At 47.7% G+C, this 60,948-nt stretch overlaps 1 protein-coding gene and 2 long non-coding RNA genes across 4 annotated transcripts; 2 read left to right on the plus strand and 1 right to left on the minus strand.

Annotated features, from left to right (window-relative positions):
• The first annotated feature begins 9,506 nt into the window (after positions 1-9,506).
• LOC309850445 lies at positions 9,507-12,424 on the plus strand. Of its 2 annotated transcripts, XR_014304239.1 has the most exons (3): positions 9,507-9,843; positions 9,944-10,379; positions 11,809-12,424. It is a non-coding gene; the product is annotated as an uncharacterized lncRNA (long non-coding RNA). The 2 variants fall into 2 exon arrangements; XR_014304240.1 differs by lacking the exon at positions 11,809-12,424 and having other exon boundaries at positions 9,944-10,473.
• Positions 12,425-23,877: 11,453 nt separating this feature from the next.
• NEK2 (NIMA related kinase 2) lies at positions 23,878-36,956 on the minus strand. Its single transcript, XM_082702453.1, has 8 exons — positions 35,617-36,956; positions 34,538-34,755; positions 33,789-34,029; positions 31,569-31,651; positions 30,652-30,778; positions 29,531-29,747; positions 28,059-28,184; positions 23,878-24,732 (listed from the first exon to the last, which is right to left on the minus strand). Exons 1-8 carry the CDS (start codon positions 35,710-35,712, stop codon positions 24,506-24,508), a joined length of 1,335 nt encoding a protein of 444 aa, XP_082558579.1. The 5' UTR covers positions 35,713-36,956; the 3' UTR covers positions 23,878-24,505.
• An 8,154-nt stretch (positions 36,957-45,110) lies between these two features.
• On the plus strand, positions 45,111-48,455 carry LOC309849646. The gene is made up of 3 exons (XR_014303804.1): positions 45,111-45,870; positions 45,955-46,574; positions 47,754-48,455. It is a non-coding gene; the product is annotated as an uncharacterized lncRNA (long non-coding RNA).
• Positions 48,456-60,948: the final 12,493 nt, after the last annotated feature.

The raw sequence follows: 60,948 nt of genomic DNA on the forward strand, positions 1-60,948 counted from the left end.
GCAGCCATCCCGGGGCTGGGATCCCGGGAGCACACCCATCCCTGCCGTTGGGCAAGCTGGCTAATCTCTGCTGGGACGATCCTGGCGGGTGGCTCACTGGGCCCCAACAGCTCATCTCTCTCCGCCGGTGGGGGGAAAGCAGCCAAAGCCACAGGCCTGTGCTCGGCTGGAGAACACTTCGGGCTGGCAGCGCCCTTGCTAAGCTCTGGCTGTTCTCTTCCCTTCCTGCTTGCGAAGTTTCCAGGGGAAACTCTGTGGGGGACCGGCTCCCCGGAATGCGTCGTCAGCACACAGAAATGGCTTCTTTTCTCAGCCATTTTCAGGTTCATGTTTTAGCTCTGCCACTTCCTGTGGGTGACCTTAGCTTTGCCAGATCTCAGCTGTCATCTGTGAACTGGGGATAACAATGTCTACTTGCAAGGATTAACCAAGATGATGCCTAGAAGCCAGCTTTTAGGGGTGCCTGGTAGATAGGAGGCGTGCCCTAAACGTTCTTTTATTGTTGTTGTTGCTATCTCTTCCTGTTATGCTTCTGGAAGCTTCTGGTGGGCTGGCTACAACGCAAGTGTATGGGAGTTGTGCAAACACAGTATGTTTGAGGCCCGCTTTATCAGAGGACAGAAGAATGAGGCCCAGGGCCACCCCCGTAGGGCCTTAAAAGGACAAAGCTATCAGCTGGAAGTGGCCTCACTGTAATCTAGCCACACAACCCTCCCCGGGGACTTGACCATAGTTATCAGATCTATTCAGGTAAGGTGGAGAGTTAGCCTGTTTCTACCCTGCACCTGCCAGTAAGACACCCCACTGCTCACGAGACCCAGGAGATCTAGGCTTGCCTCAGAACCCACATTCCTGCCTTGGAAAGAAGACAAGCTGAATCTGCTTTCATTTTTCTCGAGGCAATCAAGGATTTGAAGTGCCGTAGTGTATTTGCTGTAGTGAGAGGCTGCGGCTTGGCGGTGTGGAGCCATGCTGTGCAACAGAACTTTCTGTGATGAAGAAGGGTTCCATACGCGTGCCGCTCAGTACGGAAACCACCAGCCATGGGTGTTTCCTGGGCTTCTGAGGTGTAGCCAGTGTGACCAAGGCACAGAGTTTTGTAATTAATCTGAATACAGGTAACCATGCGGAGTCAGTGGCTATGGTATCAGATGGCCCAAGTTTAGAACCTAGACCCTGAGCTGGGCAGACTTGTGGCAGGCAGAACACGATAGTTACCTTTCCTGAACTTCTTTTCTCTCTTCTGTGTAACGGGGACCATAATGACACCTGGCTCACAGGACCGATTTGAGGATTATGTAAGTAAATGAATAGAAAGCACTTAGCACAGTGAGCACACTATGAATACCGGCTATTATCATTACTCTTTACAAACTCTAAGCTTCGGGGGCCTTAGTCATTTGGTCATCAAATATTTGAACACTTACAATGTGCTGGGCACCGTTCCAGGCACTGGAGATGCAAAAATGAGTGAAAGATCCTGCCCTCCCGAGAAGTCTCCAAATGACTGAGGGAAACTGACGGATAACCCACGGTTGTGAGGCGGGAACAGTGGGAGGTCTGGTGTTGCGGGTCCCAGAGGAGACCTTCAAAATAGCCTCAGCTGGGAGGAGGAGGTCGGGAAGGCTTCCTGGAGTAGGCAGCGTTGCTTTCCTGACACTTACTGACCCCGCTTGATCTCCTCGCTCCAAAACCCACCACCACTTGACCTTGTCTCTGTAACTTTCTGTTTTAGTTTCATTTCCTGCTGTCACAATTTGCCACTAACTTAGTGGCTTAAAATAACACATTATTATCTTGTTATTCTGAAGCTCATAAGTCTGAAATGGCTTTCACTGGGCTAAAATCAAGGAGTCAGCCGGGCCCCACTCTTCTGGAGGCTCTAGGGGAGAACCTGCTTCCTTATGTTTCCCAGCTTCTTAGAGGCTGCCTGTGCCTTGGCTCATGGCGCTTCTTCCAAGTTCAAAGCCATAGTAGCTTCCAACCTCTTCTCTCTGTGTTTTTCTCTGTTTCTGTCACTGTATCTCATTCTCTCCTGCCTCTCTCCTGTAAAGACCCTTGTCATTACTTTAAAACCACCTGGATAATCGAGGATCGTCTACCATCCTTTCTGCCAGGTAAAGTAACACACCCACAGGTTCTAGAGATCAAGACATGGACGACATCCTTTTCTGTTTGACAACTTTACTGACATAAAATTCACAGAGCATACAGTTCACCTGTTTAAAGTGTGCAATTCAAGGTGGTTTTTGTTTGTTTGTTTGTTTTTTTAGTGTATTCACACAATTGTATCACCATTGCATTGGAACATTTTTGTCACCCGAAGAAGAAACTTCAGGGACACCTGGATGGCTCAGTCAGTTAAGTGTCTGCCTTCCGCTCAGCTCCTGATCTCTGGTTCCTGGCATCGAGCCCCACACTGGGCTCCCTGCTCAGCAAGAATCTGCCTTTCCCTCTCCCTCTGCTTGTGCTCTCTCTCTCTCAAATGAATAAATAAACTCTTTAAAAAAGAAGAAGAAGAAGAAGAAGAAACTTTATACCTGTTAGCTATCATTCCTCTATATTCCCACATACCTTCTCCTGCCCTAAGCAACTGTTAATCTACTTTCTGTCTCTCTAGGTTTCCCTATTCTGGATGTTGCATATCCATGGTATTCATATAGTATGTGATCTCTTGTGCCTAATTTCACTAACCATAATAGTTTCCAGGTTTATCCATGGTGTAGCAGATGTCAGTATTTTCTCCTTCCTATTTGCTAAACACTATTCCATTGTACGGATAGACCACATTTTGTTTATCCACTCATCCACTGATGGTCACTTGGGCTGTTTCCATCTTTGGCTATTATGAATAATGCTGCTATAAACATTTGTTTGCAAGTTTCTGTATGGACACCTGTTTTCATGTCTCTTGGATATATGCCTAGGAGTGGAATCGCTGGGCAGGGTGTGGACATCTGTGGGGAGCATGGATTCTGTCTATCACACTCTTACTTCAAAATCTTGAAAGACTGATCACAGAGACCAGCCTGTGAACTCATTGACTTGGGTCTGGAGTGCAACTATGGCTGCAAAAGGAGGCAAATTCATAGGCACACACGGGGCAGTAAGTAAGAGAGATGGTACCAGTGACCCCACAGTAGGGAGCAGTCACTGTAGTCCTGCTCATAGTCCTCCCTAAAATGTTCACAAGCCATCTAGCTGGGTTGCATTTTTCCCTAGGACTCAGAGATGACTCCACAAACCTCTCCTCCTCCTGGAGCCAGTCTGAGTGGGTTCCTGCTTCTTACATAAGACACCAATAATATCACATGGTGGTTTGAAGGTTTGGTAAAGCTTCAATGAGGAAACTCATATGGAAGACGTGAAGTACTTTAAGACTGAAGATGGGAGGGGCCCCAGGTTGAGCTCAAGCTCTGTTGAACGGGATCCGAACATGGGAAGCCCATGAGGCCTCTGGCAGTGTGAGACCAAGCAGAGTGGATGTGCTAAGTGCTGGCCCTTCAGAAGGAGACAGAAGCAGCTCAGGGGAAAGCCCTAGACAGGACAGCAGTGGGAGGAGGGGCTGGTGGCCAATGATGCAGAGGGGACTTGCTGGGGACATATACGAGTCCTCTCTGGCCATTTCAGGGATGGTGGTAGGAACTCTACAGAGAGCTAGGGGTGTGGCCAGGCAGGAGGGCAGAAGCTAGAGGGACAGAAGTCTTACAATGCAGTGCCCTACCTTCCAAGCCCCAATTTGGCACCCTCTCACTTGGATTTCCCACCAAAGAGAGCAGCGTGCCCAGAAGACTGCCTCCTGCAGACCACGAGAGTGGATACGTGGCATCTCTGCTTGTGCAAGGCCCAGGAGTCACTGCATGGACAGTGCCTTTCATTCCTACCCCCTCTGGATGACTTACAACCCAAGTTTCTTTTCAGGAGCCCACTTGAATTAAGGACTTGAATTAAAAAAAGTTAAGGTTTTTTGCAGGGAGGACAGAGGTTGAGTCAAATTGGCCCATCTGGTCAAGTGATAGGGTAGGGGACAGCAGAGCCTGAGGCCAGAAAGGAGAATTATCAGCTAAACAAGTTTTTTCATGGGGCGGGCCACTAGGAAGAAGGAAAGACACACAGATGGGGCAGGAAGAGGGAGATGAACTCAGGCAGGTCAGGTGGTCAGCGGGAGGATATTAGAAGGGGATGGAGGAGGGTGTCTGGGGGTGGGGGGTGTAAGCTGGGAGGTGCCTTATAGAGGGCACAGGAAGAGAGGCAGCCTGAGGCAATCATTCGCAGAACCATCACTCATTCACCCCATAACAAACATGTACTGAGCATGTGCTGGGCGCCAGACATCTTTCAGGCTCTGGACACCAAGGCGATGGGGGTGACATCCCTGCCCTTAGAACCAGGGCCCCCTAGGTCCCCTGCACCCCATAAGGTGGGCAGCTTGCCCTTCTGGCTCCCCTTCCCCACCCACACATGCATCCTTACCTCCAGGGGAGTCCTCTTTCTTTGGAACCCATACAGGGAGACATTTTTTACTGAAAAAGGATCACAGCCCAAGCTCTTCAGGGTCTCTATCTGGTCCTCCAGGCCGCTCCAAGGGGAGGGCCAAAGAGAGGAGCCCCAAGCTCAGAGCCATGGCCTCATGAGCTGACACGTGTCCCTGGAACCCCTGTCTCCACTCATGGGAATCTGCTGTCCTCCTGGAGGTGCCCCCTCCCCTCACTCCAAAATGCCCAGGTGCACAGACTGGCGAGCAGAAGGAGGGAAATCCCCCGAGACCTAGGGACACGGCAGGAGAAGTGGCCTGGGGTTCGGAGACAAAGGCAGCATGGGATGATGGAGTAGCAGGGAGCGCTCCGGAGACCAAGACGGGTACTTGATATATATCTGCTCTACGCCGCCGAAGAGCTGTGTGCCGCTGGGTGTGTAGACCCTCTGGGTCTCGGTTACTCTGCTGCCCAGATGAGGAGAGTGGCCCCCAGGAGAGATGCAGACGCCGCTGCTGGACAGTGTGGGTGTGACCAGCCCCAGGGGCAGAGTCCACCTTTGTAGGGGGGTAAATCCGGGGAAGGGAGCCCATCTCTTCCCTGAAGACACAAGCCATCACTGCTTCCTCGGGCTTTCAGACAGCTGAGCTTCCAGACTCGTCTAAAGGGCGGGCTGAGCTGTTTGCAAGAGGGATTACCACCCCGCCCTAAGCCTACTGAACTTCGCACGGAAGATGGGTTAATATTTTCCCTCCAGGAATCTTAAATCTGTACAGCACTTCTCAGTTTCACTGGAAAGTGAAAAGTAGTAAAGTAGGGAAAATAGTAAACCCATTTTATAGAGGAGGAAACAGAGGCCCAGAGAAGTTAGATTTTTCCCTGGGGCCACTTAACTGGGATAGACCCCTGGGCTGCCGGTGAGTTCAGGACTTTTCTACCAAATGGTGCCACCTCCAAGAGGGGACCTACAGGTCCCAACCCTCTGGCTTCATCCACAGTTGAGGCAGATGGGCACATGTGAGAGCCCTGGGCAGGCTCAGAATTTAGTTCCCCTTCTTGAAATATCCATGCAGCATTTATTTAGCCAAAATTTAAGAAAGCCTCATTTTTCTTCGCAACAAAAATCTTTCTTCAAAGGTCAAAAGAAGAGATTTGTGATATACACTAGCTGTAACCAAACGTTTTAACCTAATTGAATTTGCCTTTCTTTTCAAAATTTCCATCACTCATACTACTGGTGACTCACACTCACCAGGAGAGAAGTAGCGAGTGCAGATACAGTTACAAAATCTTCTTCGAAACGTGCTTTAAAATTCTTTCCCGGCATTCGTGTCAGCAAAATATTTCCCACTTTTCTGTGGTTTTGCTCATTTTCATTTTCTTCTACAGTTGTGAAACCAGACAATGTCTTGGGAGATGCATCAGTTAGGTGGCTTATGGCCATAAGAAACCCCAAACTCACTTCACCAATGAAGAAATCCATTGTTCCACAGATCTGGCTCATCTAGAGGTAGGAAGGCTTCAGGATCAGCTGGATCCAGTAGCTCAGCTCCAGTTCCCCAAATTCTTTCCACTGTGTTTTCCTCCAAGCCTTGGCTTCATTTCATGAGAGTAAAATGATTGCAGTGAGTAGCCAGAAGGTGGAAACAGTCCAAATATCCATTGACAGGTAAATTAAATGAAAAAAAAAAAACAAAAAAAAACAAAACATGGTGTACCACAAACAGCAGAATTTTATTTCGGCCACATAAAGGAAGGAAATCCTGACATGTGCTACAACATGAATGAAGCCTGAAGACATTATAAATGAAATAAGCCAGTCAGGAAAGGATGGCTGTTGCATGATTTCACTTACATGAGGTACCTAGAGTAGGAAAATTCAGAGATGAAGAATAGAATGGCGGTTGCCAAGGGCTGGGGACCAGGGTGTCCTCTTAATGAGGACAGAGTTTCAGTCTGGGACGTTGGAAACAGCTCTGGAGATGAAAGATGGTGAAGGTTGCACAAGAGTGTGGATATGATTGTATTTCATGTTACTGAGTTGTACATGTAAAAATGGTTAAGATGTTAAATTTTATGTTAGGTGTATTTTACCACAATTAAAAAATATATACACCAAATATATATACAGTGTATATACAAAAAAATACAGCCTCAGGACCCCCACCACTCTGAAGAGAGCAGTGTTCTTCTTCAGATGCCTTTAACAAATCAGCCCTCTGATTAAGGTCACATTTTCTGAGTCTTAAATCATCAGGGCCAGGAAAAATGCTCTGCACTGATTGGCTTCGGCCTATTTCCTGACCTAATCACTGTGACAAAAGGCTTGGGATTATCGTCTTTAGACCAGCCAGGTCAGCCTCCACGATAGGGACGGAGTCCACTTCCCCTGAACCAAATGAGGGAGGGGTAGTGGGGAAGGGAGGAGGAGTGTGGGGTTACCTGGAAGGGTGGAGGCGGGAGGGGAAAGGAAAATGGAGGTTGGTGGGTGGAACAGAGAGTGCTGGCCATCTTCCAACATTCATTGTCCCTTTCTCCCAGACACCTGACCAGACTACATTTCCCAGCCTCCTTTGCTGTTATGTGTGACTTGGGACTAAGGACTCACCAGTGGAATGAGTAGAAGGTCTTGTTCTGAATCTAGACCAAAGCCTGAAGGAAACAGGCCTGCCTCCTCCACGTTCTTTTTACTTTTTCCCATAGCTTCAAACATGCAGAGGAAGACAAAGTTTCTGGAGGATGGTAAAGGAACTTACCAGAAAGAATCTGGGTCCTTAAATCATTGCCCTTAAAACTGCGACCACACACATCACCATTGTTACATGCATGAGGAAAAATTTTCTATATTTTTTCTTTTTTCTTTAAATCTAAATTCAATTAATTAACATATAGTGTTTTAGTAGTTTCACGGGTAGAGGTCAGTGATTCATCAGTCTTATATAATACCCTGAACTCATTATACCATGTGCCTTCCTTAATGTCCATCACCCAGTTTCTATCATTTTTTAAAAAGATTTTATTTATTTCTTTGACAGAGAGATAGAGAGCACAAGTAGGCAGAGCAGTAGGCAGAGGGAGAAGGAGAAGCAGGCTCTCCGATGAGCAGGGAGCCCAAACGTGGGGCTGGAGGTTCACGACCTCAGCCGAAGGCAGCCGCTTAACCAACTGAGCCACGCAGGCACACCTGGTTTCTATCATTTTTAAGGTGCAGTCCAGGTGAGCAAACTGCGGCTCGTTGTCTGTTTTTATAAATAAAGTTTTATTGGAACATACCCAAGCTCATTCATTTACATATAGTCCAATGGCCGCTCTCGCCCTATGATGGCAGAGTTGCGTGGTTGCAACAGAGACTGTATCTCTGTTGCCTAAAATATTTATTCTCTGACCCCTTAGAGAGAACGTTTACTGACCGCTGTCCTACCTCATTACTGGATGTCTTTGGTACAGCAGTGCAGCCTTCCCTCAGCTAATGCAGTGCACGCCCAGCACTGCTCACTACAGAACATACATGAAAGTGCCTTAAATTGAAATGATAAATTACTTATTACCAGTAGAAAGCACCTGTATATGCTACTGCCCTCTCTGGGTGACTGCCAGTCTCAGGAGTGGTGACCTAAGCAATGTTGCACCAGACGGCCATGGGAAAATTTCAGCACAGATCAGCAGGCCGGGGAGACATACATATTTTATTCCTCCTGGGTAGCTTTGATTTCTTTGGCAGAAGCTGGACCAAATTTTATAGCACAATTATGAGAAAAGACATGCCTAGAAATCTGGGTCGACTGGCCCCATGCTTATTTCAGTGCTGTTTGAGCCCCTTATAGATCAGCGCCCAGAATGCTGTCCATCTGGTCCAGCCCTTGAGATGCCTCTGGACACCGTTCTGGATGCTTCTTTCGGCTGGTTTCTGCTAACCCAGCTCTGGCTCTGGCTGACCAGGGAGTCTGAAGTATCAGCCTCAAGACAGCTGCGGTCCTCCTGGTTTCTCACAAGAGAAGGCTCTTCATAGTCTCCTTTGGGGACAATTCTGACCCACAAGGAGACTCCGTGAGTCTGAGAGTCGTCTCTGAAGGGAAATACCCCATCGCGATGTAAGATTGGGGTTGGGTTGGGGTTGGCTATGGACTCCGAGGTGAGGGAGGGAACTTCCTCAGGTCAACACACTGGCCAGCAGCTGGCTTCACCCCAGCGCTCCAAAGGGGCTCAAATCAGCGCTCCGGAGTCAGCTGTGGGATTTGAATCCCAGCCTTGCCCAACCGTGTGAATTTCTGCAAGTTACTTCACTTTCTCTGCTTCAGGCTGGGCTGTAACAGGGGTAACCGCTCTCACAGGGTTGTTAGAAACCTTACGTGACATCTTGCTCAACGAATGTGGCTCTGGCTCCAGAGGTTCAGACCTCTGACCACTGGGAGGCTCAAAGACGACATGGAATCACTGAAACATGTGAGTGCCGGGAGTTTTGAGCAAAGCAGGCGTGCCAGAAGGGGATGGCTGTCTGTTCCTGCCGGCAACCCCCGTGAGCACCAAGCGCAGAGCAGGGCGGAGGGGAGGAGTGAGAAGGGAGGCAGAACATCGCCTGGTAGCTTTTTTCCATTAAAAGTTACTGGCAAGGGAATAGGTGTTTGCCAGACCCAGAAAAGTGATCTCTGGGCCGATCTGCACTTGAACCTTGAACGCTGGAAACGGTTTACCCTCTTAACCAAGGGTGACAATCCAGTGCCACCAAGCTCTTGGAAAATGCTCATTCAAAGTTGCTCAGATGGACCTGGCCAGATCTTTCTTATCCGTGAGACTCTGTTTCCCCATCATCTCCACAGGCAGGCCTGGGCTGGGGGAGCCCCACGAGCCTTCCCCCACACCACCTTGCGTGCCCCCATTATAAATTTATCTCACGTCTATTTTTGCAACGTGTTCAACAAATATTTGTTGAGTGCCTACCACACATAACTCTTTGTTTATTCTCTGTCCGCCCACTGGACTCCCTGAGTGACGGCAAGGCGTGGCCACCCCCAGGTCCCGGGGGCCTGCGCCTGGCCTGGTCCGTAGATCTTCTAAGCATTCACGACTCTTACTCAGTGAATGACCGAGGCCCCCAAAGCTTCGCTTTATTCTTTGATGATTCCGAAGGATCCTCACGGCTACCATGAACTCGGTGCTGTGTTCCAGCCGTGACGTAATGCTGTCTACTTATCTAACAATGCTGTGAAAGAGAAAGTCCCATGCCACTTCTCCAGGTGAGGAAGTGGAAGCCCCAGCTCTCACCCTGCCTGACCTCACACAGCTCCTGGCCGGGACCCGTGCGGCCGGACACCGTTCACTCCCACCCACTGCTAACCAGCTCGACGCTAACCAGGCTGCCGCTTGCTGGGTGGGTACAGACATCTGCCTTATTTCAAATCTGTGACTTGGCTTAGAAAACCAAAGCAAGTGACTCTGATCATCTATGTTTTCATGATATGTTTGTGCAGGTGGTTCTTGGGAGGGCGCCTACCTCCGGGGTCAAATAAGGTCGGGGAATTGTTCACACCAAGGTCACAATCTATGAAGCAGAGTGACCAAGATGACTTTCTTGTCTTAGGAAGACCAGATACATGGAGCCGATCTCCACGGGAAAGCTCTGTGGCTTGACGATGGGGCCTCATGAAGTCTTTGGATGATAACTTCCTCACTGGGGGAGCCTCCAAGTTGGGCCTGTGGGTTTCACTCACCTCCCTTCTGATAAGGCGGGGCTGAGATTAGGTCTGCAAGCATCAGAGTGCCTGCAGGGTCCCCATGCCTGAGGGTCAGCTGGCCACATCCCCTTCTAGAAGCCCCGGTGTGTGAACAAGCCTCTGGTAAGGCCTTGCACCATGACTGCCTGGAACAAAGGAATGCTAGGACCACCAACATTGATCCGCATTTTCTGTAAGTCAGGAGTTAGTCTTAAAAGAAAATGCCCCAGTCTTGACCTCTGTGGGGTGATGGGTGGGAGAGGGAGCGGGAAGATGGAATTGAAAAATCCCAGAGAAGCCAACAGTCCACCTGATGGAGGGAGAGGCTCCTTCTGCCTTCACCATCCCTGGTGACCGGAGAACAGGGTGAAAGTACGGGGCTGGGGGTGGCGGTGGCGGTGAGGGGGACACAGGGATAGAACTGGGCCAGGATCTTCACAAACACAATGCTCAGCAGTAAAAGCAGGGCTTGGGATCGCCTGGGTCTCTACTCATCTTCTCAGAGGGAGTCCGGGACCACCCACCAGGGCAGGCGGTATGACAGCTCTGTTTGGTTCTAGAACTTTCAGAACTTCATGCTCGCTATGTTGGTGATGGCTTGTCTCATTTCCTAGAGGAAAAGCAGCCCGGGAAGCAGCGTCTGTGAGCCTGTGTTGGAGGAGGATGGTGGGAAATCAGCGTTGCTCCCACCAGCAATGTCCAGGGCTAGAGGGGAAGTGACTGCCTTCCCCACAGAGGGGACCCTCAGCAGGGTCCCCAGGACTTGATCCAGGAAGGCAGGCAGGGGTCATCAGGGCGGCCTGTGGGCCTCAGAAGGGGCCTGGAGTGCTACAGGGGCAGGCTCTGGGCTGGGGGCTGGGGTTCCGTAATGACTAGAGCCAAGGAGAGTAGAAACAGCCTCGTTCAAGAAATGCACAGATTTCTCTGTAGGAATCCCTCCACTGCCAGCCAGCAATGCACTAGCAGTGGGACCCTCCTCCGTCTCCACTGGTCATGTCTGAACCGACTCCAGATCTGACGGACAGTACAGGCTCCATGAATCCTAGCTGTTCTAGGCCTCCCACCACTGTCCCCCAGGCTGGAAGGCTGCCCTCAGTTTCTCAGTCCAGGCCCCTCTTAAACGAAACCAAGGCAAGGACGGTGGTGAGAACAGGGACGCGCTTGTGGGAAGTTCATGGCTGCACATGCGCCTGACCTGGAGCCTGCTCTCCTGGATGGGGCTAAAGTCCACAGACTCAGTGACCCAGAAAGCACGGGTGACGCCAAGGCTTGGCTCCTGGGTGTCCACTCCCCAGCACCCTTAGGCAGCCTGGAAGGCTATTCTGGAGAGATGTCCCCACGGTCATTGGCCAACGCCCAGAATGTGCCAGCCTCCCCAGATTCCTAAGGACCCCGCTGGTCCCCTGGTCTCAGCTGGTGTCCACCCAAGGTGGGCTGTGTTCCTGAAGGACCTATGGCCCAAGAGCATGGCTTGCTCGGGAAGGAGCTGCCCCAACAGGCCAGTGTGGTGAGAGCTCTTGGTCTCTTCTGGGCTCACGCTACCTCGGGCCTGGCATCCAGCCCCGAGCTGGCTGCCTGCCCACTTCTCGCGTCTCATTTGCTTATCGCTGTTTGTTTTGGAGGCTTCTGGGAAACAAGTCTCCACCTGAGGGAAATCTTTGGCTCTGAGGACTGTGGCACCTGAGACTTTGAACTCTCAAGGAAGCTGGGCACACTGTTGGCCACCTCAGGCCAGGGGCGTGGAGACAAGCTTTACCTCAGCGCCTGGCCTTGCAGTGGGCTCCTCTCTGCCTCCTCAGCAGCCATCTCGGAAAGAAGACAAGTGGGCCTGAGACAGAGGTCATGGACAGGACCTGGGGGCTCTAAGTGGCCACCACCTGGGGCGGGGGGTCTGTGTCAATGTGGCCTCTCGCTCTAGCTGAAAACAGAAATTATAAACACTTTGTGTTTCTCCCATAATTTGTTTGGATTTGTTTTACTATGAAAGTCAATGACTAGGAGCATGGGGAGAGCACGCAGCTCTTGGTCTTGGGGGTTGTGAGATCGAGTCTCTTGTTGGGTAGAGAGATTACTTTAAAATAAAATCTTAAAAAAAAAAAAAGTAATAACCAGAGGAAGATTATTCAAGTTAGCTGTGAACACGTTCTTGTAGTAGCCAATTAACAGAAACCCCAAACACACCCCAGTTTGAGAGGCAAGGACAGAAAAGTATTTTTTTTTAAGTTTCTGCTCAGTAAAGAACTTTTAAAAACACAAATTATCTGGCAATGCCTAATTTTTTTAAATTATGAAATAGATGTTTAAAAAAACGTTATTGAAATTTGGTAGAATCACAAAAGAAACAGGTTTCATATAATGAATTTGCAACAACAACAACAAAAAGAAATAAAAAAGAAAAAAGAAAGAAAGAAAGAAAAAACCCCTCAGGTTATTTCCACCAGAGATAACCATTCTGATATACATCTTGGTGTTCAAGTTATCATACTATATATATATGTGTGTGTGTGTACTTTGCATCATGGTTAGTATTCTAACTAAGCATTTCCCCTGATCAGTCGATTCATGTTCATTGAGATGATTTTTAATTTTTAATGGCTGCATAGCCGACCATTGTATGTATCAACAGAAAGGGTTTTTTTTTTAACCATTTCTTTTTTGACATTTAGGTTGTTCCTACTTTTTGTTCTTCTAAAAAATATTTAATAACTGTCTTTGCACATTTATCTGAGCACATACTCATACTCAGATAAATGTGGTTTCCTTAGGATAAATGGAGGTTTACTTAGGATAAACCTCCTATAAGTGGAATTTCTGAGTCACGGTGTAAGAACATTCTAAGGCCCATGGCATATCCCACCCTTGCTGGCTTCTTCTGCATCCCCAGAAACCATTCCCACCTAGAGATCAGGTGAACGTTTAGTAATGTTATGATTTTGTCATTATACATCTGGATTACAGCCCATCTGGATTAATCATAATACTAATAATAATACTAGCTAACAGTTATCAGGTGGGGACTATGAACGGGACACAAGGCTGAGAACTTTACACGCATTACCTCGCATAACCCCTCATTACCCTACGAGGCAAGAACTGTATCTCCTTGGTATTAGAAAGACACAAACTTCGGATTTAACTTGGCACATGGGATGAAGTAGGGATCTAGTACAACATATTCATCACATATTACTCATTTCCTTTTATATCTAGTATCTCTTCCTGGGTTACTTCTTCTTCTCCATTGAGCTGCCTGTCTTGTTTTGGCCTTCCCAGTTTGTTTTTCTTTTAAGATTTTTATTTATTTATTTGACAGAGATCACGAGTAGGCAGAGAGGCAGGCAGAGAGAGAGCCTGCTCCCTTATTTGGTGGCATGCAGTGGAGTCTCATGGATTCTTCATTCTGGAAGCTAATTAAACTTCCAGAAACCTAATTCGTGGGAATATATCCTACCTGGGCAACTTAAATTTCCTTCCTCCCAGCATCAGACTTTCCAGCCATTGTATCTGCATGTTTGCTTTTTGAGCTATTCAACAAGAGAAGAGAATTTCACCACCTCCCAATATACAGATACACATATTCAGCTGGTTAGACGCAGAGTTTTTTGTTTTGTTTTGTTTAAGATTTTTTTTTATTTATCCATTTGACAGAGAGAGATCACAAGTAGGCAGAGAGGCAGGAAGAGAGAGAGAGAGGAGAAGCAGGCTCCCCACTGAGCAGAGAGCCCGATGCAGGGCTCGATCCCAGGACCCAGAGATCATGACCTGAGCCGAAGGCAGAGGCTTTAACCCACTGAGCCATCCAGGTGCTCCATTCCTCCCTGTTTTTATCACTGAAACTTTAGAATGTATTTTATTTATTTTTTGATTACTTTTTAAATTTTAATTTCAGTATGCTGAATATGCTCTATGACGTTTGTTTCAGGCGCACAGTACATACAATGTATCTTAATACCTGGGAATACAGGTCCACCCAGTTCTTTTCTTCCCAGCAATTTTGTGGCTCTTTTCACCCATTTATTCTTCCAGCTGAATTGTTCCACACAAATGCCTTGGGTCAGATTTTACAAACCTTAGATATTTTTATCAGCATTGCATCAAATTCATAAATTTGGACAAATGGCATTTTAGCATATTAAGAGTTCTCGATGTGATGTTTTACCATTTATTTAGTGCCCCTCAGAGCAGTTTGGTAAAATTTTTATGAGCACTGTGCATTTCCCGTATACTTTACATCTTGGTGTTGCTGTTGTAAATGGGGCCTTTTTTTTTTTTTTAAAGATTTTATTTATTCACTTGAGAGAGAGAGAGATCATGAGAGGGGAGAAGGTCAGAGGGAGAAGCAGACTCGCAGAGCTGGGAGCCCAATGTGGGACTCCATCCCGGGACTCCGGGATCATGACCTGAGCCGAAGGCAGTCGCTTAACCAACTGAGCCACCCAGGCTCCCATAAATGGGACCTTTTGCATATGGAGCTCCTGGCCTGGTGTTTGCTGCATGGACAGCCTCCTATTCAAGGGCAGCAAAACCCTAACCTCAGCTCCCGGACATGACTGTGTCTGGCAAACCCTAGCACCCAGCTAGAGCTGACCCCGTCAGATGGGAACACCTGCAGGCAGGGACATAGAGGAGCTTTGACTCCTTTTTTGAAAGCAGTGATTCTCACTGTTTGGGGTCAGCGTCTGGAGAAAAAGAACTATGGACTTTCAGAAAAATGTCCCCAGTGCTGCCAGTACTCCCAGAGGATTCATGGACAGCCCCAAACATACCTAAGAACTATAATTAGCATACTTGCATTAAAAGGATGGCCCAGGGGCACCTGACTGGCTCAGCGGGTTAAGCTGCTGCCTTCGGCTCAGGTCATGATCTCAGGGTCCTGGGTTAGAGCCCCACATCGGGCTCTCTGCTCAGCAGGGAGCCTGCTTCCCCCTCTCTCTCTCTGCCTATCTCCCTACTTGTGATCTCTCTCTCTCTCTCTCTGTTAAATAAATAAATAAATAAATAAATATCTTTATAAAATAAAATAAAAGGATGGCCTGGGGGCGCCTGGGTAGCTCAATCCGTGAAGCATCTGCCTTTGGCCGACGTCATGATCTCAGGTCCTGGGATAGAGCCCCGGTTGAGCTCCCTGCTCATCAGGGAGTCTGTTTCTTCTTCTCCTTCTGCTACTCCCCCTGCTTGTGCTCTCTCAAATAAATAAATAAAATCTTCGAAAGATAGATTAAAAAAAAAAAATAGTCCAGCTACAGTCTCCTCCAGGTGGGTTATGTTGAGCACAGAAGTCCTGGGGTCTGTGTGACCATAGGTGAGTCACTCCTCTGAATCTTTATCTTCTTTGGGAGAAAAATATCCACGCAATGCAGTGACAGCACCATCTGGGGATCAATCGAGGCGCTATTTGTGAAAGTGCTTTGGAATCCGCAGCTCAGTAACACAAAGGTAAGAACCATTGGTTCCAGGAAAGGGCCGGTGACAAGGCCTGGCTCAGACACGAGGTGAAGCCTCAAGGATTCTTAGAGAGCATTATCTGCCCCTGTGCCACGACTGCCCCCCATGAACTTGGCCTTCGCCCTCGGGAGAAGCCAATAAAGACGTTTGCGGCGTTCTTCTGAGGTTGCAAGACTGTTACGCTGACCCAGCTAAAACCATGATTAAGTGGCTGGATGTTGGAAAAAAGGCGTCGGGGCTCGTGGTTCACAGATATCAGTTTCAGGGTTGTTATAAAAATTAATAATTAATTCTTCCCTGCACGCTGAAGGGGAACAGCCAGGAGCCTTAGCGAAGCCTTGCACAGAGTGATGGAGAACAGGACTGGCCAACGGGGCCCCAGGAGTTCTGGCTCTGCGTGACCACAGGCTGGCCCTCTTCTCTGACCTCCCGGGGTCCCCACTATAGAATGAGGGGCTACACTCCATGAAAGTTAATTCGCCACTGAAGAATTCTGCAAAGTGTAATGATAAATGCAAATGCCTTGCAAGAGACTTGAGAGGTCTTCCAAGTTATTGTCCTGCTCCCGACAGCGGAGGCCACCTGATCTCACGCCCCAGCTTGAACTTTGGGCTCTAGACACATCAGCCCTTGTGTGTGTGTGTGTGTGTGTGTGTGTGTGTGTGTGGTAGGGATGGTGGGAGCTCATCATCTGGGGAACATTTTTCTGAATACAAATGGATGGCTACTCCCTTCTTCCCAGGATAAATCTGAATGGGGGGAGGGGTTAGGCCCCATCCATATCCCGGACTTTCCAGGGAAAAGGGCAGAGGATAGGGCTGCAAGGGAATTAACAGGAGCGTTTTGAACACTCCACTCTCCGTGTGGAAGGTAGGAGGGAAGCCTCATTCTGCTTTCATCCTCTCCTTGGAGAATGAGCTATAAGAGGCATGGAAGGCCTTTCTGAATTCCCAGTTTCTGGCTCAGTGACTGGCATACAACAGGAGCTTAATAAAAGACTCTTGGACAAATGAAAGAGGCCTTCTCCCAGGCTTTGCTTAAACAGACCGGGTGGTTCAGTTGGTTAAGCATCCGTTGGTTAAGCATCCGCCTTCCACTCAGGTCATGATCCCAGGTCCTGGGATCGAGTCCCGTGTCCGGTTCCCTATTCAGCGGGGAGCCCGCTTCTCCCTCTGCCTGCTGATCCCCTGCTTGTGCACGTGCTGTCTGACAAATAAAATCTTTAAAGCAAACAAACAAAACCCTCCTCATACCCTTCCCTGCTACTAGGGTATCTCCTCTCCTTCTGACTTCCGCTCAAAACTCAACTTCCCAGGGTGCTTCCCACGGAGCCCTCACCCCTCCCTAATTTTGCATCCTCAGCCCTATGTCCCCCCTGTCTCTGCTAATCCCACTCGGAAGCTGCCTGTGTGTGAGTTCTTGTAAATGGCCTACAGATAATTTAGGGAGCAGCATTACAGATGATCTCTGTCTTGTCTGTTACAGTAACAAATGCACACGCTCTGCCTAGAGGAGCAAAGTTATGGCTTCTGCTTCCTGTGATGAATCTAACATTGTCACAAATTCCATCAGGTAGGGTAGTGGAATCAATAGGCTAATTAATTGACTGGTTTGTGTAAATATTCAGCGAATTTTAAGTTCAAAACAATGAGCCATTTCAGCCTTCCCAGATCCCTTGGTAATGTGGCTATAAGTTCTCATGCCATGGCTCAGGGTCGTGGTGGGTCCCTCGCTGACCCTCGAGGGGCTCTCCATGCTAGGTAGCCATCTGCCTGGTCCGTAAGCCAGCCTGGCTTCCCCCAGCCCTCAGCTATTCCCACTCCCAGAATTCTCAGCAGGGATCAGGGCACAAAGGACCCTTTGCTTTTGCCTTAGCCTCCAGTCTACTCATCCACTTGCCTCGTCACTCAGGAATGGCTTCCTGGGGCAGAAAGACAGGCACCCATGAGTCTGGCCACTCATGTCCCAGATGTGGGCCCATCTGCCTCCAGTAATTCCCAGGCCCGGGAAGGCGGAGCTCTCCCGCAGAAGCCTTGCTATCCCTCTCACCTGCACGGCCGGCGAGTGGTGCAGGACAGTCAGACCAGTATCAGCTGGGAGTTCGCCAAGATTCTCAAGCCCTGCCCCGACCTGAATGGGTGCTTGTGGTTCTACAAGACTCAAGGGCAGACCCCATGCAAGTCTGCAGAGCAGGACACCTCCCAGGGCATCCCGGGCCCTTTCTGCCCTCGCCGGGCCTCGGGCTCTGTACTCTGGCCCTCAGGTCCTGGGCCTTGATATTCTTGGGGCTTCAGCAAATTTAGGAAATCCTTTTTGCCACTTCCAAAGCCCAACTTCCCGATGCCGTGGACCCAGAAATCTTGCCCCAGCACCTGTCACTTCCATGGACATGGGCGCGGGGGACGCCAGTAGTCTGCGGGAGAAAGCGCTGGGGCCTCGGTGTCACACGGGCTGCCGAGATGTCACCTAGGAACGTCCTCCCCTCTGTTAGGGCGTGAGAGTCCCAGACAGCTGTACACTCTTTGAGCAAGCAGACACCTGCCTTCGTCCTTCAGGCCTATAGGGGTAACTAAGCACTTCCCCCCCATTTGCTGCCGGGAAGCTTCCAGTCAAATCCACGGCCCACCAGTGGTAAGTGTGATTCTGTGTGATCCCCTCACGTGGCTCGTTCCGGCCTCCATCCTTCCTCCTCACGTTCCATATAAGCAGTTTATTAAAACCCATCTTCCCTTTATTAGTCCCTTTAAATCTCTTCTGAAACCAGGTGGAAGAAATTTACAGGCAGGTACCGTTCTAGGTCCCTGACCGCATTTCGTCTCACTCATCTTCACCGGGATCATGGTCTCTTTTATCAGGAGGAGGAAAGCGAACCTCGGAGAGGCTCGAGACACGAGCCAAGGGCAGCTGAGTGCCTAACTCGGGGGTCTTGGCTCTCTGCATTCAGAGCTGGGCCCCCAGAAGGGCTCTCATGGAAGGTGCGCCAACACTGCTGAGAGGGAGCCGCAGAGAGACACATATTGGTTTCTGCTGGGCCCCAGAACTCTCCACTAGGCATTATGGGGATTTGCCCAGTAGCCAAACGCTAGCTGGAAGGCTTGTTTATGCTAGGCCCACTATTTCCCCCAGTTAATTGATGATGAAGGTCCGTTTGTTTTTTTTTAAGATTTTATTTATCTATTTGACAGACAGAGATCACAAGTAGGCAGAGAGGGAGGCAGAGAGGTGGGGGGGAAGCATGCTCCCCACTGAGCAGAGAGCCTGGTGCGGGGCTGAATCTCAGGACCCTGGGATCATGCCCTGAATCAAAGGCAGAGGCCTAACCCACTGAGCCACCCAGGCACCCCGACGATGAAGGTTCTTGAGAACAGAGCTGGGGCTAGTGATTCTGTGAATGGAGCAGGGACACTGCTTTGTGGGAGTGTGTGTTTCAATGGGGTGTGTCTGCCTCGCCCCCAAGGCCCTAAGTTCTTAAGGCAGGGGCTATGTTCCCCACCTTGTTGGGTGCTCCAGGCAAGCTGGTACCCTCAAAACTCAAAGTGAGCCTGCCCTCCGAGAACAAATTTAGGATGAATGCGGAAGATGACACCAGGTACCTATTTAAGAATGAGAGAATTTATATGTACCAACAAGAAAAAGTTCTCTTTAGTTGAAAAAGGCAAATTAAAACACAGTATATGGATTAAGATCCAATTTTTGTTTTGTTTTTTTAAGATTTTTTCATTTATTGGACAGAAAGAGAGCACAAGTAGGCAGAGTGGCAGGCAGAGGGAGAGGGAGAAGCAGACTTTCCACTGAGCAGGCAGCCCGATTCAGGGCTTGATCCCAGGACCATGGGATCATGACCTGAGCCGAAGGCAGACGCTTAATGGACTGAGCCACTCAGGTACCCCCAATTTGTATGTTTTAAGTACACAGTCATATGCATACACGTACACACACACACACACACACACGCACACACACACACACAGGAGGTCTTGAAGGAAACCTCAAACACCAAATTATTAACAGCTACTTCTGGAAAGAGAGAGAAAAAATGGGGTTACGGGTGACAGAACTTTTTTATTGCTTAATTTTTACTATATATACTTCCATACTGTGAGAGCTTTTTACACTGATGTTATCACTTCATAATTTAAGGGAAGACTGATTTTTTTCAGTGTAGTGAATAAAGTCAGCCACTGTGAACATGTCCTGTGAATGTGTGACTAAGATTACAGAATGCCTCGTTGCATCAAAAGGGCCAGTGTGTTGCTTCAGAGAAAGTCTGGGCACGTGGGTGAAGGGGATATTTGCTCCCTGGCTGGGCAGTTGTAGGGAGAGATGGGGCAGCCTCACAAGCCTGGGGTTTTAGCAGCTCAAGCAGAGTTGCCATGGTTGTGGCCTCAGAAATGTAGCTGAGGAGCCTCGGTGAAGCAAGCAAGGGTGCCCCTACTGGTCCCTCTGAAGGCGGTGTGGAATCCAACCTTTCAGAGGTAAGAGGCTTTGGAGTGGCTGACCTCTGCTCCTCCATGGGGGTGTGGGCGGGGCAGAGTGACCCGGTGGGGGCGTGGGAAAGGCTTGCCTCACACCCCCAGACTCCATCAGCTAGCCATCCGTCTGGGAGGGTCGCTTCCCTCATCCTCCCTGGTGAAAGCCATCCATCCAACGTGGAGCCTGTCTTGCCAGCCACCCGGTCCCAGTGAACGAGCATTCTCTCTTGATGGCCACAGAAATTCTCATTCTTTTTTTTTTTTTTTTTTAAGATTTTATTTATTTATTTGGCACAGAGAGAGATCACAAGTAGGCAGAGATAGAGGGGGGAAGCAGGCTCCCCGCCAAGCAGAGAGCCCGATGTGGGGCTCGATCCCAGGACCCTGGAATCATGACCAGAGCTGAAGGCAGAGGCTTTTTAACCCGCTGAGCCACCCAGGCGCCCCTCTCATTGTTTTTTAAACAGCTGCCTTGTGTCACCTTTTACAGAATATCCTCAGTTCGTTGCAGGGGGCAGGCTTCCCTCCAGTCTTTGAGGGAACCGGCTGGCCTGGAGAAATGGGCTTTGTTCTGGAAGGCCGAAGGTCAGCTAGAAACATCAAATACCCCAGGGGAGGGCGGGCCGAGGGCTGAGGAGGAAGCTGGGCCTCTAGGCTGGGCTTTGGAGGGCGTGGAGCGCCAGGAGGTGGAATGGAAGATGCTGGGGAAAGGAGGTAAAGCGACTGGTCTGAAGCCATTAGGCCTGGGGTCCTACTGGGATCCCTCGAAAGCCACCTCTCCGCCTCCGTCCTCCAACACCAACCGGTCCATCCCAGCACACAGATCGGAAAGGCCACTGGGCCCTACCATGCCTGCTCCACTCCCCACTCCCTTGGTTATGCAAATGTCCTTGCTAAAGCCCAGGGACTGTGACCACCCCCATCCTTACGGGAAACTAGATGGTTTGGGGACAAAACGGACCCTTTGCGGTCTTGTGCAGGCAGGCGGTGGAGGGTCGTACTCAGGACCATGAGCTCTGGAGTCAAGAACAGTCCAGAAACCAGCTGTGCATCTCCCCAGCTGCGAACCCTGAGCTTCAGCTTCCCCGTGTGAATGTGACGCTAATGATGCGCATTTCTCAGGGGGCGTTGTGAGAAATGGATGAAATAACAGGAATAAGACATTTAACCAAAGCCTGCCAAGGAATCTCTCCACAACGACCGATTGCCAAAGCCGCAGGCCCGCCTCGGAGTCTGGTCTAACGGAGCCATGGCGCCACCTTGTGGCCGCTGCTCACAGCAGTACTTAATCAGATCCAAACACCCTTTTTTCCCCAATGCCCAGGAACCAACCGTGCTTGATAAAGCTCGTTGTTTAAATATGTAAAGTCTGTAATGGTGAGTATGGGATTGGTGTCCAGCAAAGCATCTTACAAGAGTCTTAGAGTTGCCAGAGAAAGATCATTTGGGAGGGCTCTCCCCTTCCCGCCATCAGAGATCACCTTTCATCTCTTATCATTGCCCAAATATTCCCAGGCATTCCCAGCTTTAGAGGTGAGCAGGAAGCAAGGTTTTATTAGCGTTGGCTCAAGCTGGTGAGAACGTCTGTGCTCAATTTCCAAGTGCCTGTGTCTTTTCAAGTTCTGTGCTACGGCGTGATTCCCAGTCGTGCTCAGTTTCCCACCCGCCCCCTGCTGGCCGGGCCTTCTTCTCTTCTCCCCCGGCATCACTCCAAACTCGCCCTTCCTTTTCTCCCCCAACCCCACCTAAACCCTAACCTACAGTCAGCTTCCTTCTCATCCTACACACTAACGACTATCTCTTCTAAAATCGCACCCTGATTCCTCTGCTCCCCTTCTCCACGGTCACTCTGCTCCTTAGAACAAACACACCTTGAACGTGCTTGCTTCCTCTCTAGCCCCAGTTCAGTGGAAACTCCAGGAGGGCAAGGATTTCCGTTATTTCTCCATTGCTGTATCTTCAGCGCCTGCAACCGGTGCCTGGCTTATAGCTGATGCTCAATAATTGTTTGTTGATTCAATGAAGAAGGAATGAAAGTGAAGGTGGAGTCTGAGGTGGGGAAAAGTCATCACAGACTCAGAAATGAAAAGGAAAATGTTTTCCTAAGGTAGCAAGGGTTTCCTGAGGGTGAGACCAGTGCAGACACCCAGGCTCCACACATAGGAGGATGTGGCTCTCAGAAGGGGCCCGGGACCCAGGGTTTAAAGCTCTTTGCTTGCAATCTCGAAAATTTGAATCATTGTATCTTTGGTTGTGTGTTTTTTTTAAGTCAAGTTTGATGGGACCACGGCACCTATAGGGGCTTAGAGGCCTCAGTTCCTTGGAGGGTCTGCCTCCCGCTACCTGCTCCCCCACTCCCTGGTGCACCAGGCCCCCTCCGGCTTTCCCATCTGACCTGTGTCCCATGACCACTGACACTTTCTGCTTCCGGAGGGGCCTGTACGTGGGCAAGGGAAAGGTCAGGATTGGGGGCCTGAGGCCTCACGGGATGGGACATGAGAGCAGTGCCCCCCCTGCCCCCAGGCCTTCCCCATCCCCACCTCCCAGGCTGGCAACTCCATGGCAAGGCTGGTGGGTGACCACTGGAGACCTTATCTTGACAGGGGCGATCCAAGAACCCTTATCCAGGTACCAAGAAAATCCCAGCTTAGAGGTATAAGGATGCTTAGGAGCGACCTATCTGCTGTACGTGGGTCCGAGGGGTCGATGCCTGGCTGGGCTGCTCCAACCTGACAGTAGGCAGGTCTGGAGGCTGGAGGGATGAGGAACTGGGCAAGCACCCAGCCAGGGGTCCCTAGACGCCAGTCACAGGGATCAGTGTGTGTCTCTTATGCCCAGCTTCGAGGCACCCACCCGGATGAGCCACAAAATACAGATTCTACACATGCACAAAATGCGCTGTTTACATTTAAAACTGCTATGGCATGATATAAAAGAGTGCTAAATTCATGCTAATAATTCACAATCTTTTCTTTACTTCAAACATTAAGTAACAAATAACACTGTAAGCAGAGAGACCTTATAAAAAGGACAAGGTTTTCATGTACTTTTAATGGTATTTATTTCCTTTTTGTTTAAAGAGCCCTACATTTTTATTTTGCACTGGGCCCTGCAAATTACATTCAACATTTATATCAAAGTGGTCCTGTTCGACTTAATCTGTGGGTATTTCCTAAAGGCATAAATAATATCTGTGCTTCGATAGTATCGATAGTATCACTTGTCTTTATTGGAACGGCATTATCAACTGTGTAATAAATCAGCCATAAAATAGCCAATAAAGGAGGAGTTTCTTCCCACGTATCATTAACCCCTCATAATTCAGTCTCATTTCATGAAGCTGGAAAGATTAGCGTTCCTAGGAGCCCATACAAACTGTGCAGGGCATGGCCAGCCCTGCTGATTTGTATTAAGTTAGACATGTAAAAAAAGAATCTATCCAAGTGAAGTTTCCTGAAAGGGTGGGGTATGTTCCAGTAAATTTTAGCCTCCATCAGATTTCTCAAGAGTAGCACTATTGAAAGGAAGAAAGAGAGAGAGAGAGGGGAAGGAAGGAAGGAAGGAGAAAGAAGAAGGAATGGCTCTATTAATAGACATTTTGTGGTGGGCGTGGTCCCACACATTGTAGAACATTGAGCAGTGCCCCGGCTTCTGCCCACTAGATCCAAGTAGGGCCCTCCCCACAACCATTACAGTTTCTGTCTCCAAGACTGCCGAATGTCCGCCGGCACAGACACCCTCCACTGAGAGATCAACAAATGCATGAGACATGAATACAGGAAAACGAAAGCATTCTTTTATTTAGTGAGAAACAGGTGGTAAACGACAGCCAGCTGAAACACTCTTAAATAGAATAAAAAGGAAGAATATAGACATCACAGTGATGAATTTCACAAAAGGGGACACATTTCCACTGCAGACCAGTGGGACACTTACAAGCGAGACGTTCACAGTATTAGTGGCCGGTTTGTATCCAATTAGGTTTTGTAAGCTCAAGAACATGTAAAACCTTACAACGAGGCACGACAACTGTCAGAACACCACTCAGTCATTTAAAACTTCTCACTAAGTGCTACGTCTGGCTATTTTTTTTTCCTAACATTATTTCCCCCCAACCTTTAGAATGTCATATTTCATGTTCTAGTAGTAATCACACACAGGATTAAAAGCCCAACCCACCAAGAAAATGTCATTCTTTCTATAAAGAAAGAAAAATTAAAGGTGTGTACATTTTGTACAATTGTTGCAGAAGAACAACCAAAGTAATTCTAAAATATCTTGCTCACTATACAAAAAGGCATGGCTCATGGAACCGAGTATGTAAAGCTACAGCAGTTGAATATCAATCTTTAAAAGGTAGGCAAAGCTACATACTATACATAGCTCTGGGGCTCTCTCTGGGCTAGCGCATGCCCAGAATCTGTCTGCTTTTCAGCTGGTAATTTTTTTCAATATCTGACAAGGCTTGGGCGCGGAGCTGAGCAGCATGAAGCCTTTTCTTCAGGTCTTTGCACTTGGATTTGGAGGTGAGCAGACTCTCAGAATTCTCACTCCTCATGACGTTCTCTTTACTTTCGCCACTGAAATGAACTTTCTTCTTAATTATCGAGGAAGGAAGATCGAAAAGTTCTTTAGAAAGGAAAGAGAAAGGGTTTTAAGTTCAACTCCTCTGTACTTATCAGACTTCTCAAAAACATTTATTCTTTCCATTTACATTGGAAATCTGGGGACCTGTGTTATTTTCTCTGGGATAGGAGGTTGGGGGCGTGATGCTGGCACAAATCAATCCATTTTTTAGCCCACAGCATTGAAAAACTTGATCCTGGAATGTGCCAAGGAACAGAGTCTCTTAACAGCCAACTCTTCTTTCAAGGTTAAGTGCATTGGGGATTACAGGCCACAATGTAAAACCTCTGGAAATCGACGTGATTTATCTCTCTTCTTGAAAACAAGTGCTATTCTACTTAGAACACATAACTTTCACAAAAGTAAGGAAGCACGTTGGTTTTTTTGGTTGTTTGTGTTTTTTTTTGCTTTGCTTTGTTTTGTTTTTACAGAGAACATGTATAGTTTTGCTTAAATATTCAAGAACACTTATTTCAAGGCAGCTTAATTGAGCAGAAACTTATTTCAAAAAGAACCTAGGCAAATTCAGGTTGGAAAAGGTAATTCAAGTTAATGGTGTAGTGAAAACTGTGAATTGTGTTTTCTATATGAAGAAAAATGTACTTGAAGTGGCTACATTATTAGCTACTGACTGAACTATCTGGGGGTTGGGGACTCGCAGTTTTGAATTCCAGAAACTTTCTATTTTTCCTTTGTGTCCTTTTAAAGGAACTATGTTCAAATATTTACTGAGCTCACTGTATGGGCCATTGTGGAGCAAACAAAGGTCCCATTCTCGTAGGAGGAGGCAGACCATAAACAAGTAAACAAGCACACAGGGGGCGGGGCGGGGGCACCGAGAGAGGGAGACAGAAGGGCTGGATGGTGTTTACAGGGATGAAGGGGACTTGTGAGCAGACCTGATGCGAGGAGGAGGTGAGGATCCATGTGGCTCTCTGAGGAGACACTCTAGGCCCAAGAAATGGAAAGGTTCTGGGGTCCAGCTGGTGTTGGGGGATGTGGGAGGGTGGGGAGGGGTGCAGGGGAGGGGGCAGGCTGCAGAGAGAAGCACTGCCCTCCAGTTGTCCTGCCCATTCCGTACATCGTGCCTGTTCCAGCTGCAAAGCAAACTTGATGGCTTTCAGACCTTAACTCTACTGCTTCAAAGATGTCCACCTTTATTATAACAAATCTCTGTCTTCATAAACCATCAACTTGTAGATCTAACGAATAGGGTAGTTTTAGAAGAAATAAGTGTTTAGCAAAAGAATTCGTATTTCACTAAGTGAAAATGAGTTACCATTTCACTAAATAGACTAAGAGCATTTACAGAGATGCTGCTGCTCACTGGGATGTTGATATATTATACTTTCCTCTGATCGGAATTTTATAGCTTGAAGGCAGAGAGAGGATCTTTCTAACCGTCCTGAGTGCACAAGGGCACCCACTTGTCCCTGCTTTGTTTATGACTGATGTGCTCAGTGCTCTCGGTGCTCTCTACCATCAAGTAGCTCCTAGACTGGGGTGGGGGGTGGGGGTGTCCTTGATTCCTACAGCTCATTTCAAGTGTTTGCCATGACTTGCATTGAGGTAGGTAGGTAAAAAAATATAAATATTTATATATTGAGATAAATATACATATTTCTATATTTATATATACAATTTATATATTCATAATATTTTATTTATTTTTTTAAGATTTTATTTATTTATTTGACAGAGAGAAAGAGCACAAGTAACTGAGAGGTAGACAGAGGAAGGAAGCAGGCTCTGAGCCCGATATGGGGCTTGATCCCAGGACCCTGGGATCATGACCGGAGCCGAAGGCAGCCGCTTAACCGACTGAGCCACCCAGGTGCCCCTTCATAATATTTTAAATATTATTTATATATTTATATATATTCATAATTTATAATAAATATATGATACATATTTTCAATTTATATATTATATATATAGTTATATATATTTATATTTATATATTCTATATTGAAACACATCATCCTGCTCTAGTTCTTCCCAGACTTTGTCCAAAGACTCTCAGGGCAAGACAGAAATAAGCTCTTTCCCCTGAGGAGCAGACCCGGCAGGACCTTCAAGAATTCTGGACAACAGGTTTGATGCGTGAAACTTACCCGGATAGAAATGTCTCCTGCCTCTACCACAGTGATCATAATTTCAGCCTGCTTTGTCTTTGTGGGTGGCATTAAGGGAAAAACTGGAATAAATATTCTAAAACTACTGAAATGGTAGGTAGTAATATTGAGAAAAAAGAAGGTATTTCAAAAGAGATGAAGCCCAAGTTTTAAATAATTCTTGTTTCATTCACTTCCATCACGTATCTCTATCATGTCATTATGACCATCAGATTAACTTAAGCAGTTTTTTTGGTCTGTTCCATACACAAAATGCTGTCACTCTCACTGAAGTAACCAGATTCTCTCTCAGTTTACTGCAGATGGAAGGGAGAGCCTTCTCCAGTGCTGCCCTCCAGGGTAGTAGAAAGCCATAAGAGAAATCTGCCTGTTTCACTGGAAAATTCACTCGATTTTTAAAACAAAAACACTCTATAAAAAATTTATGTCATAAAGAAATTTAGAGAAAAGAGGTTTAACACTGTGCTTTTCCTATAACTTAAAGACTAGATTAAGGTGGAGGTAGGGTTTCTGTGGAGTGGAGAAGGCCCGTCAGAGCTGGTCCACGGGGGGGTCTCACAGAGCAGAGCGAGGGCACAAGGCCTGACTGTCGCCAACGACGCCGAGGAATGGGAGAAACCCAAGCAGCGCATGGTGAAATCAACCAACCATTCTGACAACCACACGTTTCAACGTGAAGGGGTCTTTGCAAAGATCCAAAAGTGATGGCCTAGTCTACGGTCGGTTTATCACACCTGTTAAGCCATAACTTCTGTAAAGGAGGTGGCACGTGTGACCTGCTCACGCGGCCGGAGTTAAATGCTGGGATTTCTGCTTGAAAATGGGGGAGAAATGTAGAGTTTTGATAATATAGAGTTTGGGGTAGAAAGGTAGAGTTTTGATGATATACTCATTTTTTAAAATACCCTAACTTTTAAGACCAAGTCTCAAAAACTGAACACGTAGTTTGACGAAGTAAATAAAACTGAAGACGAAATCATGATGACTCATCGCCTCAAGTCTGTGAACCCATGAAGTAAATCACTGCCATCACCAAATCATTTTTTTCCATCGAAATGCATATATTCAATTAAGTCCGTGTTAAAACGGGAGACTTGGTCAGTTAAAAGGGCTATCAAAGCCCCAGGGCGGCGACGCGGGTGCCCTTCCTGTGTCTGCGGGGGCCGCTCCTGCTGGCGGAGCCGATTCTCATACCTGGACCGCTCGCCAGACGCAGGAACTTCTGCTCCTTCAGCAGACTGTAGTTCTTCAGCAGACTCTCTGCCCGCGCCAGCTTGTCCTCTGCCAGTCTCTCCCGAACACAGAGCTCCCGTTCCTTCTCTTTAAAAAGGCAAGGGAGCGAGAGCCATGTTAGCCGGAGGCGGCGGGCAGAAGGCCGCTCACACCGGTCACCGCCCCGCCTCACGTCTCCTCACAACCAGCGCGCCTCAGGGGCACCGTGGAAGTTTTCTGACCAGAAACCCCGTCAGCCTGCTGTGCTGGGTTCTGATCCAGCACCTCAGCGTGTGCGGTGCTGCCGCAGGCTTTCGCAGAAGGACCGGTTTGGGCACAGATACGAAGTTGGCCTCCGCCTTTGGTCAGGTTGTGCGAGAGGAACTCATTTTGGGAAAATAAGCAACTAAAATCATCTCTGCTCTCCACTGAGAATGGGCAACGGTCCACTTTCCGGGCATTACCTGACCTCATGGGACAAACCCTCCTTCTCCTTCTGGGAGAAGAAAAAAACAAAAGTCACAACTAATGAGGAGGTACTTCTTTAGATCAGTGACATTTTTTAATCCACGGCCCAGAATTAAGGAAGTTCGGATTTCAGTTGCTGTAGAAACTACAGAACGCTAGGGAAATTTTAATAAAGATTTGTTTGTTTGACAAATTCTACTGACAGAAGCCTCGGGCAAAGGTTTCTGGGTAAGCACAGGTTATACTTCCACAGAAAGCATCTCTCACGGCACGCTACGGCCGTCGTCAGCAGGTAAAAACTGAGATGACTGTGTTGGATGCTAAGTTCATTTGAACAGAAATGTGTCTAGAGTTGGCATCGGCCACACAGCTGCAGAAGCCAAGTCAGCTGAGCCACGAGGGTGGCCTGACGGGAAAAAGCTGATGTGAGGCCCCCAGGCTGCTGCTACCCCGCACCATACTGAGGGGAGTAGACAGACTTTCAACGTCAAATACTCACTAGCACCTGATCAGTTAATCCCCCTCAGGGAGTCTGAGGGCCTCGAACACCGTGTGCTTGGCTCAGTTACCTGAATACATCGAGGCCCTCCGCGTGCCAGAATTTTACATCCAACTGTGCTGGCTCAGACAGATCAGAAAGTGGAAGTGATGGCTTTTATTACGGAAGCGGCAAATGCACAAACGCTCCTTTATAATGGGAAAAAATGTAGGGTATAAAGATGCGGAGGAAGGGAAAGTGTGATGGCCCCTGCGGTCAGGTGGTCAGGGTCACAGTGACCGCCAGTCGGAGCGACCGAGCTCAGAGAAAGGCTCAGCATGCAGGTGCCGGCACTCCTCGTGTACTGTCTCACGAGACATGGTTCTGGTTCTCAGGTACTTACAGGAATGTTCTAGAACATACGCGTGTCAAATACTCCATTCAAGCAGATCGAACACACCAGGGAACCCCGTGGAGCACTCCCGAGCTTGGCCCCATGCGGACTTACGCTCCAGCCTCTCCTCTCGGGCTTGGAGGGCCCGCTCGCGCTCCTGCAACTGAAGCTCCTTCAGTCTGAGCTCTCCCAAGACCGGGCTGGAGTCCTGGCGCTTCTCTGGCTCTAATCGGCGCCCTCTTCTCTCGAGATTTCTTCTTTGCTCTTCTGCAACCAGATCTGCTATCAGAGGATTCTCAAGAATTTCTTCAACAGAAGGTCGGTGGTAATCCTGGGGGGGGGAAATGTCCAGTGCTACAGTCGAGATTTTATAACACGATACTCATCCTAAAAGAGCAGGTACATGGAAAACTGCGTACATTTCCGAGACGAAAAGAAAGACTCCTTCATGCATGAGTCTTAAACACCTGGACAGATGGAGTTCACTGGGGCCTTTATTAACCCATGCAGTTCTGGGTCCACAAAGTAATGCAGATGTGAGCTTACCTTTGTTCCCACTTAGCCTTTCTAACCAAAGTTCAGTCCCTGAGCTGGTGCTTGGTGCATGTCCAGATCCGCTCTAGGGCACATCCCGCCTTGCATCCCCAATACTGCTTTAAGTGAGATCCTCTCTCCCTGAACTTCGCTCTCCCTGAACTTCAGTCCTGTTAGGTGGTCATTATCCTGCTTTGTAATTCCACAGCATTGAAATCCACTCTTACATCAGCCTGACCCTAGGACACCTCCCTTCGCATCCCATGGCCAGATTTTTTCCACCAAATCTCTTTATTTCTCCTTGACTCCTTCTAGCCAGGCCTCCCCCGCCCCACCTCTGATCTCTGATCTGGAGAGAGGGGCCGGGTAATGAAGTCTTCATTTGTGGCCCCTTCCCTCGCCACCTGCCACAGTGAGGTACACAAGGGAACTGAGGATTTGGAGCTTTTCTGCAGTCTTGCTTTGCTACCAACCATCTGCTAGTAGGGCAGAGACAGAGGGAGGAGACAAAAGAGAGCACAGAAGGTAGGCCAGCCAGGAGGCACAATTTGCCAAATTTACATGTTTTCACTTGGGTTAACAGAATAGATTTAGCCAAAGAAATACAGCTAATGCCGCTTCAGTCTCAGTGCTCCGAGAGAGAAAATATGCTACTCCACAACGTAATCGAGAGACAGACAATATAATCTTATGGTCTTTACCTTCAAATTTAACATCCTCGTAATAATGTCATTCAATTCATCAGAGTAACGATAGGGAATTCGCCTGAATTTGCCTTCTCTAATCTTGCCAGCTAGTTCTTTCTGGTTGAAAGCTGTAAATGGAGGCCTGGGGGAAAAATGTTTTTAATGTAAAAATGAAAATACGGAATAGGAACCAAATCGAGAGCACAGTTTTAGCTCGTTTGTGTTTATGTTTCTTCTGGGACTGTCTGCCACAGCTAAATTGCCCAACCTTGGCATTAGACATTTAGGGTGATAGAGTATTTGTTGAGGGGCCTGTCTTGTGCATCCGATGACTATGTTTTGCAACATCACCGGCCTCTATTCATGAGATGCCAGTAGCTATTCCTAGCTGTGACATCCAAATAGGTCTCCGGACATTGTCATATGTCCCCTGGACGGCAAAATTGTTTCCCGCTCCCTAGCTGAGAACCACTGCTCTACAGAATAGTTTAGAAGGAAAAAAAGGAAAAGAATGGGAGCTCTTTCTTGTTCTCCAGTTCCCCAGACCTCTCCCCTAGATTTGTTTTATTTCTTCCATAGGCCAGACCTATGTGTTTTCCCCTTGAGCTAAGCATCAGTCTGGCAAGGGACACATCAAGTCAGGTTAAAAGTGTGAACGAGCCTCAGGGATCACACTATTAATTTGTATATAATTTTTAACCAGCCCATCTATCTTTTCTTGAAAAATTATTCTATTTTTTTATTAACATATAAAGTAATATTTGTTTCAGGAGTACAAGGTCTGTGCTGTCCATCTACCTTAATTTTAACCCAAGGTATGAGTCTTTTGGACTGGAATACACATGGATGCGCAAAAAGCTGAATGTAGTGAAAGGTGACAAGCGTCTGTGACTATGAACTTCACACCAGAAATCTGTCTTCATCATACTTACATTAACGCACACAATTCATACAGCAAACAACCTAGTGACCAGATATCCGATTTCTCATTGTAGGACATGCGACTCATTTGTTCCTAAAGGGGAAGGAGAGGGTAAAACTGTAGGAGGTAAAAATTTGTTTTAAAACTTACAAAATGACCTGAGATAAAAATGGAATCTCTAAGTTTGATTATATTGACTTGGAGCAAAAAAAAAAAAAAAAAAAAAAAAGAAAGAAAAAATTTTATATTATATTTTATATCTGTAACAAAAATATTAAATAAAAAGACCCATTCAGTTTATGTCTGAACCTGTATCATAATAAAAAGAGATGGTACTTTGCATTTTATCTTCAAATGTATAATGGAAAAAAGATAACGATCTTATCCTAATATAATAGGATAAGATATATATAGGATCTTATCCTATATAATTCATTCACTTATTTTTCATTCACAAATGTTATTGTGTTATGATAGACCAAGGGCTGATAATTCAAACCTCTACCCTGAAGGCATTCATAATCTAGAAACTCATTTTAAAAGAACCAGAGAAAATTTCAGAATAACCAATACATATATCTGGTCATTTAAATGACAGAAGTATAAATGGCTAATTGAATTATCCATTTATGTATTTTCCCTTCAGTCCACAGTATAAATCACAGTATCAACTAATATTCTCATTTTCTAGTTTAATCATTTGCCTGTCTCCCACACATACAGTAATAGTCTACCATAGTTGTTCTTCTCAACACAGGGCACAGAATCAAGTACCAAAACCTTCAAGAAGCATCTTGGTGTTTTAAACTCCCAGCAGCTGAATCTGATACCACCTCCTGACAATCAATGCCTTATGGAGGGCTGAACTGATCTAATTATAAGGGCAGGAGGGAAAAGGAACAAAAGAATCACAAGGTTTTAAGTTTTCTAAGAAGCGCTTCTAGATGATTTTCTTTTATGTTAAAGCCTTTCTATTTGGAATCTGATCCACTGAGAAAATGGCAGGGCTCTGGCAATGTCTAATCGTAGTCAAAAACAAAATTGTTAATTTACAAAGTTTTATACTATAGTCAACTTGGTGAAAATAACTCTAAAAGATCTGGAAAATCATGGAAATGTTTGTGAACTGTTAAAAAAAAGAAAAAGAAGAAGAAATCCCCATCCTGATCTGCTCAGATTTCATATACAACACATTGGTGATAGCATTTGACTGCTTCAAGCTTTTCAAGAGCCATCAGGTAAATATCTCCAGAGTCATAAACAGTTCATATCCTTTGACCTTTCAATTTCATTGAGAGCCACATGCCAAGGAAAAAACCAAAAAGGAAGAAAGAACAATTCACAAAAAGGTATGCAGGGCAGAGCTCTTTAGAAGGATAAGGAATTTTGGAAACAAAATATCCAGCAACAGAGGGACTAGGTGGGTGGGCTGCAGCTCCTGCCCAAAAAGGCATTAAAAAAAAGCACAAGTACAAGAAGTGAACACTGTAAAAACATGTATCTGAACTGAGCCCTGAATCTGCATGCCCAAGAACCATCTAGAGAGTGTGTTAAAAGGCAGAGTCCAAAGTGAAAAGTGGAAGGGGTTGGGGGAAGCAGAATCAAAGTCCAGTGCAAGAACTGGATTTGGGTTTGGGGGCCAGGACTCTACATTTTAAACAAACCCTCCAAATAAGTCCAAGCTGGTGTACAGGACCCAAGGCACTTTAGGAAATGTTGCTCTTGAGGCCAGAGACAAAACCCATTTCATCTTCGTAATCCCAGCACTTGGCACATAGCAGTCATTCGATAAAAGTGTCTCTTTAGGGGCGCCTGGGTGGCTCTGTCACCCAGGTAAGCATCTGACTCTTGGTTTCAGCTCAGGTCATGATCTCAGGGTCCCAGGACTGAACCCCGAGTTGAGGTCTACACTCAGCTGGGAACATGCTTGAGATTCTCTCCCTCTCTCTCTGCCCTTCCCTCCACTCAGGCGCTCACATGCTCTCAAATAAATAAATAAATCTTTAAAAAAAAAAAAAAAAGCTTCACTTTAATTGCTCATCAGAAGAATTTAACAGTCTGATGATCCATTTGCAAAAATGTAAATTTTCTTCCTGTAAAATGAACAACATGATTATTCCTTGGCTATTGTGTATTACTAAGCAAAGAAATAAACAAAACTTCAATTTCCCTGCATTTGAATGCTTAGCATTAGGATGTTTAAAAAGTATCTAAATTCTGAAGTACTTACAGGAGACATATAATAGGGTGTGCCAACAAATGTTTTTGCAAAACTCGTATCATGGTTTAATATTCTAGCTAGCCCAAAGTCGCCAAGCTTAACGTTTTGCTTGCCATCCAAGAAAACGTTGGCTGGTTTCAGATCCCGATGCAGCACGGTATGACCACCATCGCTCCGTCTGTGGCATTCTTTTAGGGCCAGAGTCAACTGAGTCATCACTCGAAGAACAAACTCTTCATCTAAGTATTGTCTGAAACCAAAGCAGTTATACAACTTTGTGTTACTATATATATATATATATATATATATATATATACACACACACACACACATACACACACATATATGTATGTATATATACATATTCTACACACATGTATTATATTAATATATCATTAATTATTAGTATCTTATTAATATACATTAGTATATTATATTATATATGTATACTATATATATAAAGATTAACTTAGCACATATATATATATAAAACTTTGGAACAAAACCGTTAAAAAGATGGGATTATGTGAAGTATCTAGTTTTTGAAGTGTACAAATAGGGAAATAAACTTTTATTATATGAGATAGGGATGTTCATTCACCAGGGATTTTCTAAAGTACTGTGGACCCACCAAACAAACAAATATAAGAACAGTCTTTTACATTACTAAGTACTCCATCCCCAGTCCTACAACAGGATGCTTAACAGAAATGAAACTTGGCCCGTTCTCAGCTTAAGTATAAAAAAGATTAATTTACCTTTCCTTTGTTCCCTTTGTAATTACACTGGCCAGGTCCCCTCCTTCACAATATTCCATTACAATGTACAGTGTTGTGTTGGTTCGGTCAATAATTCGATCATAGTAACGGACGATGTTTGGATGTTTCAGTTCGCGGAGTAAATTCACTTCAGAAACAAGCATCTGTTTCTCAGCTTCTGTCATGGAGCCATAGTCAAGTTCTTTCCAAACTAATATCTGAAGTAAGAATTTCCAAGGTATGAGTGAACTCTTTATTCTCAGAGACAAAGAATGAGCATTCTAAAATTTAAATTTTTTTGAAGTCACTTCTCTATTTAATAGCTCACACGATCATTATCATCTAATTTATTTATTTCAATGAACGTTAGAGCCCCTGCGTTTATTTCCTTAACTTTACCCTAAATTTCAACCGATAAATTGTGCAGCAGGAGAGAGCGGGACGAGGCACTTTAGGCCTCCCCCAACCCCTTACCCTAAGTTGCTTTGTGGCAGGTTGGCGGAAGGTACTTTGGTCAAAGCTGGAGCAGGGGCAAAGTCCATCATTCCAACCAAACTTTTCCAGAGTGAGAGACCTTAGTAAAGATCTCTCCGTCAGCAGTTCCCTCTCCATTGTTTCCTCCTGTATAAGATCTACCTACACACACTGGGAAATTAAGAATCCAAAACTCCGAAGAATGGTTATTTTAAATGAGTTCTGACTGCAAGACAAAATCTCCAGGTTCTGCTGATCCTGCCTCTTTTCCATGTCCAAGAGGATACTCTACTCTGAAAGAGCTCAAGACTCAGCTACCTGTCACTAATGGGAGGCCCTCAGCAAGTCAAGGCGGGAAAAAGGAAGAAAGGGGAAGAGAAAAGGAAGAAAACAAAAACAGAGATCTTAACAGATGCAGTCTCCCAGCCCTTGCGCGACCCAGGGCAGACACAGACCTGGAAGAGATAAGCTCTTCCCGGCAACCCGCCGTGGAGAGCCACAGCCCCAGGCCTCCCGCTCTTCCGCCATCCCAGGGGCCGAGGGCGCTCGCCGCAGGCGGGCGAAACCGCTGCAGGGGCGGAGACACGGAGGTGGCCCGCGCTCACCTTGCCGTCGCTCTTCCTCCGGATCTTCTGGCAGCGGCCATAGGAGCCCGTGCCGATGGTGTACAACACCTCGTAGTCCTCCGCCCGAGTGGGCATGGCCGGACCCCCCGCAGACCTCCTGCAGGTCGTTCCGCCGGCTCGGAGGAGTCTCCGAGCCACACTACCTACCTGGCCGCACCAGTCTCCAGCCCGGTTTAACCGACGCGGGCCCTGGCCTGGCAGCCTATTGGCCCGCGGTGAGCTGGCTTCGCCTCTCTGATTGGTTAAAAGAACACAACATCCTAGGCATCCTGGGAAAGGCGCATCGCTAGGCAACCGCGTCGGCGTCGCTGTCGGCGTCGGCTCCCCCTCAGCCCCGCGCCCGCTACGGGAGAAAGGGGCGGAGCTAAACCGAAAAGAGGCAGGGATAGAAAGCGGGTGTAGGCGGATCTCCGCAAGTCTGTCCCTCCCGCTGAGGTCGCCAAGGTAATCGAAGTCCGGGGACCTCTCCTTGGACTTCTTTGCACACTGCCGCCACCGGCCACCTTCTGACCTTTGCACTCTGACCCCTTACACTAAGCACTCTCTTCTGCACACGCCCTCCTCCTGGGTTCCTGAACCCCGAGCCTGGGCGGGGTCACACTGCAGACTGGGAGCTCAGTGCTGAGATGCAGAGTACAGAAGCTCTGCTGAAGATAGGTTAGACTGTGGTGGGGGACTGTGCCAAGCACTTTACACGTGTTGTCTCGTTTATTCCTCAGCACAGACCTATAATGCGGGAATTAGTGTTCTTTCCCATGAGGAAATGGAAGCACAGAAAGGTTAGATTATTTGTTTTAGGTCCAACAGCCAGGAAGAGAAGAAATCGATTTGAAAACAGTAGATGCTCATAGAAATGATTTAAAGCTTACGCACGACTTTAGGATGTAGTCATCATAGAGAGACTGTATTTTTGAACACTAAATTTAGAGTCCTGTTTCACATGCACAGGATGTATGCAAAACCTCAGTGTAGAATATGGAAGTCCTTGATATTTTGGAATACGCGGGAAAATATGGTGGCTCTAGGACAGAAACAGGTTTACCTTTAAGACTCCTACAAAAAATTTTTATTAGAAAAGACTACTACATAGGTTATTTGGGGTGCCAAACACATAATTAATTGACAATATGTCATAAGCTATAGCTTTTTCCCGGTGCCTCGCTCACCTAGGCAGATCAAAGAGTCCTGTTTTTACCAGGATGGGGGGCCAGGCCTCGAAGGAGAAATAGTCCATTACCAGAAGACTAATAATTTGACAGTGCATAAGTAGGTCAATTTTCTTTAAATATCTGTTCAACATGGAGTTGAAAGGAACTTGAATTTCTATTAATAAGAATTACAAACCAGTTTCTGTTTAAAATAAAGAATTTCTTACATGCACTGAATACAGCATAATTGGAATTGCCAGCCAGAAGGATTATTAAAATAACATTCAAGGACACTGTCTTACCTCAAGGGAATAGGACCAATTTAGGTTTCAAAAGTTATGTAAAGAGCCACAAGTGTCTGAGCTAATTGAAACTGTATTTTTTTATTTTAGTACTTCTTAAAGATTGACGTGCATGGGGCTCTTTGACTGGTCTGCCCCAAATCCAGCCCTGCACCTTCTCTCTGGCCACTCTTCTGCTCTCAGGCTTTGCTCCAGTTCTCCAAACCTGGCACACTTTCTCAGCTCCTACTACCACCATCACCTTTGTACCTGTTTTTCCGCTTGCCTGGAATACTGTCCACCCAACTCCTTTAACCACTCATTCACCCCCCAAGTCTGTCTAGAGGATACAACTTGTCTTTTTTTTTTTTTTTTAAAGATTTTATTTATTTATTTGTCAGAGAGAGAGGGAGAGAGAGCGAACATAGGCAGACAGAATGGCAGGCAGAGGCAGAGGGAGAAGCAGGCTCCCTGCCGAGCAAGGAGCCCGATGTGGGACTCAATCCCAGGACGCTGGGATCACGACCTGAGCCGAAGGCAGCCACTTAATCAACTGAGCCACCCAAGCATCCCACAACTTGTCTTTTGATACTCAATACCAAATTACTTTCCTATACCCTAGGAAACCCTTCTAGCTTGCTAAAACAAGCAATTTTTCCATTTACAGTGTTCACAGACCCCCTTGTACATAAATCAATATTTCCCTTGTTATTTATTATTATTTGTTTACATGGGTCTGGCAGTAGCTTAGCTCCAAGCTCCTGGCAGCCATTATAAGTCCTGTAAAAGGGGGCATGCAATTAATTTTTGTTAAATGAAAGTATGAGAGAGTAGTTTATTAATAATCATGCAAGGATCTGGAGTGAGCCCTGAAGTACACATGTTTCAAATGTCCCAGCCCCGTGGCAGAAAATATCAGGGGACGGCCATCCCAGGAGTATGGAGAGTGGCATCTAGACACATACGTTCATTCAACAAATATTTATTGAGCACTTACTCTGTGCCAGGTGTGATGATAGGCGTTGATATGCTAGGTGTTCATTAGAGAAGAGACAAGAGAGCCTTGATCACAATGATAAAGAAAAAAGTAACATAGACATGGCAGGACAAACCCTGACAACCAGCCAAAGTTAGTCCATACCATTGGGGGACTGTAAGGGGCAAGACAGCCCAGCAGAGTCCACTGGATACTCTGCTGGACAGAGCTCCTCTGGGCACTAGAACAGAGACACTGGAAGCCAAGGAGCATATGCAGGCCAATCAGGAACACTGTACAGGAAACACCCCTTCCCCCCATCACTTCCTCTCTCCTTCCTCCATTGTCCACCAATTTTTTAATACTCGGATTGCACCTGGTTTCTTCCCCGAAAATTTCCTTACTCCCTTCAACCCACGGTGTTCTCCTAAAAGAGGAATTAACTGTGCTTTTTACTCATTCAGAATATGCCGGTTACTAGTCTTTATCCCTAGCTTCTTGTGTAGCTCTATCTTCTCTGACCTATTACAACAAAAACTCTCAATCTTCAACAAACATAAACTGAGACCCTGCCAGGTGCCGAAGATACCCCCGTGAGTAGGACTCACATGCAGTCCTGACGGTGGAGAAGAGAGATGTACTGGTGTGCCTCATGCACAGAGAAACTCAACCATTACAAATTGTGGTCAGAATTAAGAAAATAGAGAACCGAGACAGAAACCAAGATAACATTGAACAGAGAACTAAGAGCTGAGCAGTTCCATGAGAACGGGGCCAAGGCGTGAACTTCTCGCTCACACCCAGGGCCAAATTCACTGTCCTCACGGTCTTCTTACTCACGTGATCAGTTTTTAACAGAAATGTGGTGAAATCCCAAATAAAGAGATTATCTGCATTATGAGGGTTCTCAGAGACCCAAGCTAATTCTGGAGAGAAGCTAGTGGGAAGACTAGTGAGTATCTCTAACTTAACATGTTCAAAATCAAGTTCCTGGTCTTTGCCCCAGATGTGTTCAACTCACTGTTTTCTTTGTCTTGAGTAACTAATGCATGGGATTTTTGTTGCTGTCTATTTTGTTCACTGCAGTATCTCCAGCTCTTAAAACGTGCCTGGAACAGAAATGGGCACTCCACTGGCTTCTGTACATTGAATGAATGAATGAGTGAGTGAGTAAATGAATGAAGGGAGGGAGGGAGGAACAAGTGAAGGGACAAACAAAAGAACAAAGCCATACCTCAGGGCCCTCAGCTTCCCTTATAATGTTGCGTGAAAGACCCACTAGAGGGCTGTAAATCACCATGTAGTAAAGGAGGAAGCATCCCTCACGCACACCAGCCCACGGCAGGGCCTGTCCTGCCGGGAAACTGAGATTTGCATACTGAACATTTCAAACCTCAGACCAATGCTTTGTGTGTTTTCTTTCCACAATTCCCAGGAGCAAGCTGAAGTCAGGGATTACGGAAATTCTTTCAAGTGCTTAATAAAGATTTCTAGAAGAAAAAAAAGAGAGAGATTCTTTGTTTATAAAAATCAGAAGATAAAATATGTTTCCGGAAAAATGTGCATGACATCGTATGTGCTGAGGAGATAACTACATTCTAGAAAAAAAGGAGATGTTACCAAGACTGGCCCTAATGGTGACACACTGTTTCATATAAACAGAAGGGCAAGGCTCAGGCTAAGAGTCAGCTTTGGACATGATGCCAGGCAGCAGAGGGAAGAGTATGATGAGAAACAGTCCATCTTTGAAAACCAAATAGTGTCGAGTTCTGAGCTCTACCACATGTTCAAGACGAAGACTGGACCCAAGGCTGACTTGTGTTCAGTATAAAGATAAACTTTCCGACAAAGTGAGCCATTCACAAATTTTACATGATTTTTCATGATACTTGTGAAATAAGGTATCTGTTATCTCTGAGAATATTGAGAATATAAATTGGAAAAGAAGAAGTGTTAAAACTAATCTCAGATGCTGAAGCCATGATGTGTTTCTAAGGGAGCAGCCTCTGGGGAACCTGTAGAAGGGGGTGGTTGCTGTCTAGGAGCCCCTGTCTGTTTTCCTAAGCTGTGTCACCTAGGGAATCGGCTCCGCCTCTCTAAAATGAGAGTGTGAAATCAGATGACCTTAATTGACCCTTCAGGCTTGACACGTTGTGATTCTATCTCACATTCCAGAACATTCACTGGAATGGCTGTTAGAGCCAGAACACTGGGCTGTTGAGCTCTTGGTTTGACCCAGGTGACAGTTTTTATTAAGTAGCTGTGTCTGCATTGGATTTGTCGGCATCCCCTCTCCTCATTCTCTACCTTTCCAGCAACATTGACTGAACGACAGACACAGTGAGATGGGCCCCTGGACAGGTGAGACAGGTGTAAACTAGCTCTCCCTACTCAGGGTGATCATCACTCTGGAAGAGCTTTCCCTAAATGTTCAAGGAACACAGGAGGAGGAGCCCAGAGCTGATGAGGATGGCAGGGAGTGCCGGTCAGGGCAAATGTTCCCAGAGAGGTGGCATCTGAATGACCTCTAAGGGACGAGTGGGAATTAGGAGGAAAGGGACTGTGGTTAAAAGCAGGGAGGCAAGGGACGGGCTGCAGGTTGGTGAAGCAAAGCGTGTGTGTGGTTACCTTGTGAAACAGGTGGTCAGGCAGGTGAGCAGGACGACGACCGAGGGGTGGAGGCAACCTTCTGACAGCGTCCCCGTGGAGGCTTTGAGCAGATGCCCATTACCAGACTGTGCTCTCAAAAGGTCACTTTGGTAACAGTGCGGAGCATGACCGAGGGGACGGGAATGCAGGTGGGAGCTTACAGTAGTCAAACGCAGGGGATAATGACACGGAGGGAGTGGCTGGGGGAATGGAGAAGATGGGGGCAGGCAGCGAGACCGGGGTAGGAGGCAGATGGACTGTATGCATGTAGGGGAGGATCGGGGACAACTCCTGGCTTGAGTGACAGATGGATGGTGTCGTCCTCGCTGCAGGATGAAATGCAGGGGGAGGAGCACGTTAAGGTGGGGGACACTGAGCTCATGTTCAACCCGAGGGCCTCTGGGGGAGCTGGCCAGTGGGCAGTCAGAAGTGACTTTTCAGCATTGGGGTCTAGGCTGGAGACAGAGCTGGAAGTAGGTGGTGACAGAAGCCAAGTGTGGGGGTGAAAATGCCCCGAGAGGGGCAGAGTGGTAAGGGAGATGGGAAGGGAGCCTGGAGGGTGTACTGGACACGAGCAGGTGGAAGAGCCAGGGAAGGACCCCAAGGAAAGTGACCAAAGAGGTAGGAAGCAATAGGGAAATAACCTGTAACCCAGCTTCCAGCCCAGGAGATGGCTTGAAAAATGTGGGCATAGTCCACGGTGCTAGATATTGCTGAAAGAGCAAATAAAGTTAGGGCAGAAATGAAAACACTGGATCTGGTCATTTGGAGAGCCTAAGGGAACCACCTAGGAGCATTTTCTTTTTTTCTTTTTATTGGGGGGGGGTGGTAGAGGGGCAGAAGGAGAGGAAGAGAGAGAATCGGAAGCTCGACTCCCAGCGGACAGCCTGACATGAGGCTCGATCCCATGATCCTGAGGTCATGACCAGAGCCAAAAACAAGGGTCAGGCGCTCAACCCATTGAGCCACCCAGGTGCCCCACCCAAGAGCATTTTCAAGCGGAGCAGTGTAGAAGCCGGCAGCACCAGATGGTGAGGGCAGATAGAGTGTGTGTGTGCGCGAGTGTGTGTGCTTGTGTGTGTCCTGCGGAGTCCTGCCTTTCTGCCCTGCCCTGTCCCCAGAACAACTGTCCTACCCTCCTTCCTTGCCCCCCTCCCCTGACATAAGCCTGCAGCTGGCTGCAAGTCACACACTCACGACAGGTCCCCTCACGGAGCTCACGGTCCTTCACAGCATAGGCTTCCCCGCCGGCTGTGGGTGAGCTCCCGCTGTAAAGGCTCAGACCACCACAGGCAGCTCGCAGCCCCCCAGAGGCCTCGAGAGGGGTGGCGTGGGCCTACCTCTGCTCCGTGAGGAGGGTTCACAGGAAGTCAGAGGAGGAGCTCCTATTTTGACTTTCAGGGGAAAGAACTGCAAGTCTAGGCACCAGCCGGGGTCTGCTCCATGGTCAAGGCACAAAATGAGCTCCCAGCGCCTTCCCGCAGCAACCAGCTTGAGTCCGGATTCCATCCAGAAGAAGAGCCCCCACGCCCCTTTTTGCTGTTTTTCATTCTTTGACCAAGGCCTGCAGGCGAGTAGCCTCAGTGCTGCAGCAGCGTTTGGTCAGCAGCACAACCCCAGGCAGGTGCAGAAAGGAGAGGCTGCGGCGACGGGCCTCTCCCGTGACTGGTCGTGACTGGTCACAGAGCTCAGGCCAGGCCCTGGGCCAGCACCGGTCCCATCTCACAACTGCTGCCCACGGGGAATTCACAGACAAGGAGCTGGAGGCACGGAGACATGAACTGGCTGACTCAGGGTGGTGAGAGGCAGATGCAAACCTGAACCCCAGATGCGAACCTGAACCCGTCCAGCAAGCGAGCAGGATCCTGACAGCTGGTTTGTGGGGTTGACCTGGTTTTGTCCAGGATGGAGGGGATTAAAAAAAAAAAAAATCAACAGCAACAATCCAATGTCTAGGGTAGTTTCTGTTTAACAGTTATGCCCTGAGGCGGAGAAAGGGGGATCTATGGCCTCCCTCGAAGGGTCTCACTGAGGGTTCGAAGAAATCACGGCTGTGGTGTTGGACCTGCTGTAGATGCCACTGGTGTGATTTCGACGAAGGTTCCTAGTATAATTCTAGGGGGAAACACAATGCTAAATGTTCTGCTGACTACTGAGGTACCAAACAGACACTTTTTTTTTTTTTTAAAGATTTTATTTATTTATTTCACAGAGAGAGAAGAGAGCACAAGCAGGGGGAGCAATAGAGGGAGAAGCAGACCCCCCGCACTGAGCAGGGAGACTGACCCCGGGGCTCGATTCCAGGACCCTGGGATCATGACCTGAGCCACCTCCCCCCGCTCTGACGCCCCCGCGACGGGCAACTCTCTAACCTCCAGCCTCCCGCCCCGTCTAGCATTTCAGACATCAGCACTGCCCCACGGGGCCCGGCTTCTCCGTCTAGCCTCGGCGTTCCTGCTCGCAGGTGGCAATCTGCCCGTCGATGGCATTCAAGACGGGGAAGCAGACGCGAGGCACAGCTGTTTCCATGGTGTTTTTAAATTCACTTCCCCATCAAGGAGCAGATGGAAACAGCTCCCAGGGGCCTGTCACCCTCCTTTCGCTGTGCTTTCTCTTCCTCTTGGTTTTTTTTTTTCCCCTCCTCACTACCTGTCCAGTGCAGACAGGCAGCTGAGGGGAGGTGAGGGTAGGAGAGGCCCTGGTCCGTGGCCCTTCAGGGCTAATTCCCTCCCTCACAGGCCTCAAATTCCAGAACTGGCCTCCCTTAGGTCTGAGACACGTTGCAGAGACCTCACTCTTCCTCTGGGAAGCTTGTTAGAAATGCAAATTCTCAGGCCGCACCCCAGGCCTGCCCTGTACCACAGAGCTCAGGTGACTCCCTTGCACGCTCAAGCCGAGAACAATGACTTCCAGCCTCGCTTTGCTCAGAAACACAATGTGGACAGCATCTGCTTCTGAGGCACTTTTTTCCTGGGAGCCCCCCATAAGACCCAGGCCCAAGCTTTGGGAAGGCCAGGAAAGGGCTCAACCAATTTGAAACCATCCCAGCCGTGAGCAGCTGGTCAGTGACAGCCTCTCGGGGAAGGCTCCTGAGGGGCCAGGAGGCCTGCCAGGCAGCACCGCAAACATTTCCTCCCTGAGGATACGGGGGTGGGGGTGGGGAGCAGAGTCAGAGGACGGGCCTCCCATGTGCTCTAACTTAAATATGGAAGACGATGAATGCATCAAAACGTTGGCATCTTAACTCTGTATGACTAGCGGGAAGGTATTTGCAACACTTCGTATCTGATCTCAATATCCTATGGTTCTCAAATTGAGTGTTGACTAGAAGCCCTGTGGGGCTTGTTTTCCTGAAAACAAAAATGCCAGGCCCACACCTGGGACCTCCTGCATCAGGGTCTCTGGGGAGGGGCCAGGTTTCTGTGATCTGGGGGAGTCCCCAGGTGGTTCTAGAACCCCTAGGAGCAGAGCCTGCAGCCTGCTCAGGCCTGCCCTCTCCCTGCCATCCTACCTGTCACCAGATGAGGGTGCCCTTCCTCCTTCTAGAAAGCACTGAAGGGCCGCTTGGCCCCTCACCTACTTGGGCCAGCACTCTTTGGGGGAAGGAGGGGGGGTGGAGGTAGGAGAGAAGGAGTGGATGGTGAGAGACTAGACTCTAAAGAACCCAGACCCTTGGGTGCTTAGATGTACAGTGTCCAAATATAGAAACCTTGACCCCATGACTGAAAGAGTAACAGCAAACTTCTGCTTTCTGGGGACAGACATGTTCCTTCCTGAACGTGCCTCAGGGCCTGACCGACCCTTGAGCTGGGTTTTGAAGGTCAAGTAGGAGTTAGCCAGGGAGCTAGGCCAGGGTGGGGGGTAGTGCCACAGAGAACAGAGGAGCCGCCCTGGGTGTGTGTGTGACTATGCTGCTCTAGCAAGAGGCTGAGGCAGGCCTTAAAAGTTCTTGAATCTCGGGAGGTTATACTCTAGCCTGACGGTGACGTGGAGCCCCTGAAGGGTTCTCAGCCGGAGGGAGGGGGGCGCCAGCAGATGTGCATTGACACAGATCACCTCAGGATCAGAGAAAGATTTGACCCCCCGGGGCAGGGCATCCAAAGAAGAGGTCACTGTGGAATCCAGGGCATTTGAAGACCCCTACACCAAGATAACAGCCATAGAGAAGAGAGGACACACTCTGGTCATGTTTAGAAGATAGAACGACTGGGGCATGGTGGCTTGAATGCGTGCAGTGAGAGGGAGGGAGGCGTGGACACAGACGCCCAGGTTCCTGGATGTGCCCCCGGGAATGACCGCACCGTGTAGACATCAGCAGGACGGAGGGGCGGCCTGTGGAGGAGGTCAAGCTCTCCCTCCGGAGATGCCTTTGTGCAGTGGACAGACGACCGAGGGAGGAGAGAAATAGAGATCTGGAGTCAGCAGCAGGTAAATGGCCATGTGGAAGGCTGGGAAGGTGGGGTGGAGGGGGGTTCCGGGGAGGGGGAACCCCAGCCATACAGGGTGTGTGGGAGGGGGCTCTTTTCATGACTTTGGATTCTGTTGAACCCCAAACTGGCTAAGTTCTGCCTAGAGTCACAAAATTAGGAATGGTGCCTGGGCTTAAAAAGCAGTTCTCCACTAGATGGTTTGTTTTATGTAATTATTGGTGGCTACTTTCATTCAGACTTGTTGGTAAAAGCCTTGAGACTGCATTTATTGAGGCTGCTTGAGTGAAAACGGAAATTACAATACAGAAGCAAGTTAGAGGAGGCCCCCACTCCCCATGCCCAGTGCCACGATGGGCCTTCGCAGGAAGTGAAGAAGGGTCTGGAATGAGCACACCTAAGGCCTGAGGAAAGGCCCAGAGGGGTGGAGCTGCAGCTGCTCAGCTGGTCCCACCGGGTCCTTTCTTCCGGTGACACACAAAAGAGGAGGCGGGGACGGGGGCGGTGTTGTAATTTGCACCCAGGACAGGAAGCGCTGGAAAGGGAAGTCGGCAATGCCAGCAGGAGCCATTTGTTCCCGCGGCCACTTGGGCTCTGGCTGCTCACGGGGCAGCCTGCTGGAGGAGGACAGCCGCTTCCAGTTGCTCCTGGGGGGTGGGGCTTGCCCCCCGGGCCCCCTCAGCCCCTCACCCCACCCTCCTTATCTATCTATCCACCCCAGCAAGCAGGTGCAGCTACGGAAGAATGCCTGGGTGAGATCTTGTGTCCGCTGCTTGGGGCCAAGCACCTTGGGTCTTCCCACGGTCTCACTTTCACTCCTAACCTATTTTCCTCAGGGATTTAAAGAAGGAACCAACTCCACTAACACCGGGATCTTAGATTTCGGGCCTCCAGAACCATGGGACAATTTCTTGATTAAGCCACCCACTGTGTGATATCTGTAACAGCAGCCCCCACAGCCTGATTCTGTCCGGATCTGTCCAGACGACAGCAGGGGCAGGCCACACCAGGCTGCGCTTGTCATACCTGTGAAGAGGTGACCTCTTTCGAGAAGGGAGAGGGGGATGTATCTGTCTAGCAGTTAACCTTCCGGCTTCTCAGCAAGTCATGCTCATTCCTACTCCCCAGCCTGTCCCTGCCTCTGTCTGAGTTTGTTTGATCACTTATTCATTTGCTGGTCCACTGTCCATTTGTTTATTTGGGCCATTCTGTTCATTTTTCTTGTCTGCATTCTGTGGGCCAGCCACTGTTCTAGATGCTGGGCGTGCAGTGGGGAAGGGGACAGACAGAAGGCCTGTCCTCAGGGTACTTCTGTTGCAGTGGGAGGCCAAGCATGAGCTGTGTCAGTCATGTCCTGGATGCTGCAATGACAGGAACAAGGTGTCCTGGGGGTCTTAAGTCCAGCGAGCCCTGACCTTGAACCCCCTGCTTCTGTGTGAGCATGAAGATGGCTCAGGTGTGTATAAACAACCTTGTTACGCTGTTAAGTGTTCTGCTAGTCGTGAAAAGCTGTGCATCTTGAATACAGATGGGGGCCTTGGTGTGGTCTGCCTGCCCCCTCTGTAAGCCCCGTTTTGGGGAGAGGACTGAGGGACACTCTGACCAGGTAGCATGGATATGTGACACCCACTGGGACTGGATGTTCTAGCTAAAGACCACAAGGTGACAACAACCAGAGGGTCATCAGACACTCAGGGGGTCTCTCCAGGAAGTTGAGGGTCACAGGTGTTGTTTAGGGCAGGGCAACTCAAAGCATGCCTCCTGGGATCACCAGGGCCACTTGGGACCTTTGGAGAGATGCAAACTCAGGCTCCACCCCAGACCTACTGAATCAGGAACTCTAGGGTGGGGATCCCCGGGAGTTGCTGATGTGTCCGGAAGTTGAGAAACATGGGTGCTGGGGACAAGCATGGCTCTGGGGACAAATGGGGTTCAGTTTGAGAAGTGGCCTTCTGCTTACTGAGCTTTTGTTCTCTTATACTTAATAAAGGCATTTAAAAAAAGAATCTAACTGTCCCCACCGAGTTTCTAAAGTTGTGAATAGTGTATTAGATAATGCGTGTGAGTATGGGATCCAGTACAAAGACAGGAAACACTAGCTAGTTATTGTCTTATTATAATTATTATTCTCCGGTCAGCTTCTGGAGAGCAGGTCTTCCTACCCAAAGCTTTGGAGCCTCAGGAGCTGGTTAGAAACCCTCAGAGTGACCCCAGCCCTCTCTCTCAGACTGGATGTCTGGCTGCCTCGGAGCTCTCCACCACCCAGCAGAGCAGGGGAGGCCGCCTCGCTCAGGGTGCTAGAGGCCAGAGGACTTATAAGCCAAGAGTTGTCAGGAATCTGGGCCCCAACTTGCTTCAGGAATTCTGGCCCAAGATAAGGCAACACCATCATTATACCCCACGCGACAGTGCAAACTCAGGGCCTCAGCAGGATCCAAACAAGCAAGCCTGGCGGCATTCTGGGCAGGAGGGGGCTCTGAGGGGAAGAGCAAAGTGATCACTACTTGTGTGTATGAAGTGGGGTGGGGGGGGTGTAAAGATTGCCCAGGTGCCCAGGCAGTCCAGGGTTCCAGGTACCAGGGAGGGCGGGAATACGGGCTTATTGTTCCTGTTGTCTTGCCAACTTCTTGATTAGGTCGTCCCTTTGAGCACCTGGCTTTGTGACCCAGAGAGGAGAAGGCTGTTCAAAGCTGTAACAGAGCTCTGTGCTTGTACTGGCTTTACGGCTGCTGGAGACAGTCGCCCCGAGCAGTTCAGAAAGGCCAAGGGAGACGTGCACACTCAGCGAGCTCACGCCCGGACCGTGCCTTTCCTGCCCTGCCCCACCCCTCCACCAGGAAGATTTACTGGGTGATGCTGGATGTGGGGGTGGGGGGCACGGCCTTGGGACTCCCAGACCTGCTTACGTGCACAACCGGGCCACAGCCAGCCAGCCTCTTCTTGCTCAGGGGCTGAGGTGGGGCCCATACTCCCTCACACCTTCCCCTAGGTCCTTCCCAAGATGCCCTGGGAGGTAATCCAGTGTTGGGCCAGTATGTCAGGGTCATGAAGAGGCCGAGATACAGTGGCTTCCCCTGAGGTCAAAGGGCTTTGGCCCTGTCTGCACGGGTGCCACGTTACTGGGTCTGCTCTTAACTTCGGTGTCCCTCTGCAGTGGGCTCTGATCCCTTTCCCAAGCGTGACCCACTCCAACCTCTGCAGGGATAACCAGCCATATTCCCCCATTGACTCTCCTGGCCTCCCCTCTGGGGTGAGAACATTAACATGCCAGCAAAAGATACGCCCAGCCGCAGACAAATCAGAGAGAGGACTATATATTCCTGTCCGCCTTACATTCAGATATGTACATGTCTCTTTTACTATCTGGATTCTTGAAAATGATCTAAAATTATTTCTTCAAGAATCTAAAATTCTTGAAAATGATCTAAAAAATTTATCATGTTTAGTGGCAATCTACTTCTTATCTCAAAGGGGGATGAAGTGTGAGGAAGAAAATTAACCCCCAAGTCAAGGCACAGGCTAAGACATATGGAAAGGGACGTGGGGGTTGTCTGTGCTGAGTTGACCGTTACACCCACTCAGGGTCTTGACCATCTCTACCCGCTTTCCCCTGTTCCCTCCCCAAGAAAGAGAGGAGGATGCCACTTGCAGAGAAACATCTCTCTCCCTCTGCTCCTCACTGGTAAGGGGAAGAGCTGGGAGAAGCAGCTTCTCCTCTTCCCATCAGCCGTGCCCCCCCATCCCCGCGCGCCGGGCCCCTCACTGGCACACCCGCCCTCATCCAGCCTTCTGACACCCTCTCTCTCCAGCCTGTCCCAGTCTTGGGTCACTTGGTGTGCCCTGAGCCTTCAGCAGTGAGCCTGTAAACCTTCCTCAGACACTGGTACTGCTTAATTATTTTAAGGTATACAGTTCAGTGGCAGGAAATACCTTCATATTGTCACGCGAATCCCTACCTCCCAGCTCCAGAACTAATCTTGCACAACAGAAACTCTGGAAAATTTTGACAACATGGTATAACATGGATGAAGCTTGAAGACATTATACTAAGCGAAATGAGTCTGTCACAGCAGGACAAATGCTGTAGGATTCCACTGCTAGGAGGTAACCAGAGTTACCAAATTCATAGACATGGAGAGTGGAAGGCTGGGGGCCAGGGCTGGGCAGAAGGGGAAGTGAGGGGGTAGCGCTGAATGGGGACAGAGTTTCAGTTTTGCAAGACGAAAAGAGTTTTTTGGGGGTGGGATGCAGAACAATGTGAATATTATTATTATTATTATTTTGACAGACAGAGATCACAAGTAAGCAGAGAAGCAGGCAGAGAGAAAGGAAGGGAAGCAGACTCCTGCTGAGCAGACAGCCCGATGCGGGGCTCGATCCCAGGACCCTGGGATCATGACCTGAGCCGAAGGCAGAGGCTTTAAACCCACTGAGCCACCCAGGTGCCCCCACTGTGAATATTTTTAACACAAATGAACTGTACACTTAAAAATGGCTAAGGGCGTACATTTTATGTTATATGTAATTTACCATAACTAAACAATTTTAAAACTAAAAAAAAAATTTTTTTTTAAAAACTGGAAACTCTGTACCCTCACTCCACCTCTATTTGCCTCAGTTTATTCATTTGTCAAATAGGAGACTTGGAGGGACCGATCTCGGAGCAACGTCGTGAAGATCTGCTGGGTGATCTACAGGAAGGGCCCACATTGGTGCCTGGCCACCTCAGTGCCCTATGTCAGCTGGTGCTATTACTAGTGTCCCACGTGCAGCAGGGTGGGAAGGGGGACGTTAGTGAGTCTACCTTTCAGAGAAAAGGGATAGGGATGGTAAGACAGGGTGGGGAAGGGTGAGGGAGAGGAGTCTGCTGGGGCCTTAGGAATCTATCCCCCAGATGGAGGGATTCCTTAAGGCTTGACCTGCACACCTAGGTCCCAACAGAACTGCTGAGTCTGCCCATTATGTGGCCTCTGATCATTTTGAATCTGTGGTCCTGTATCTACAGCAGGCTGGAATTTCTGAGTCTTTTACCCAGCAGAAGGGTGAGCTGAACTCAGTTTTGGCACAAACCAGATAGGTCAAGTGCAGGGGAGATTTTTAAATTTCTTAACAGAATAAACTACCTCCACGCCCTGCAACAGGGCTGCTGGGAATAAGATTGCAAACTGTCTTACCTTCCAGTTCAGTAGACCCTCACAGCAATTTTTAAAAAAGTATTCATAAAAAAAAAAGCCTTATGAAACTATAAATACGATTGCATGTAATAAGTAACCTTATTTAACAGGGAAAAAAATCACATCCTTGAAAATCTGAGCATGGTCCCCCATTATGTGTCACCGCAGTGATGCCCGGGGTCCTGGACTTTCTCCCCCTCATGGCAGTCCCCACCCCGTGACCGCAGGACAGCGACTGAGCAGAGCCCCCCGGGCCTGCGGGAAGATTCAGCTGCAGACGGGCAGCAAAGACTAATGAAACAAAAAGAGGAGATTACTCCGAGGGGTTTTACAGCATCTGTTGGACCAAATGTTTTCTGACGTTTGTACTAATTCTCCGGGGATCTTGCTCCAAGGACTCTAGTGACCTCATTCCTCTCGGACTTTGCTCTCCATCCAGATTGCAGGCAAGCACGAGCAGTCAGTCTCCTGCTGCAGGGGCAGAGGAGCGGGGACGGGCTGCCTCCTCTCCTTGGGGAGGGTGTATGGATGGAGGTCAGCTAGCGTGGCCTGGGAGGGAGGGCTGCGGGACGCCTCAGCCTCGCCCCTTGCCTGCGTCCTCCATCCTTCGGCAGAGGCTGCAGCCCTAATGCTAGGAACTCTGGAGATACCGGTTCTTCTTTCCCGTTCTATAGCTTTCTCGGGTTTAAGTGACATACGATACATGGCACACACTGGAAGTGTGCACTTTGAGGAGTTTTGACACACGCATACACCCATGAAACCATTGCCAGGAGGTACATAGCTACCCTCCCTCCCCTCCACACCTCTGCATCCCTCCCAGGCAACCATAGATCTGCTTTTTTTTTTATTTTATTTATTCAGTGTTCCAAGATTCATTGTTTATGCACCAGACCCAGTGCCCCATGCAATACGTGCCTTCCTTAATGCCCACCTAACCGCCCACTCCCCTCCCCTCCAAAACCCTCAGTTTGTTTCTCAGTTTCCACAATCTCTCATGGGTTGTCTCCCCCTCTGATGTCCCCCAATTCTCTTTCCCTTTCCATCTCTCAATGTCTTCCATGTTACTCCTTATGTTCCACAAGTAAGTGAAACCAAATGATAATTGACTCTCTGCTTGACTTATTTCACTCAGCATAACCTCCTCCAGTCCCATCCATGTTGATACAAAAGTTGGGTATTCATCCTTTCTGATGGAGGCATCATACTCCATTGTATATACGGACCGTATCTTCTTTACCCATTCATCTGTTGAAGGGCATCTTGGTTCTTTCCACAGTTTGGAGACTGTGCCCATTGCTGCTATTAACATTGGGTACAGAAGGCCCTTCTTTTCACTACATCTGTATCTTTGGGGTAAATACCCAGTAGTGCAATTGCAGGGTCATAAGGTAGCTCTATTTTTAATTTCTTGAGGAATCTTCACACTATTTTCCAGAGTGGCTGCACCAACTTGCATTCCCACCAACAGTGTGAGAGGTTTCCCTTTCTCCACATCCTCTCCAACACTGGTTGTTTACTGTCTTAATTTTGGCCATTCTAACTGGTATAAGGTGGTATCTCAATGTAGTTTTGATTTGAATCTCCCTGATGGCTAGTGATGATGAACATTTTTTCATGTGTCTGTTAGCCATTTGTATGTCGTCTTTGGAGAAGTGTCTGTTCATGTCTTCTGCCACTATACATTCTTTTCATGTTATAGAATTTTATACAAATGGAAGGGGATGTTATGTCCTTCTTTGGTCCACACTCACTATGCATCATTATTTTTTGGGATTCATCCATTATCATGTATATCACCTATTCATCTCTTTTCAGTTCTGTCATTTGTTTATCCGCTCAAGCATGGATGGGCATCTGTGTACAAGACTTTGTGGGGACAGACGCTTTCATTTCTTTGGGGTGAATAGCTAGGCGTGGAATAGCAGGATCACGTGTTAAGTGCATGTTTATTTAAAAGATTACCTCACTGTTTTCCAAAGTGGTTGTGCCATTTTATGTTCCCACCAGCAGCATGTGAGAATTCCAGTTGCTCTGCATTCTTGCCAGCATTTGCTACTGAAGGCCTTTAATTTTAGACATTCTAATAGCCGTTCAGTAGTATCTTGTGGTTTTGATTTGCATTTCCCTAACTGATGATTTTGAGCCTCTTTTCATGGGCTTATTTGCCATCTGTATACCTTCTTGGGTGGCTTATCTGTTTGAATCTTTGTCTATTTTTAAAATTGTGTTGTTTTTTATTATTGAGTTTTGGGAGTTTAAAAATATATATAACACAAGTCCTTTATCAGACAGATGCACCAGTCTGTGACTCACCTTTCCATTCTCTTAACAGGATCTTAAGAAGAGCATGAGGTTTCTTTCTAAGAAGTCTGATTTATCAATATTTAATTTTATGGATCATGCGTGGGTGTCATGTCTAAGGAATCTTTCTTCAGGGGAGGTCCCAAAGGTTTTCTTTTACGAGTTTTTCCAGATAATTATAGATTTGGTTTTACATTTATGTTTGAGATCTGTTTTGAGTTAATTTTTATATATGCTGAAAGGCATGATTCCAAGTTTATTTATTTGCATATGTATATCCAACTGTTGCAGCCCCATTTGTTGGAAAGACTATTTTTTTCATCACTGAATTACCTTTCACCTTTGTAGAAAATCTCCTATACATTTGTTTCCTAGGACTGCCTAAGAACACACCACAAACCTGCAGGCTTAAAACTACAGATGTGTATTCTCCCACAGTTCTGGACGCCTAGAGTCTGAAATCATGGGCTTGGCAGGAAGCCGTCTCTCCAGAGGCTGAGTCGCGAATTCTCTCTGAACTCTTCCAGCTTCTGACAGCTCCACATACTCCTTGGTTTGTGGCAAAAGAACCTCAGTGTCTGCCTCCATCTTTGCCTGGCTTCCTCCCTACCTATCTTTCAGGATCTTCCCTGCTTCTTATAAGGATACCTGTCACTGGATTTAGGGCTGATCCTAAATCCAGGATGTTCTCATCTTATGATCTCCAACTTAATTACATCAGCGGAGACCCCTTTTCCAAACAAGATCACATTCACAGGTCCTGGGTGGACATTTGCTTTGGGAAAGGAAAGAGCACAAGTCAGCCCGCTACACCCATGCAGATGTGGGGCTACTTGGCTGCTTTGTAGTAAGTTGTGAAATCAAGTAGTGTTAGTCTTCCAACTTCGTTCTTTTTCAAAGTTGTTCTGGCTATTCTAGTTCCTTTGTATTTCCACATTAATTAATTAATTAATTAATTAATTTAAAAGGGAGGGAGAGCAGGGGGAGAGGGACAGAGAGAATCTTAAGCAGGCTCCATGTCTAGCACGGAGCCTGATGTGGGGCTCGATCTCATGACCCTGAGATCACGACCTGAGCAGAAATCAAGAGTCAGATGCTTCACAGACTGAGCCACCCAGGAGCCCCTCCACAAGAATTTTAGAATCAGCATGTCAATTTCTACCCAAATGACTACTGGGATTTTTTTGAGCTTGTATTGTATCTATTTGGGGAGAATTAACACCTTAGCAATATGGTATCTTCCAAATTATGAACGAGGAATGTTTCTCCATTTATTTAGATCTTTAATTTCTCTCATCAGTGTTTTGTAGTTTGCAACATGCATGTCCTTCACATTGATGGTCATGTTTATGCTCTTTTCAGGTATTTTGATCCCATTAAAAAGGGTATTTTTATTTTAGTAATAGTTCTGAGTGTTCGCAGCTAGTATACAGAAATGCAGTTGATTTGCAGATCTTTACTGTATCCTGCAGTCTTAACTAAACTCACTTATTAGTTTAATGGCTTTTTGTTAGAGTTAATCAGATTTCCCTCTTATCATCTGAGAGTAAAGACAGTTTTACTTTCTTCTTTCCAATAGGGATTTCTTTTCCTTGCCTTATGCATTGGCTGAAGTCTCCAACACAATAAAATTGTTGAGAGTGGATGTTCTGATGGGCACCTGACCTCAGGGAGAAGACATTCAGTCTTTCACCAGCAAGTATGGTGTTAGTTGTAGGTAAAGTGATCGGTCGTCCCAGTTTTCCTGGGACAGAGGGCTTTCGTGGGCCGCACCACTCTCAGTGCTAAAATTGGCCTATTCCCAGGCAGACTAGGACAGTGGTCACCCTAATTGAGGGTTCTGGGCCAGTTTCAGTGATGATATTTTCTTCTCATTATAGGTTGTATTTTTCTATTTCTTTGCATGCCTGGTAGTTTTTTTATTGGAAGCCAGACATTGTGAATTTTACTTTGTTTGTTGCTAGGTATTTTTGTATTTCGATAAATATTCTTGAATGTGTTGTGGGATGCAGCCATTTTATCCTTTCATGCCTTTAAGATTTGTTACGTGAGATGAAAGCAGTGTTTAGTCTGGGGCTAATTATTTTCACTACTGAAGTAAGATCCTTCTGAGTACTCTACCCATAAATTATGAATGTTTCTAGTCTGACTGGTGGGAATAGGGACTATTCCCAGCCCTGGTGAGCTCTAGGTACTCTTCCCTTCATCGGTTTGGGTGGCTCTTTCCCCAGCTCTGAGTAGTTACCTTACACACATACGCGGGCCATCACTTTGCTTAAAACTTGGAGATTCCCAGGGTTCTCTCTCCACGCAGCTCCCCACTCCTCAGTACCCTCTTGTGTACTGTAGCTGCCTGGGTCTCCCCAGACTCGTAGCTCCTTCTCCTCACTCATAAAATTTGCCGGGCTCTGCCTCAGTTTCCCTTCCCTGCATTGTGGCTTAGAAATTCTCTCAAGGCACTCAACTGTGGCAACTGTAGGCTTGCCTGTTTCCCACCTCTCAGGTGTCCTTGAACTTTGTTGCCCAAAGTCCATTGTCTTGGAAGCCATCATTTCTTGCGTCCCTCCCTCAGGCTAGGAGCCCTCAGAAGGCAGGGGCTGTGCTTGCTTCATCAGGCTGGTGCTCCTGGAGAGCAGGCAAGACCTGGGCCTCTGCCTTCCTCCTTATCCCCCCTTCAAAGCCTGTTTTAACAGATGCTTAAGACCATAGCATTTTACTCATGGTTATACCTCCAAGTACATGTTTTGCTTTCATATGACACAGATTAAGCTGCAGTCCCTTGAGACTATCCTTTCTTCTCTCAGTGATTCCCAAGATCACACATCATCTAGAAAGTCTTCCTGGATGGAGTGAGCTAGATGACATCTCCTTGGCACACCATCTGCCCCTGAGTTTATGAATCCTTTCCCCCTGGTTTGCCACTGTCCCCATGACTCCTGGAACTAGTGTCCCCAATCCTGGGTTGTCCCAGGAAGGTCTTAATCAACCTTACCAGTTCTGTGGGAATATGTGGGGGTTATAGTTGAAATAATGTTAGGAAATATTGCTGGTCATATCCTGCTCATGGGGATTCGCAGAGCATGTTAAGATTTTAAAGGCACTGATAAATATTGTAGTAGAGGAAAATGTGTGCTTTGTTGACACATATTTGCTAAATGTATTTGATTCCAGTAACTTTTCTTTGATCTCAGAATCTCTCTGGACTATTTATTGTTCTCATGAACATACTTAAAGAAACACTAACCCAAATCATCATGAACAAATCAGAGGTTCCCCTCCTCTGTAAATCTGTCTCTTCCAAGAGAACAGACGAATGTTTGTTAAGCAAATGATTCAAAGAAAGAATTTGAAATCACTCTCAACAACCCGTTCTGATTTTATCCTCACAGAGCAGGCTGGTTTTCCATGCGACTCTCTGGAGTCTCACCTCCGTATGTTCCGTCACCTCCTCCTACCCTGGGTTTTTTGAATCCCACGTTAGTCATTTGCTTCTGTGTGGAACTGGTTTGGTGTCACACAAGTAAGGCTGGGGGCACAGACTAATAAGGCCAAAGAAGAGGGGGGCAGGACCACACCATCACACAACTTCAGGGGGCACCCCTCATGCTCGACTCCATGTGACAGTCACTCCCCCAGAATCATGCAACACAGTAGCCCTGCAGAAGGGTTTGAAAGTAGACACTCCGTGGGCTTTTGCATTTCCAGAGCTCCAAACGTACCACGGCTCTGCGTGGAATGCTATTCCGCACATTCTCTTGTTAAAAGTCTACTCCAGTCATAGCTAAACGCCACTTCAGTGAAACCATCCTGGGTACCTCAGGGGACATTCATGTTTTCTTTCTCTGGACTCCCATGGTCTTATCAGAGTCTGCCTTTGAACGTGATTAGTTGTGTCCAGGTCTTACTCCCTGGCTAGAGTGTGCATTTCATGAAAACAGGGACTGTGTCTTACTCACTTCTGTATCTCTGGCTCTTAGCACAGGACCTGGCCTGGCAGAAGCTCACAGATGGTTTAATGGGTGAGTAAAATAAATGAGCTGAAATTCAGTGGAAGCTCCAAGGATCAGCCCTTCTGGGAAAGTCTTTAGTGTAGCATACAAGAGTTCTTCAGGGGCTCAGGGGTGTCTAAGGTGTCAGGGGTGTCTGAGACATTAGGGTATGTGTTTGGTTCTGGACAAAGCCAGGGAAATGGTGAGACTCAGCTCAATGTCCAGCCAGCTGTGTTGATGTTGTCATGTTGCTAGACATTAAGTCCTGATGAGTTTCGTTCTTAACATCCTCAGTGAGGATCCTCCAGCACACATGACTGGACACATTCATGTGTGCATAGGCACAACTTGGGCAAACATGGGAATTATCACATGTGGTCATATCCACAGGGAGATATGCAGATGTGCACTTGGATGCCTGGGCATAGAGGTGCATGAGACAGAGGCAGGAACATGCAGACGTGCACAGGCTCAGCAACCTTCAAGAGCCTGGAAACATAGTGAGCGTGAGAACAGGTAGTCAAGGGTGGGGAAGTGAGAGACCTGAGCAAACAGATGGGCTGTTCTTGATAACCAAAGCCAAAGGAAGCTTGGAAAGACTGAACACCGAACTCCTCCCCACCTTGCCTTCCTCTCTTCCAGAGAGTTCTGGGACTGAAGGCAATAAGCCAGCAAGATCCTTCCAGCATTGCCCCCCATAAGGAACCACAGTGTCTGATAGCAGCCGCCAGAACCAGCATGCATCCAACTCGCTTGGACCCTTGTTGGCACAGCTCTGCACAGAATGGCAGGGAGGCCTCTGGGAAAGGGTCAACTTCAGCAAATCCCCTCCTTTGGGCCACACTCCTGCAGTGGTCCAGCTAGTTCCAGCCTCCAGAATAATTACTTACACCTTGCCTGTGTCTTGCAGTTGCTGTCCTTAGAGACACAGTGTGTGTGTGCTGGGGCGGGGTGCATGTGTGTAGATGTCCCCTTGTGTCCTCCCTCTGGCCAGGAGCTCCCAACAGCTCCTCTCTCTTAAGCAAAACCATGCCTTCCCGGGCTCCTCTAGAAGGCGCTGTGTTCTCCTCACCTGCAAACACACCAAGGGCCCCAATGACTGTGGGTTCTGAGTTGGGCTGTTGCCATCTCAACCCTCCAGAACATTTGGGCAATTCTGGCTGCAGAGGACTTTGAACATGGGGCCCTGGTGAGCCTCCAGACTTCAAGTTTCAATCTCTGGCAGGCTCAGAGGCCACAGGCCGGGGAAGTGATCCCCGGCACAATCCCAGCTGTGGCACCCCAAGGGCAGAGCCCTCTCGGGTTTCTTGGCATATCTGACTCTCTAGGGAGTTGTTGAGAACCTGAGGTTTCCTCAATAATTTACATCCATGCTCCTCCCGTGACAGGATCACATGGCCCTGGACAAAGTCAGCAAACACTATCCTGGGGAACCTGATCTCCTGGGTCCAGTAACAACAACAGAGGGAACAATGCCGAGGTTTGCTCTGAGTTCCAGCCAGCACCTGGGAGGTCTGGACCCAGCTGGAGGCCTGTGACCTGATAGGGCCACTCCAGCTCAGCAATGACCTTACTTGCTGGGACGTGGAGGGTAATGGAGGAAAAGGCAGCCGGCTGCTCTGGGAGTCTCGGGAAAAAGATGGAGGCTCAGTTTGGCCCAACCCCACTAGCCTGTGGAGCTATAGAGTGAGGTGACTGTGCCATGGCTGCTCCATCCCCCACCCTGACTCTGTCCTTGCCTAAACTGAGCATCCGCTGGGTCTTCCTGTTGCTTGTCCGCCCACCTGTGCTCTGGGCCCATCCCCCTCTCCTGGTTCCACGCCCAGGTTCTCCTGCATCCGCAGCCCTCTCTCTGCACTGGCTCCATGCCCTCAAATAGAAACACACTCGGAACTTTGGAATCTTCTAATAAATCCTCCCTCGCCCCCCAGTCACCACCCAACTACTCTCCTTCCCTCCTTGGATAAGCCACTGGAGACAGACTGAGGGCCTTCCTCACAGTCCACTGCCCACTGCCTACAGCCCACTGGCCTCTACCTGTTCCACCAGCAACCCTCACAATGATTAATTATACCCACCAACACTCCTGGGCATCCGAATGTTCCACAGACAAGCTCTGAACTTGCTATTGTTCACCAAAAGTTTTAAAAATACCTTCTCTGTGCCAGAAATGGAGGTATAATGTGAATGCAATTAGGGCTAAGGAGCTTATGATTTGACAGTAAGCAGAAATACGAACCAGGTGCGACAGATCTGATTGCTGAGGGCTACAAGTGAAACATGCCCAGAATCTTATGGGAACCCAAGGGAAGTGCCGAGGAAACTTTCTGGGAGAATTAGGTTGGAACTGAGTTTTGAAGGATGTGTAAGAAGTGAATAGAAGAAATTAGGATTTGGGTTATAGGAGTCTTTCATTTTCTTTCTTTCTTTCTTTCTTTCTTTTCTTTTTTTTTTTTTTTAAGAGGAGATAGGGGCAGAGGGAGAGAGAGAATCTTAAGCAGGTGCCATCCTCACTCCAGAGCCTTATGCAGGGCTCAATCTCATGACTCTGAGATCATGACCTGAGCTGAAATCAAGAGTTGGATGCTTAAACCACTGAGCCACCCAGGCGTCCCCGAGTCTTTTGGTTTTAAAAGTGACAGGATGAATTTAAGCAAACCAGAGATAACTGGATGAAGCGAGCCTCTGAACTCACAAAGCATTCAGACCCGCTGCTCTCCTTACATCATCGCTGTTGTGTCTTTCTCTGTGCTGAACTCATTCTCTCCTTATCAGTTAAGCTTCCTTTACATTTCAGGGGACAGCAGGGTCATGGTCACAGGAAATCTTAGGCTTATATCACCTCAGTTGTTTGTCCCCAGAAGAAGAAAGAACCCTCCCAGCATTAACATTTATTTATTTTTAATGATTTTATATTTATTATATATGTAATATATTATATGTTATATATTATATACAATATATATTTATAACATATAAAACAATAAAGTATATATAATATATAGTTATATTTATAAATTATATTTATATGTAAAATAATACATAATATATAATTATATTTATAAATAATATTTAATTATTTTAGTTAATACATTAAGAATTAAATAATTAATAGTTATAGATTTAAAAAATCCCAGAGGAGGGCTCTGATTGGCCCCGCTTGGGTGACGTGCCCATCCTGGGCCAGTCATGGCAGGATGGGATACCCTGCTTGACCAGGCCTGGCTCTCCTCACCCCGGGGGCCAGCGGGAAGGACGTGATTGGCAGCCCTGTCAGGACCCCACGGAATGAGAAAGGAGAAGTAATCCAAAGGAGAGTACTGAGAACACAAACAACAGATGTTCACTGCAGAGCACTTTCTAGCCAGAGGGAATCACACGTACAAAACTACACAGCAGCCATGGAATGTGTCTTGGAATAACCAGGAGTTTTATATAGCTGTATCTAAGGATGAACTTAGAGGAATGCAAGAAATAAGCCTAGAGGAGAAGGAAGAATTTGGAGGGCCATATGTGCTAAACAACAGAGCCTGAATATTATCCTAAAAGCTGTGGAGAATCTTTGGTAAATGTTATGTCAGATAATTACATGATCAAGATTCTTATATTTGAGAAGAAAACCCCTTTTGCCCATAGACCTGTTTTTTTCCTTTTCTTCCCTGTTTCAGTTAATGGCAACCAAATTCTGCTGGTCCCATGAGCTAGATAGACATCCAAGGACAACTCGGGGTCATCTCCCTCAGTCAAGTACTTCCTGGAGCCTCTCCCCATTAGCCAACCGTTTCCTTTCTGTGCTCTGCCTTCGTTCAGGCCTGGGTCTGTTCTTGCCAGGGCTGCTGTGGTGGGCCCTGCTGATGAAGACCAAGCAGGGAGGTTTCTGCGGCACAGCCCAGGCTGGGTTAGACCTGGTTTTCTCTGCTTCCATGGTGCTCACGGCTCTCCTAGCACGCATCCCATGGCCTCGTAACCGTGGGCGGCCTGGCTCGGACCATGCTGTCGACATACGCTCTGTGGGGCCTCGGGAGCATGAGCCCTGTTTTTCATTTCTTACCCCAGCTGCACAGATAGTGTCTGATACACTAAGACACTGGGTCAATGTTTGTTGATTAATGAAAAGACGAATGAATGAATGAGCCCCACCTCCTGCCACTAAGAGAGGCGAACACGAAGGCACCCATAGCTGAAAAAAGACAATGTTGTAAGCCTTGGTGAAGAACTCTGAAACAAGGGTGTTTGCCTCATCGAATTGCAATGGGCATGTGCATTTTCTCTATCCTCAGAGGCCTCTTTCCAGTTTCCCTCTCTCTATCCAGCTCTCTAGCTTGCCTAGCCCTGCATGCTGTGGAACTGAAATCCATACCCT

The sequence above is a fragment of the Mustela nivalis genome (assembly GCF_964662115.1).
Source record: "Mustela nivalis genome assembly, chromosome: 16".
Lineage (NCBI taxonomy): Eukaryota > Metazoa > Chordata > Mammalia > Carnivora > Mustelidae > Mustela > Mustela nivalis.

Excerpts from the sequence above, each read along its gene's own strand:
- NEK2 (XM_082702453.1), bottom strand. The coding sequence starts at position 35,712 with ATGCCCACTCGGGCGGAGGACTACGAGGTGTTGTACACCATCGGCACG. Across the intron at positions 34,756-35,616 it reads GGAGGAAGAGCGACGGCAAG|ATATTAGTTTGGAAAGAACT; the intron begins GTGAGCGCGGGC and ends TTCTTACTTCAG. Across the intron at positions 30,779-31,568 it reads TATGAATTGTGTGCGTTAAT|GCCTCCATTTACAGCTTTCA; the intron begins GTAAGTATGATG and ends TTTTTCCCCCAG.